We start from the raw sequence: 72,089 nt of genomic DNA, 5'->3' as shown, positions 1-72,089 counted from the left end.
TGACCCCAGTGCTACACGGTCCTTCCAGGAAAGAAGATCACCCAAGACAGCATACTCTTGAGAGAAGGAGCTTCTGTCCCTGGAGGCATCCAAAACAAAACTGGTACACCAATCTCAGGAATCCAAAGGAGGCGATGCATTTCCTGGGAATCGAGCAAGGTAAGGAGAAATGGAGTCTTTAGTGAATGAACGACAGCCGCAGTTCAAAAGTTTACATAAGAATCATGTGGTGAGTATGGGAAGTACAGATCCTTGGTACACAGAGGCCAGGAAGTCTGAATTTGCAGTAGCCACAGATTCCGATAGAATTCGCTAACGGGTCAGGCTTAGAGAAATAATCATTTCTATGGGGCGGGGGGGTCATCTCCAATTTCTCTTCCAAGGGTAAGTTCTTCATTTTGTACTAATTCTGTGAAACGATGGCATGTTGAGAATACCACTGCCCTTTGCCACTCTCTCCCTCCTGTTTATTCCTTCTTCCTTCTCCTTTTTCCACATCACATAATCCATTCCTACCACTAAGCAGAGAGTCTGCCCCTGCCACTCATTATCATCTTGTATTTTGCCACCTTTCCTGGGCTTGTCATCTTTTTGCCAAGACTTGTGCCTCCTCTTCCTCAATATCCTTTCTCAGGTGTCTAGGGATTTATCAATTCTCCCTTGAACTTGAGCAGGTTACTTTCCTTGTCCATTTCTGCATCCCAGTCCATAAGATAATGGACTACATCATGTCCATGACTCCTTTCAGCCCTAATGAGATATGCCATTAACCTGAATGTCTGGGAGTAATGTCATTGCAGTTGTCTTCACCAGGCCCCTCAATCTCCTGATGCTCAGAACAAGAACTTCTCTCTAGATTGGAACTTCACTGCAACAAGACCTACGCATGGAATTCCATCTACACGGACCTACTGTCCAAGAGGCATCCTTGTATACACCCCATGACAAGATCACAAGGTATTTCCATTGGAATAATGAGGCTTATGTAGCAAGCCTCTAGCATAGTTCAATGTTTCTGTCACTTACAAGTAGTTAGTCTATTTATGAAGTCAGCCATTAGATGATAACTCTTTAGAGCCCAAGCAAGTATGTCTTCTCTCCTCAGCAAAATCCAAGGGTGCTGTGAATTCTGTATCATATGCAAACTGATTAAACTATTGGGGTTTTCTGCACCTCTCCTGGTTTCTAAGCCCTGGATCAGGAGCCTCAGAAGCATCTGAAAACTTTCACTAGAAATGTAGATTCTCAAGCTCCAACCTCTGAATCAGACACTGCTGGGGCCCAGCAACTGGTGTTCTTCTAGGCCTTCCAGGGGTTCTAATGTTTGTAAAGTTGGAGAACCACGGATCTGGGGAAACTGGCTAAAAATGCAGATCATCAGGCCCCAGGAGGAGATTATTAGTCAGTTGTTTGGGGGAGCAAGGCCTGGCAGTCTGCCTTTCTGCATTTTTACCCTGTCCCTCTGTGGAGAGGTACCATTTTCCGTTCATCTGGTGCTCGGTATATGACCAAAAGCTTTCGCAGGCTTTAAATTCTAATTTTTCCCTTCGGAGAATTGAGGAGAGTGTCAGGTGGCTATTTTGTTATAGTCTCTTGGTTCACTTCTCATTCAATATCTATCTCACTGGTTTTAGAGTTATTTATGGGTGCCCTGTCGCTCTTCCTAAGTCGTGAGCACCTGGAGGAGAGAGGTATCATTTTCATCAGCTTTGCATAAGCCTGGTTGTAACCTGGTGCTTTTCTTATAAAAAGAGTCTCAATAACTAGTTGAATTTTATCCAGGTAGACATCTGGATATTGTTAGTCAACTTTGGGTTGGTAAGGTCAGGGTAAGATGACCAGGTGCACCTTTCATTCTTAGCTTTCCTGCGACTAGCCTGGCTATATGACCTTCAGAGAGGCCACCAAGGCAATGTCTATAAACACAAAGTGAAAGGAAAGAGAGAAGGGAATGAGTTTTGCTGATAATTAAGCTCAGAAATACACATGCATCAATTATTCAGTTTCTACAAGTCCTCATTAATATTGGCTTCTCAAGTGCAGACAGCATAATAATTCAAATGAGCGCTGGCCTCAAGTTTATCTCTGCATGTTCGGTGAATGAAAAATAAAGTGTATGGGAGGGACAGTCGTGGTTCAAGATTGGTTAACCAAACTGTGACAGTGAAATGGTGGGCAACATATAACCGAGTACTTAAAATTCCAGCAGCACCCATAAAAGGCAGGCACCAAGTATAGATGACCTTACCTTAATGCTACACCTGTATTTACGCCTCGCATATATCCAAAATCAAAGGATTCAAGATCATGGAGACCCAGCAACCTATAATTTATACTCACTTGCTATTGGTTCAAACTGCTGCAATTAAAAATAGACTATTTTTTTTTGCTTTTTCACTGATTTGTATGCTTTTTAAGGAGAGCTCCATAAGTGAGGTTTTATTGTGGTTTTAAAACACATATTTGGGGACCTGAACTCCCTATGTTTAAATTCATCTCATGCCTTCATTTTGTGGGTTATTCATTTAAGTCTAGGTCCTTCTATGAAAACTTCTCATAAGGACTCGCTTATGATCCCTCCCAACTCTGGGTGGGTAGGAGGGATGAAATCTGTAGTTGGTGGAAATTTATATTGTTTGACAATACTAAGTTTTGGTGGGGACACAGGAAAAGGTAACTGTCATGTTCTTATCTATTGGTACAAGGACTCGATAGAGAGATTTGACAATAGGACATGTAGCTTATGGATGCACGTACTTAAGAGGTAAGCAACAACAAAACATGCTTGAGACGGATCTGCCACACATCAGCTTCAGGATAATGGTCACTGCCAGGTGGAGGGGGAGGAGAGTGAAAATGGGAAGAAGTAGGCCTCTGTAATATTTGTAAGGCTTTATTAAAAAACCAGTTGCTAAGGGGAGCCTGGGTGGCTCAGTTGGTGAAGCGTCTGACTTCAGCTCAGAGTCCTGGGATCCAGCCCCGCGTTGGGCTCCCCACTCAGAAGGGAGTCTGCTTCTCCCTCTGCCCCTTCTCCCCTGCTTGTGCTCTCTCTCCCTCTCTCTCAAATAAATAAATAAATAAATAAATAACATAAAAAATTAAATAATGAAATTAGAGGGGTGCCCAGGTGGCTCAGTCAGTTAAGCGTCTGACTTTAGCTTAGGTCATGATCCCAGGGTCCTGGGATTTGAGTCCCAGGGCTCCCTACTCAGTGGGGATTCTGTTTCTCCCTTTGCCCCTCCCCCCAAACCCCCGCCCGCTTGTGCTCTCTCTCTCTCTCTCTCTCTGTCAAATAAATAAATAAATCTTTTAAAAAGTTTTAAAAATTGCTAAAACAATTGCTTTGAAGCAGATAAATACATAACAGTTACTCTTATTATGTGGCATAGAAAGGAACTCGTTCAACTCCGGCATGGTTCTGGCTTCCTATTAGGAAACAGACTATGGTCAAGTCAGATCCCTAAACGAAGTCCACCTGTCCACGCTTGTAATCGGAGCATGAGGCTGCAGGCTGATGACACTTTGCAGGACCTCAGGAAGCTGATGACAGAGCATCTGCTACAGGAAGTCTAGGGATGTAGCTGGGGGGTGAAGGCTGAGAGTGAGGAGTGCAAAGTGGGCTAAAAAAGACATTTTGAGAATGCCTTGTCTGAAAATGTAATTTATGAGATTTAGGAAATGACGAGTGATACCAAAATGCATGCGGGTATGTGCCTGTGTGCACATACACACGCACGCACGCACGCACGCACACACAATGACCAATGTGCCCACAAGCACCCAGAAGGAATCCAAACGACCAGAAGAAATTTTTGTTCCTGGCTTTTGATCTGGGCTAGTAACTGAAGCATCCCTAAAGAATTCAATCCAGACCGCACCGGGTTCCCTGGGAGGGAGGACTCCAACTGCAAGGTAGAAGAGGCAGGAGAATAAAACAGGTGCTGATCTCCCACCCTCTGCTCCACTCCAGGACACCTGGTGGTGAAGGGCCCAGATCCATCTGCAGTTTGGATCTCTATTCTGATCTGAACAGTAAACCTTTGGATTACCTGCCGTAGAATCACTTGGGGGGGTCGGTTTAACCGGCAGATTGCGAAGCCCCAGCTCACCTCCCCTAAAGCAGAGTCTTTGGGGTGGTGCTGGGCACTCCACTTTCCTGTGAGCTCCCCAGGGATGCTGATGCACACCCAAGCTGGGAAACAGCTGTTGCTCCTCTGTGATGGTATCAGGGGGTGCAGCACCCCAGAAAGGACCCACAATGTCTCATCGAACACAGTGAAAGCAGGCCAAAGTCTGCAATCTCAACATGAATTAATAATGTGCGACCTTTCTTGGCGTGTTTGTTTCTCCAAACAACACAGGCCTGGAGTGGCTGTAAGACCATCACAGGGGCTCTCCGGCCCGTTACTGGAAGGGAGAAAATGAAATTCTCCCTGTGTCAGCAGGCTGGTCAGAAGCCAGGCTGTACCTCGGGGCTCAAGCAGGACCAGAAGAGCTCACCTCCTGGCCTCCCGCAGCTTCCTGCCGTTCTCTGAAAGGTTCTCCCCTGCACAGTGGTCCTCGCATCCTGAGCCCTGGGACTCAAGAAGCTACAGAGTGATAAATCAATTATGAAATGGAAACCTCGATTACTGCCTGTCTGCTTAATTGTTTGACAAGTTAATTAATCTCCCAAGCAACTGGGCTCTGTTCTCCCTGTAAATTGTGGGGAAACAGCTATTGCGGGTCCCCGAGGTCTTGGCAGTACAGTATCAATGAGGCTCCTGGAAAACGATGAATAATAAGCATTTAGAGGGGGTCAGTGCCTTGACAGAGGAATGAAGAGGTTTGCTCCTGCCCGGAGGCGGTTTTGTCACTAATTACTTTGTGACTAACTAATTACAATCTGCACTTGTCTGTTTATTTATTTGTTTGCTTTTATTTCTCTTCCAAGAGACACATTTCTTTCCGTTCAAATGAGACCCTGGGATTCAAAAGGCCAGTACTTCCAGACCGTGAGAGACCTGATGGGGTGTGAGACGTTGCCCTCTGGGGAGACGGTGCCAAGAGAGCTGCCACTAGGGTATGTGTCATGGGCCTGTCTGGCTGGCTGCAGGAAGTGCCTCCTGCTGTCTCGGCCTTGTGACCATGTCACACTGCCCTGTCATCTGTGGCCTTTAGAAATTCCAAATGACAGAGTGGATTTGAGAAACTAGAGGATGCCCGGTGAGTTTCCAGAACTTCCCTGCACCAGATCCACCTGGAGTGCTCTACTGGAATTCAGACAACTGGATAACAACTAGATCCACCTGAATCAGAATTATTAGGGATGGAACTCAGCAACATTTGATAAGCTCCCTGGGTAGATTGAGACCCACTTGGGTTAGAGTTGGGGAGAACTGGCTGCTGACAGAGCAAACAATTCCAAAATACACTCCCTAACTGGTACCATACTTCCTTGTCCTTTTACTCTTTATTATTATTTTGTTTATGTCATATAACCTGCCCCTAGGCCTTTGCACTAGCTCTTGCCTCTGCCTTGGAGGTTCTTTGCCACTTGGCCAAGCATAGCCCTCTTGCTTCATTCAGATCTCTGTTCAAATGGCACATCCTCAGAGTCTTTCCTGATCTCTATCTAAAACAAGATTCTTACCAAATGGGATAAGGAAACTTTCTAAGTTTCTTCATAGCACATATCACTACCTTTCATTGTACTGTATCTTTGTTTATTACCTATCTTCCCACTAAGATGTAAGCTCCAAACGGGCAGGAATTCTCATTAGTTTTGTTCAGTGCTCTATCTGAAGTGCTTAGAACAGTGCCTGGATTATGGGCAACACCCAATAAACATCTATCCAGGGAAGGAAGGAGCGAGTGGATGATAAGGCATAAATTTGCCAGTAGTGGTAAATGCCAAACTCATGTATGTTGGCAAAATCACAGCTGTAGAGTCCACGATGGATCCTAACAGTCTAAAATGTAATAAGTTTGTGGAAAACAGGACATAAAAATCTATAAAGGAGAACAAAACTGACAACACAGACTATCAGAATATGTGGGATTCACCTAAAACGGTGCTTATAGGGAAATTTACAGCATAAAATGCTCATATTAAAAGAGAAGAATGGTCTCCAATCTATAAACTAAGCTTCCACATTACAAAACTAGACACAAAGAGACAATTAAATCCAAGCAAGCAGAAAGAAGAAAATAATAGATAAAAGCAGAAACAGATGAAATTGAAACATAAAAACGATAGAGAATATAAATGAAACCAAAAGCTGGTTTTTTGAAAAGATCAATAAAATTGATAAAACTCCAGTAGGATTTACAAAGAAAAAAAGAAAAGGAAAGACACAATTTACCAATGAATTTGAAATGAAAGAGCAGTTATTCACTACACAATACTGCAGGCATTAAAAGAATAATTAATAAGGGAATCAGAATCTATAATCAACTCTACATACATAAATTTGAGAAATGAGATAAGATAGACCAATTCCTCAAAAAGCACAGAGTGCCAAAACTCACCCAAGATGAAATAGACGTGAATATCCTTGTGACTCTTAAACAATTTGAATTTATAGGTAAAAGCCTTCCAAAGATGAAATCTCCAGGAGCAGATAATTACCGGAAAATGCTACCCAAAATTTAAAAGATGATATAACACCACTTCTCTATAACCTATTAGAGAAAATCAAAGAGGAGAGAACATTTTGCTTCTCCTTTTCTTAGTCAAGCAAGAAACAAAAAAAAAACCTAGTGCCCAAAGTGAACAATACATATCAATATCCCTCATGAGCACAGACATGAAAAACTGCTCACAACATACAAGCAAATCACTAGATGAGTATACACAAATAATGATATATCACAACCAAGTAGGGTTTGTCCCAGGAATGCAAGGCTAGGTCAATGTTCTGAACCCTATGAATGTGGATTCACTATTTACTATAAAAATGTGTCTAAAGATGAACCACAGGACTTTATCAATCAATGGACAAAAAGCAAAAATTGTTAATAAAATACATCCACCCATGATAAAAACTCTCAACAGATTAGAAATGGAAGGGAACCTTTTCAACCTAACAAAAACCATCCACATAAAACGTATAACTATCATTATATTTATTGGTGACAGACTCGATACTTTCCTCTTAAGATTGAGAAGAAGAGAATTTCCCATGCCCCTGGTCTTATTCAACATAGTACTGGAATCCATCACTAGTGCAATGAGAAAAAAAAAAAAAAGATAAAAGGTCTACATATGAAAAATCAAAAATTAAAACTCCTTATTTGAATGCAACATGATTGTCTGTTTAGAAAATTTCAAGGAATCTACAGAAAACAAATGAACCAAAAACCAACATTCCTCTTAAAATTGATAAGTGAGCCTAGCAAGGTCATAAAATACAACAAATTTTATAGATACGGCACCAAAAATATAATCCATAGAAGAAAAACTGATAAATTGGTTTTCCTAAAAATTAAAAGATCATGTTGGCAAAAGGCACTGTTAAGAGAAAAAGAAGACAAGTTACAGACTGGGAGAAAATATTTGCAATCACACATCAAAGGGCATGTATTTAGAATATATAAAGAATTCTCAAAATTCAGTAGTAAAAAAACAAAGGCAATTTTAAAAAAAAAAAAGTTTCAAAAGACTTGAAGAAAGACTTCCCCAGAGATTATTTAAGCATGACATAAGCACATGAAAAGATTTTCAACATCTTTAGGCATTAGAAAAATGCCAGTTAAAACCATGATGAGATCCCCCCACCTATCACCCATTAGAATCGCTAAAACAGAGCTAAGACAGCAAGCATTCCAGAGGGTGGGAGGCAAATAGAACTCTCAATACCTTGCTGGTGTGAATGAACAATGGTACAGTCACTTCCTTAAACGGTCAGTTTCTTGTAAAGGTAAACACACACTTACCATATGACCCTAGAAAATAAACTTAGGCTCACACAAAAAACTGCATACAAAGGTTTATAGCAACTCTATTCATAATTGCCAAAAATTGGAAGCAACCTAAATGTCCTTCAACTCATGGATAAATAAAGTGTGGTACATTCATATAATAACATTCATATAATGGGATACTATTTAGCATTAAAAAGGAATAAACCATTTGATACACATAATAATTTGGATGACTCACAGACATTATACTGAGTGCAAGAAGCTAGTCTCACAAGTTATATACATTGTACTTGTATTTAAGTTACATCCTCAAAAAAAAAAAAACAAAAAACCTGGAGATGGAGAGCATATCAGTGGTCACCAGAGTTGGGACTGTTGGAGGATGCAACCATAAATGTGTATCACAAGGCAGGTTTTTTCAGTGACCATTCTGTATTCCAATTGTGTGTGTCACATGAATTTGTCCATGCATTAAGATTTTTATAATACAATTTTCATAATGACCACATGATCATTTTAAAATTAAAATTATTTTTTTAGAAATTTACATAAGAAATAGGACAAAAGAAAAGAAAAAAACAGGTCTAAAAGAGAAAAGAAAATCACAATGTCTTGGGGTCCCTCTTGGTAACACCGGACAATTAATGACCTTCCCCTAGTACTCAGTTTTCAACCTGGCACCTGGATATGACACCAGAGCTTTCACCAGGATTACCTTTCACTCAGGACCACCTGGGCAAAGACTGGATTTGGGGCTCCACTCAGTTTTCCATCCCCATTATCCATTAGTCCCTAACGTTTGCTTTATTGATTTTCTCATCAATTTCTAGACCAGTGGAATCAGCCCTGGTGGAACAACAGAATATTATAATCACCTGATTTAGAGAATCCAACAACTTAGGGCTTTATCTCCTGGACTGAGCCCTCAGCCTCTTGATTTGTTAAGAATTTGTCAGGTGAGCCTGATGAAACAATGAAGATAACTCAACAAAGAAAACAAAACAGAAACAGACTGATAAATAGAGAAAACAAAGTGATGGTTGACAGAGGGGAGGGGGATGGGGGATAGATGAAGGGAATTAAGAGGCACAGCCTTCCAGTTATAAAATAAATAAGACTTGGGGATGTAAGGTACAGCACAGGGAACATAGTCAACACTATTATAACAACTTTATATGGTAGTAGATGGAAATTAGACTTATTTTGGTTACCATGTTGAAATATACGTAAATAGCAAATTGCTATGACGTGCCTCTGAAACTAATACAATATTGTATGTCAGTTATTCTTTAATTAAAAAAATAAAAAGAAATAAAGGCACACAAGTATCGTGTATGGGAGAGCTATTTATCTATTCAGAGAATGGGAAGCAAATAAGTTTTCCTGGATGAAGAGAGCTATGCTGGGACTTGATGAGCATCATTTGATCCTGGACTCCAAGCCTGGATGAGAATTTTGAGTTTTGGGGCAGAGCAAATATGATGTGTGTGGGAAAGGATTGTGAAGGATTATTGCCAGAAGGAAGGTTATGAGAGATTGCAAAAATGGGTTTTTCTCCTCCTTCAAGAGATGGGAATCTGCTTCCCTCCCCTTTGAGTCTGTATTGGCCATGCAACTGGCCTTAGCCAGTGGGAAATAGGCTCTTGTCAAGCATGCATGCTCCTGAAGGGCATCTGTACTAGCTGCTTTTGAAACATGCTGTCATCATGTAAATGAGATGTTCGAGAAAGTGCATATGGCCCAATGGTCCCCTGTGACCCAGCTGTCATCCAGTCAACCTCCTGAAACAATGTGTTGAGTTGACCAGAAGCTGACCACAGTTGCATGAGTGAGTCCAGCTTGGGCCAGCAGAGAATGACCTAGCCCAAGCAAGTCTAAATTCACTTTCAGAATCAAGAGCTCAAGGGACGCCTGGGGGGCATAGTTGGTTAAACATCCATCTCTTGGTTTCGTCTCAGGTCATGATCTCAGGGTCCTGAGATCGAGCCCCACATTGGGCTCAACACCCAGGTTGGAGTCTGCTTGGGATTCTTGCTCCCCTCTCCCTCTGCACATCCCTCTAAAATAAATAAATCTTTTTTAAAAAGAAGAATCAAGAGCTCAATAAATGTTAACTTTTTTACAAAAATGAGTAGGATTTAGGTTGCTTCTGTGAAGTTTAGCAGCCAGTCAAGGTCATTGCTATTATTCTGCCATCCAAAATGCTGATGCTAAGTGCAACCAAGGTTGCAGGTCTAGTTCAGTTCTAGAACTGACTGGGGCTGGGGGCACGGATCCAGGGACCAGAGGAGGCAAGGTTCACAGAGGTCATGGCAGGGGGAAGGAGGGCTCCTGTCTGGCTGCCACTGCAAAACATCCAACAATTTGCTGCAAGATCATGGAGCAGGAAGTAAAAACAGATTTCCAATAACTGAAAACTTCTTTATGATCCAGGGCTCTCCATGTACTCAATCTCAGTGAATCCTCACGAAATTCCTCTAGGAAAGTGGCTATCATCAAATCAAGCAATTTGCCCAAGGCCCTACATCTTGCAAGTGTGAGTGATGAGGCTGGGCTTTGAAGAGCTAACACCCTTAACTGCTGCTCAGCCTTGCACGCAGCGGAAGGAACGCCAATTTAGCATTGCATGGATTTGTTGTCAAATTATCTCCATGGTGCTTATTAGATACAGACTGTGGGCAATTACACTGAATCTCTCTGAGCCTCAGTTTCCTAATCTGAGAAAATGGGGAACAACAATACCTATCACTTAGGGGAAACATAAATGGGTTACATGATGGAAATGTCACTCTGTAAATGTTTCCTTTTTCTCTCATGTTCTAAGATGAGAAGCTGGCTTTCTGGAGGTCATGGTAGTTTATCCTGGAGCTTCTGCATGAAGAGAAATGCTTTACTGCATCACTCTGTAATCCCAGACCGTTTCTTGCATTAATTTTTGCTATTTCTCTTCTCTCTCTCTCTCTCTCTCTCTCTCTCTCTCTCACACACACACACACACACACACACACACATTCATTCTCAGATTTCAAAAGACACATCTGCTCTTACCCTCATTTTTTGTCCAGAAAGCACAAACACGTTGCCTTGGGCCATATCCTGCTTGATCACCTGCTCTTTGCTACATCTGTTCATGCACATCTGTACTCACATCTGAAGGAGCACCTTTCCTGAAATCATTTCCCTATACCTCCATCCGCCCCCATCCGACAGAGACCGTGGGTCCCACCTGAATGAGGCTTTGTGAAATAGCCTCCTGAAGCTGTTGTCTTCAGTCAGTGGGGATAATGGGATTATTTTATCTGTGTAATAATAACATGTTCAATTTAAAGAGAAAAAAAAAAACCTGAAGCCACTTAAAAGCTGCTGTTGGCACCGACATATTATTTCAGTAATGAATAATCACTAAAGATATTATTCTGGATGCAGTTACCATGCAGTGATGTGAATAGAATGCATTAGATGGAAAATTGTATTTCAAGTAAATATATGCACTGGTAGAAATGTATTACCACCCATTAATATGTATTAATTCAGAACCAAATGCCAACTGGAGTGTGCCTGCCTGGCTTTGAATGGCAGGCAGTGATTTGGAAGTGGGAGGAAAGAGGTTTGAATTTGGTCAAAGAGACTGAGAAATGATAATGAGGGTGGTGGTTCATGATTCAAAATGAACAGGCGACAGAGCAGGCATGGGGAGCACCCCTCCCACATCTCTTTAAGAGACTTTATCGTTGACTAAGGCCTACTGATAACTATTGACATTTCTGCAGTAGGGGATCTTCCCCCTCTCCCACAGTCTCCATCTTCAAGTACTCTTTCTAAGGGAAAGGAAAAGACAAATCTGTATATTTTTTGCTAGGGTAACTACCTTCACATCTTCCCCTCACTCCCTCCTTCCCTCCCTCTTGCTCAGTGCACAATAGGAGCAACTGCCAAGCTTGTCATCATTAAGATGAGCTTCCCCAAATCTGAAATCTGCGGGGTTCCCTCATTAGCACAGGGCTCCAGATCTAAATAGCAAAGGTGGCTTCCCCATTCTTAAATGCAACACCCTCCAGGTGCCTGGGTGGCTCAGTTGGTTGGGTGTTGGACTCTTGGTTTTGGCTCAGGTCATGATCTCAGGATCCTGAGATCAAGCCCCTTGTTAGGCTCCACACTCAGCACAGTCTGCTTGGGATTCTGTCTCTCCCTCCTCCTTTGCCCCCCACCCCACCCCCTGTTGTGTACCCGCATGCCTGCACACTGTGTCTCAAATAAATAATATAAATTAATATTAAGAACGTAACCCAAACTGGCACATTCCCCAGCTGACTATTGCAGGTGCCCTGGTCCTAGCCTTGTATCTTTTCCCAAACTTTGGTTTATTATTTCAGCGTGCTACCCTGTCCTCTCCCCAGCCCTTCCCTGACAGCTGCAGTACCTTCTCACACATTCCCAAAGTAGGTTTGCTCCAGTAAGCGGCACTCAGAGCAACACTGCAGGCAGGTGCCCACACCCTCCCTTCTTGACACATCATCTCTGGAGTTCCATGATACCAATGTCTCCCGGGGATCCTCTTATGCCCCTAGCTGCTCCTCATCTCCTCGTGGCTTCTCTTCCTCCCCTCCACTCAATCTTGGGGTAGCCTAGGACTCAGCCTTGTGCTTCCCCTGTGATCTCCTTCTCTTCATCTGCTCCTCCTCTCTCCTCTCCGCTCGCCACTCTCTACCTTGATGGTCTCACTAGACCCATGGCTTGAAACATCCGCACCGATCAACATGTCTTATACGGTTTCCAAACCCCAGAGACACATCTGCTGTCAACTTGGCACTTGAATTTGCATGCTGAGAAATACCAAACTGAACTCGTCTGGAACAAGATGTCTTGCTCCCCAAATCCACTGTCAAACCTGCCAGCCCCCAATCTTCTCATTCCAGATCAATAGCTACTTCATTAAACCAGTTTCCCAGGTGAAAACCCAGAAGCCACACTTGTTTCCTCTTCTTTTACTCCCCACGTTCCAATTACGCCACGTGCTATCACTTCTGCCTGCAAGAGGTATCTGGACTCCATGTTTTCCTCCATCTCAGCTGCTCCCACCATAGGTCAGATCACCTGTAAATAACTCTTGTGATGTCCTCCTGATGCATCTCCCAGTTGCCACATGAGCACCCACCTCCTGCAATCCATTCTCTGCCCAGCAGTTTAGAAGATCTTCCTTAAATAAATAATGCAACACTATACTGTTAAAGACCTGCCAACTGTTTTCTGTTATACCTAGAATGAAATCTGCCTTCCTTGCCATGAATGACAAAGCCCCTCGCCATCTTCCTTGCTCAGCCCACCAACCTCCTTTGACGTCGGTCTTCATCTGCCCAGCTCACCATGCTGTAGACGCAACCACCTTCTTTCTGATTCCACCAAAAATAAGAGCTTTCCCTGTGATCTCAAGGACTTCAGACTCCTGTCTCCTCTTCTAGAATGTGCTTTCTCCAGGTTTTCTACACCCGACCCCTTCTCATAATTCCCTCAAGGAGGGCCTCCCTGGCTGGCCATTCTGACCCTGCTCTTCTGGAACCTTCCACCAACCCCTTGCTTTATTTCATTGCCCCAGTTGTTTTCTAAAACACCCTATTTGCTGAGTTGAGGTCTTGTTCCTTGTTATGTCCCCAGTCACTAAAATAAAGCCTGACACTCAATAAGTATTGACTGACTTTGTGACTGAAGAGGGGGTGAAGGGCTTTTCCTAACTTTGTATCCTTGTCTTTTCCAGAATTTACTGCATTATTAATGGTAGATTGGAGTCAATTTTCACATTTTATGATACAAAGTCCTGCAAACATTACTGAATTTTTAAGGATTCTCAGGATTGCTGTGGGCATCCATTGTACTGTGTAATGTGAATGACAGTGAATGAAAATTCCCATTTGCTGTGGTTGCATTAACTCAATAGAATTTGGAATTCTTTGAAACTTGTTGGTAATATTTATCAGAAGCTTAAAAAAATGTGCAGAGGCTATTATATCCCCTTCTAACATTTGATCTTGGGGGAGGAGAATAAAACATATGAGTATGTATTTATAATAACAAAACAAAAACTAAATAAATACAAAAATCCTGAAAACAATTTGAGGATATGATAGCTAGGATCTGGTCTAATAAGCTATCTGGAAAGCTGAATATCTTGCAATCATTAAAATTATGTTGTAAAAGATTATTTAATATCCTGACAAGTTGATCTTTTAGGTCATAAAAGGGTATTTACAATGTGATCATATTTTCATTGAAAAAAATCATGGTATTTTATTATATAAAATTATGCATAATGAAAAGTTTGAACAAGCATATGATACAATGTAAGCAGTGGGTGGTAGGATTATGAGTGAATATCTATATTTTCCAAAGCATCTACAATGAATTACATGTTTCAATTTATAAAAATAACAATTTACTTGGTTTTTAAAAAATATATATGTACAAAATGAAAAAATGGCAGCTATCTCCACTAGACAATTCTTGCTGATTTTTAAAAATATTTTATTTATTTATTTGAGAGACGGAGAGAGCACGAGTAGTGGGGAAGGGCAGAGGGAGGGGGTGAAGCAGACTTCCTACTGAGCAGGGAGCCCAACACAGGGCTCCATCCCTATACCCTGGGATCATGACCTGAGCCAAAGGCAGATGATTAACCGACTGAGCCACCAGGTGCCCCTTGCTGATATTTTAAATGAAAAATCTTCACTATGTGAGAAAATCAAAACAGTATAAAAGGTGAAAGCTTTCCTAATATGCCCTTCCTCTGTCTTGTCTCTTCCCACAATAACCTCTACTAACATTTTCTTATGCATGAGAAATTTTTCTCCATAACGACCTTATTTTGTCAATAGCTGGAGAATATGCCATTGTAAGGATGTGCCATAATTTATTTAACCATTATCATAATGAGGGACATTAGGATAGCTATCTGTTTTGTTTTGTTTTTTTTTTTTTGCTATTATGAAAGATGATGTAGGGAGTAGGGAAATCTCTAGAAGTTTGATTACTGAGTCAATGTGCGTGTACCTTTTTCTATTTTGAGATATAGTACTAAATTGCTCTCCCAAAACACAACTGTCAAATAATATTTGTGATTTGCTTTAGGGTTGTCTTTTATGTCATGATGGTATGAGGGGATGTTTCATTCTTCCAATTAATTCATAAAGAAAACTAGAGCCTCTCATTTCTCAGGATGGGGGAGTTGGACAGGGTGATTTGTAATGCCATTCCTAGCACGAAGGTTTTAAGGATTCCATGAGCCACACTCAGAAACACAAAAAAAGTATCACTGGAAGTACACAGTAAGGAAGAAATTTTGGGTTAGGAGAAAGAGCACTGGAATGAGAGCCTAGTCTCTGGACTCGGGTAGGCATATGAGTGTTCATGGGTCCTTGAATTGGGGAAAAGGTCCCCGTGTCATTCAGGACTGACGTTTGAATCCAAGAAGTGGGCTCTGTGCATAACCCACAATGGCCCAGTGTTGTGAGCCCACAATGAATGGCATGCAATGCCCCATAGCAAGGGAGACCGCATGTAAAAGTTACTGCATGGCCCCATGTTGTCCATTTTGTGGCTGGGCCATTGTGTTCCTTGGGGTATGTAGACATAGGGGGAGTAGGTCAGTGACCCTGGAAGCATGTGACATTCACTTGGAAAATTCCTAGCATGTGAGTTCATTATGAATGACCTCTTTAACATTTGAAAGTTCGACATTAGGCCTTCTCTACCCAGGCAAGGTGACGGGAGCAAGTCAAGTGTCTGTTGCCCATTATCCTCATAAACAGCCACTGGATTAGAAGTCCAAAGGAGACAAACTTTTCTTTTTATTAACCTGAATTCCTTGGAACAGATTGGATTTGCTTATTCTAATTATCCTCAGGTATGCCTGAATCCCAATGCATTTTACGATTTCAATAAATAGCAGTATTCTTTTGATTACCCTTAAAACTAACCCACTTGTAGAATAAAATATATGCAGGTTTTACAACAATCCTGTATAATTATTTCAGGGCAGACCTAGTGAGAAAATCTTTGTTGTGTGGAAGCCAGAGCAAGAGTGTTAAGATGATGAGATAATTATGGCTCAAGATACCACTATCTTCCACAGGGAAGAGCGAGGTTGGTCATCTAGGTTGCTAAATATTACAAATATTTCCAAGGAGAGGGAAACGAGTCACCTAGAGCTCAGGGAGAAGAGAGGAGGCTGTGTTGTTGGGGCGGGTAGAGCCCAGCCGTATATGGTGGTTGAGGATGAGGTGGCCGCACACAGGGCTCTGAGGCTGAAGCAGATTGACCTAGAACAGAACCCAGAGTTCACAACAGCAACAACAGCAAGAGGTCATGCTCAATGCTGACCACATGCCAAGTGCCAACCAAAGCTTTCCACAAGCAAGTCTTGAATTCTCACAAAAAGCAGGTGATGTGGATACGAGCATGGTGTCCACTTTATAAACGGGAAAACCGAGTGCAGGAGAGGAGAAGTAACTTGCCCGCCATCATGCAAGTAGTCAGTGGGGGCACCAAGCTGGAAACCAAGACAATCGGACTTGAGAGCCCCTCTCCATAATCAGATCTGCCTGGGAATTGGGAGACCGGGACATCCAAAGGCCTTAAGGAAGGTGTCACATCACATTACTATTTTTGACAGTTTTCTCTCCAATGTTCCAATGCTGTCTTTGTCTCTGACCAGGTTTGTTGAGTTTCCCAGAGCAACATCTTGAGCCACTTTCCAGGGCCCCAGTTTCCTCAGGGGAAACCCGAGACAGGGACCATTAGTGGACCATTTGCTCCCGTCCAGGTATAGAATTATGGCTGAGGAGTGACTGCCAAGTAGGGGCTCCATTTCCCAGCCTGCCTTGCATGTAGGGGGCATCATGAGACTGACACTAGCTAATGGAAGGTGAGCAAAATCAATCCATGTCACTTCCAGGATGAAATGCATAATCAAGTCTGCCCCATACTCTCTTCATCTCCAGCCAAGGCTGGATTCTTGACTCGCTGTTTGGAAGATGCTCAGGATAGCCACACTGGTACATGGGCATTGAAAACTTGGCACAAGAGAGAAAAATGAATATTTATTCTATTTAGCCCCTGAAAGCTGAGGTTTTTGGTATAGCACTTAGCCCTACACAGTTCTTTGGGGACTTAAAAAGGCAAACAAATGCCAGACAACTATTCAGTGTCTTATACCCAGTTCCTTGAAATCACTTCAGGGCCTTAAAGGTGAATGGGTGTCGGGGCACCTGGGTGGCTCAGTCGGTTAAGCGACTGCCTTCGGCTCAGATCATGATTCTGGAGTCCCGGGATCGAGTCCCACATCGGGCTCCCTGCTCAGCAGGAAGTCTGCTTCTCCCTCTGACCCTCTTCCCTCTCCTGCTTTCTATCTCTCATTCTCTCTCTCTCTCTAATAAATAAATAAAATCTTTAAAAAAAAAAAAGGTGAATGGGTGTCTTGTTATTCATAACAAACCCCTTTCCACCACATGTGGGTTTATGTTCATGAAGTGACTTTTGGAAACACCTAAGGATGGGGGCCAGTTGCCAGAAAAACCAATCAGAAACAGAGGGGATGGAAATTTCAGTCCTGCCCCCCTGATTTCTGGAAGGAGAGAAGAGGCTGGAGGTTGAATCAATTAGCAATGGCCAGTGATATAATCAGTCATGCCCATGTGTGCCGCCTCCATAAAAACCTAAAAGGAGGGGGTTCGAAGAGCTTCCAGATTGGAGAACCAGAATGCTGCCACATACCACCATGCCCAGCCTCAAACTTCACATGAACAGAAGCTCCCTTGTTTGGGACCCAGTCCTATGTCTATCTTCTTCTGGGTGTTGATTTGTATCCTTTATTATCCTTGGTAATAAATCAGTAATCTAGTAAGCAAACATGTTTCAAGAATTCTGTGAAGCTCTCTAGCAATTTAATTGAACCCCATATTGGGTAATGGGAGCGTTCAAAGTGTAGCCAGTTGGTCAGAAACACAGTAACAACCTGGGTTAGTGACTAGCATCTGAAGGTGAGGAGGATGTGTTGACTTGTGGGATGGAGCCCATAACCTGTGGGATCTGGTGCTGTCACGCATAGATCATGTCAGAATTAAGTTGAACTGTAGGACACCCAGCTGGTGTTGGAAAATTACTTGGTGTTGTGGGGAAATCCACCCCCTGCACACATTGAAATTGGTTCCAGAATCTTTGGCCCTAAAATTAAGTCCCTCATCGTTTCCATGAGCCTATTCCAAAAAAGTTCCCACATACCTTACAGCTAAGATTTTATGAATGAAGACAATATGAGGCAGGCTGAAAATACTTGCTGTCCTTAAAAGATCTTCCCACCCCTTATTTCTTGAATTTCTACCATTAGAGAAGAAGGTTTTGAGGGGCCTCCAAAACTTTGAAGTCTTTCAATATCAGTAGTGGGTTGAGCAGTTTATACTTTTAGTTTTGACAGTGCTTTATCCTTGGAGGTAGGTCCTTCAAAAGAATCCCTAACATAATGAATAGAGTAACAAGAATTCATAGGGACTGACCTTAAGTAAAACATAACCTCTGGGTATTATGCTAAGCGAAATAAGTCAATCAGAGAAAGACAAGTTTCATATGATCTCACGGATATGAGGAATTTGAGAAACAAGACAGAGGATCATAGGGGAAGGGAGGAAAAAATGAAACAAGATGAAACCAGAGAGGGAGACAAACCATAAGAGACTCTTAATCTCAGGAAACAAACTGAGGGTTGCTGGAGTGGTGGAGGGTGGGAGGGATGGGGTGGCTGGGTGATAGACACTGGGGAGGGTGTGGGCTATGGTGAGCGCTGTGAATTGTGTAAGACTGTTGAATCACAGACCTGTACCTCTGAAACAAATAATGCAATATATGTTAAAAAAAAAAAAAAGAAGAAGGTAGTAGGAAGGAGAAAATGAAGGGGGGGAAATTGGAGGGGGAGAGAAACCATGAGAGACTATGGACTTTGAGAAACAAACTGAGGGTTTTAGAGGGGAGGGGGTGGGGGGATGGGTTAGCCTGGCGATGGGTATTAAGGAGGGCACGTTCTGCGTGGAGCACTGGGTGTTATATGCAAACAATCAATCACGGAACTCTACTTCAAAAACTAATGATGTAATGTGTGGTGACTAACATAATAAAATAAAATTAATAAAAAAATATAACCTCTGCCTCAATTCTTGTGTACTACTAATAAATTCTAACTGTGAATTGTGTCCACAGAGACTAATGATAATATTATGATCACTAAAAGAACCCAATGGTATTCATCTTGAGAGTGTGACCCTCCCAATATTCCAGACCATATTTTTGCTTTTGACCAGATGCCCATTTAGATGGGCTTCTGACATCCAGAGTTAACTAGTCACCCAAACATTTATTACTTATATGCTGACACATAACAAATTGTCACAAATTCAGCCACACAAACTTCAAACCACACACATTTGTTATCTCATAGTTCTGATGGGTCAGGAGTTTGAGCATAGAATAAATGGGTTCTCTGTTTTGGGGTGTCTCATAAGACTACAGTCAAGTTGTTTGCCAGGGTTGGTGTCTCATCGGATGCCTGACTAGGAAAGGATCCATATCTGGGCTTATCTACATGGTTGATGGCAAACTTTTTGGTGTGGGCTATTGGAATGATGGCATCCGTTTCTAGTTGGCTGTTGGGTAGCAGTCCCTACCTATTCTCCATCACATGGTCCTCCCCAGCATGGCAATTTGCTTTGTCAATGCATTATCCATTTTCCATCTTGTGGTCTCAGTAATACATTTAAAACATTAATTAGATCAAATCACTCCCCTGTTTACAACCCTCTAATGGCTTTTCATAACATTTAGATAAAAATTCTGGGTTCTTTATCAGGTGCACGCTCTAGGCTTTCTCTAGCTCCTTGACCACAACCCTTACCATTCTCCAGCTTTATAATTGTGCTTCACCACACCACCTTTCTTTCCCTTTCCCTACATTACCAAACTTATTTCAGCCCCTGGGCTCTTGCACATGTAGTTCCCTGCTTCAGAGCAGGAAACACTCTGCCTCGGAGCTTTGTATGGCTCCTTTGTACATTTCAGGTCAAAAATTTCCTCCTTAACGAGGCCTTTCTTGACCATTCAGTCTAAAGAAGGTTCCCCAAATCCATCACTTTGTACCACACCCCCTGGTTTTATATCTCTCTGTAGCATGTAATGGTCTTAAAAACTATCTTGTTTATTTGTTTCCTTATAATCTGTCTCCCTCCACCAAGATGTAAAATGCATGTAGGTAGAGACTGGTGGTAATTTGTTCTCTATTTTTGTAGTATAACATTTATTGGATGGATGGATGGATGGACGGATGAATTGGTGGATTGGTAGATAGATGAATGGATGTTGTTTCTTTGTTTGGAACTTCCTTCAGAAGGCCATGAGGTAGCAGCACTATGAACATTTTGGCAATCAAGTAGTGAAGCAAGGTACATTCCTGAGTCATAAAGAACCATCAAACCTAGGACAGTAGTCTCCTTCTGCCTGTCTCACTCCAGGCCATTTGGAGTATAAAGTTCAAAACCCTCATAAACGGAAAATTATGATGGGGAACATTTGAAGCACATTTCTGCTCTTAAAAATGTATGATCAGGAGAGTTCTGGGAAAAAAAAGACTAAGCAAACCTAGACACCCACAGAAAAAGAGCCATAGGTCGGCAATAGGAAGAAAGGTGGCTAAGAGTCTGGGAACATTGCATGAACCCCAAGAACCCCACTTCTGGGAACTGGATCAGCCAGGAAGAAATATCAGCTGTTCAACAGACTACAGGCTGAGCAACACTGGGAGACTAGAAGAATCCTCCAGAAGAGGGGAAGCTGAGCTGGGCCAGACAGGGGATGGAGGAAGGTAGAGACAGAGCAGGGAATGATTTGGCCAGGGCTAGGAAGAGATGCATTCAAAGTAAAGGAGGCAGCCTTAACATCATTCACAACTCATTGCAATTGTGTATCCCTCCAGACCCTCGGGAGACAGGAAAGAAGGGGCTGGATGGGTCTTGCCTATGCTATTGCCCCCTTTGCAAAGGAAAAAAGTATGCAGCCCGGCAGGATCCAGTGAGACCACAAAGGCGGTTAAGGTCAAGATCAAATTGGACTAAAAGCAATGTGGTCATTTCAAGACTTGGAAAGCATCTCTGAAAAAAACAGCACTGAACAGTAAAGTCAAGAGGCCAGTTCCATGACTGACCCTTTCCAGAGACTGCCTGTGTATATACTGAGTGCAACACCTACTCTCCCAGAGCCTCAGTTTCTCCATCTGTAAAACAAAGGGAGTGAACAAGAACAAGGATCACACATTCAAATGCTTCCAAGAACCTGGGTGGTTATGCAAATCGTCAAAGCAAATGGACTAAGTATTGGATGGGATCAGTGGAGCCCTGGGGGAAGCATGCCTCATTTAAGGAAACTGTCTCAACAAAAATAAATAAATAACAAATAACTACTCTGAATGTCACATAAGTATGCTTGCCAGCTCCTGGTTTGCAACCTTCCAGGAGAGAGAGTCTCTGGGACCCTTGTCGATTATAACACAATTCTGTGGATTTGCTCATTTTATTGGCTCTCAAAAAGAAATGTGAGTTTGGTACATTCCTTTTGATTCTAGGAAAGCATGAGTCCATTTGAATCAAGGGGAATATGGAAGAGCTGTTTGTGTGTAAGCCAGGAGCCTTGATTTGGCTTCCCGGGAGTTGCATCCGGGTCCCCTGGAAAGCAGGTCAGGGTTGGGAGCGTGGCTCAGGGCCATGGGACGTGTGCTCTCCCTGTCTTTCCTCTCCTGCCCACCACCCTCCTTTGCCCACTGCAGCTGCCCACCCCACCCAGCCTGTGTCTAATTGCCCCAATTCAGTTCTGCGAGCATAGGAGGAGTGGGAAGAAGCAAAGCAGCACCTGTCTAGGAGGCCTCCATGAACCTATTAGGAAAAAGCCGCCCCTCTGGGCAGACACAAGGCCACAGAAACACGGCTTTGCAATGGACTTCTTCTGGCTGCGTTCTTAGATCCTGCCAGTCCTTTTGGACAATACTTTTGTACAGCACAGAAACTATACTATGAATCTCAGCTGCCCTGCAGGGAAGGGAGTGGATGCCTGCTCACAGAAACCTGAGGGATATGGGCAAGGCAGTGGTGAATGAAGGGCAGGTCCCCTGCTCTGAGACCAGGTCCCTGTACCTCTGGCCAGGCCCGTGGCTGGAAAATGTTTAGCGATGACAAGGCAATGTGAAGCCACAGCATCAGCTCTGCTTCCATGACCACCTCAGTCTCCCTCTTGACAACATGGCTAAGAGATGGCTCTTGGCAACACCAAAGCCCGGCATAACAAGCCACGAAGACACCTGATGGTGACATCTACATGGCAGAGCTGGAGGTGGGTCCTGCACCTCCCTGGGACATCTGGCTCTGCTTCCCAATTGAATAGAATGATGCCAGGTGGCCTTCCCCTGCAGCTCAGGGGTTCTGTCGGAAAGACAAGGAATTGGTTCTCCAGTGGGCACATACTTGACACCATCGGCTCTTCCTCTGCTCCCAGACCGACTCTGACTTCTGCCCGAGACTCCGAAGTGTGTCTGCGGTAAGTCTGCCCCTTCAACAGCCTGCTCCCCAGAGCTCCTCTTAAATGCACTTCGCGTACTCCTGCCCCACCTGCAGGAGCCCACAAATACAAAATCCCTCGTTTTGGAACTCTCAGCAGCCTCATGGATATCACAAAGATGTATCACAGCGCCTTCCCTCTCCAGCCCCCCGGGCCGGTTGATACTCGGCTCACGTTCACAAGGAAAAGGCCAGTAATTGGTTTTGCTGGGGGAACAACCTCCGAGATAAATGTCCTGTGTACAATCATTTACCTTCCCCGGGTGTATGTGTGTTTCTGTCTCAGGTGCCACTCCCTCTCATTGCTCACTCCTCGTGCCCCGGATGCCATCGTGGTGATGGAGGCGCTGTCAGACCCACCAGCACACAGCTTCTGGAGGAGAGAAGCCTGGCTTTCCTGGCTCAGGCAGGCAGGCACATGGCTCCAGAATCAATCTGCTCCTCCTTTATACAAGCCTCCCTTTTAGTTATCATGCCAGAGTAAGAAAGCTTTCAAAGAGAAAGACTATTTGGCAATATTAATTTGTGTCCAGTGGATGGTGTGTTGGAGGGCCAAGAGCCATGTCGAGTCCATACCCTCCACCCCTACAGGAGGAAATCGGGCTGTTTCTCGTTGAATACCAGGATGTCATTCTCTGGCCCTTTATCTGTCATCTCCCCCTACCTTCCCTGGGCCCCCTGCACCAAATCCATCAAACTGCTATGGTTCCATAATGCTCTTGCATTTCTGCAGCAGGACCCGAGTTATTTCCTCTACGTGGAGGGCCCTTCCCACCTGGGATGACTTGCAGATCTTACTCATCTTTGCAGACCTGTAGAACTGTCAGCTGTCAAAGTCTTCTTTGACCTCTCTCATCGCCCATCTGTCAATTCATCTCCATGAGCACCCCAACTCCCAGTAGACACTCTGCAGGGCCTCCCACACAGCAGGATTGCATGGGGATGGTGACTCCCATCTAGGACTGGTGAGTCTCTGAAGGAGAGGGGCTGGCTGCGTTGGATCCATGTTTTGCCAGACATTTGAGATGGTCTTAGAACAGGATGATGGCTCATCCCCAACTCCCAATGAGCATGTATTGACTGCTTAAAGAAGCGGAAGAGGCAGAGAGCTTCAAGCTCACCCTCTTTCCCCACCCCGCAAGAGACGCTTACTGATTAATGCCATCGCAGGGGACAACAGACAGAGAGATTTGGACATTCCTGGAATTTCTTTCCAGCTTCTTCCTTTTCTAGCTACCTGACTTAAGGAAATGACCTCTTCCAGGCTGCAGTGTTCTCACCTGTAAAATGTGGATCATGGGACCTCCCATCATTGTATAGCTCAGAGAAGGCACGACATTCTACACACATATGAGGGGACCAGATGCCAGATATTAATTTAATTTTGCTTATAACATTTTTTTATCCTTTCAGTCTGTTGTTACAGATAAAATCCTGTTAAGGCAACAGCTATAAGAAAAATCTCTCTGTAAAAAAAAAAAAAAAAAAAAAAAAAGAGAAGAAAAGTTCCAATTGCTAGCTATGATTAATTTATTCAAGGCAATATCCAGAACAACAAAATCCCCAACTACCACAGTTTGGAGAGGCTGGTAGCATTCTTTGGAAGTTGACTATATATGATTTTGTATTTAGTGCCATTCCTTCAGAGACTGTATGGAGATAAAATGTCAAATTATTTGGGTTCCTTCCGTATATCACTTAGTACTTAGCACTCAGTACTTAGCACTGAGTACTTGGCTCGAAAACCATGAGTAGTAAGTATTCCATTTCACTTGAGTGAAATGTGTCATTTGTACCCAGCAACATGGAGACCACAGTGCCTTTCTTATGAATCATGAATTCAAGTAGGCACTCCTATGGGGAATTTTGTTAAAGCTAGTAGCTATCATAATGGTGTTATAATCATGGTCACATCCTATACTTCTCCAGGGTCTTCCTCAGCCCTTCTTAGAAGACTGAAGACTAAAGGGGCCTTCTTTGGCAGTTGTCCTCAGTGCCCCCAGATAGCAAGAAGGCACATGCTACCATTTGGGAAGCAAGGGAATAATGAAAGTGTCCACATGTTCTCCAACAAGGAGACGGAACATAACATATAATTGTCACATTTATGTAAGACTGTTTTCCTACCACAAAGCCCATTACAAGAACTTCTCAAACTCAACACCCAAAAAACAAATAATCAAGTCAAAAAATGGGCAGAAGATATGAAAAGACACTTACTTCTCTGAAGAAGACATACAAATGGCTAACAGACACACGAAAAAATGTTCATTATCATTAGCCAACAGGGAAATTCAAATCAAAACCACATTAAGATGCCACCTTACACCAGTTAGAATTACATGTCATCCAAATCCCATTTCCAAACCAAACTCTGGCCTTTCCTGGTGCCCACCTACAAGCAAGCCCCTTACTGTCCTCTGTTCTAAGATTTTTTAAATATTTTATTTATTTATTTGAGAGAGAGAATGAGATAGAGAGAGCATGAGAGGGGGGAGGGTCAGAGGGAGAAGCAGACTCCCTGCTGAGCAGGGAGCCCGATGCGGGACTCGATCCGGGGACTCCAGGATCATGACCTGAGCCGAAGGCAATTGCTTAACCAACTGAGCCACCCAGGCACCCTGTTCTAAGATTTTTATTGGAATATGCAATTCCTATAAAAATAATTCACCTTTCAACCCAATTTAAGGGAACTGCACTAACATTTTATCAAGATCTTCCCATCAACTGAGTGATTTCTTCTTTCATTCTAAATGGTTATTGGACACACTTCTCAGGATCTGTACTAGGTTCTCAGAGGTGGAACAGAGGCAGAATATAGGGGTTCCCCAGACCAAGCCCCTGCCCTCCAGAAGTTAGAGATTCTAAGCAATGGTAGATGAGTATACACATGTCCCTGCTGCTAAAACTATATATGGTGCCATGAGGACAGAAACGCTGCCCCTGAAATATCTGAACAAATCATCAATAGGCTAACCAAATAATATCCACTGTCCAAAAGTCCCAGTGACAGGAAAGAACAGGACAGAGGTTTCAATTCCTGATCTGACACTTAACTAGTTGTGTGACTAGAGGAAGTTACTGTCCTCTCTGAGTCTCTTCGTCATCTATAGAATAATGCTAATAATATCGACAGGCAGGGATGTTGCGAGGAATAAATGCTTAGCATCTAGAAAGCATAGTAAGTACCCATGAATATGAGCAGTGTCTCTCCAAACCCACTCCCTGCTAAGAACGGTGTGTGTGTGTGTGTGTGTGTGTGTGTGTGTGTGTGTGTGCGCACGCACGCATGCGCGTGCACGTGTGTGTCTTGTTTCTTCGATATTTCTTCTCATATTAACCCATTTCTGGTTACCTGATTCTTGTTCTGGGAACTTCTCATTATTGTAACTTTAAGGGGAGATCAGAATGGCATGTGTTCACCGAAGCTCATAGAGAAGAAAAATATTTCCTGCAGAAATATGTTAGAATGCTCAAAAAAAAGTTAGAATTATCAAAAGTATATAAAGCCAGCCATGGGAATTCCTTTATATCCATGAAGGATGTATCCATTACAGTTGCCAATTTTGAGAAAAGTGAAACAGAAAAAACATATATTATGGCCACTGCCATTGATCCACCTGGAGGAATGACCAATATCAACTAGCATCACCTGTATTCCCAACAAAGGCATGTGGACTCATCACTGAATGTTCCTTCCAATGCATCACCCTCTGGGTTTCACTAGTTCACTCAACAAATAATTATCAAGTGCCCAGTATATCCTGGGGTCAGTTCTAGTTCTTCATCTTCCAGCAACTTCTATTGGAGCACACAGACAAAACAGCTCTTTGGAATTGTGTGTGTACCTAGGTGGGCATGAGTGTGCATGCCTATCTGCTTGTGTGCATGTGTACAAGTGGTACTTGTGTGTGTCTACATGTATATACAATTATGTGGGTATCTACATGCATGTGTACGCCTGTGTACACTTGCACATATGTGTATATGTGTACACATGTGTGTGTTATACATGTTCACATGTATGGGGCAGTAAGTATGCCTAGATGTATTCATGTCTGTGTATGTGTGCATGTGTGTGTGTGTGTTTTAGTCCCTTCTAAGAGGTCAATCCTGCTCTTTTAATGAGGACTTTATTTTGGTGGCCAGTGTGGATATCATCTTATTGAGAAGATGAATTATTCTATGGAATATTCTGCTACTTTCTTATAAGATACAGTAGCGTCTTTCATTGTCTACCTTTCCCTAGAGGAAGTCAAGAAACAAATCATGATTCCTGTTTATTGTCTCAGAAATCCCACTCATCCCCAGTCACTCAAACAATGAGGGCCCAGCCCAAGGCCAAGGGCAGATCAGGCATTCAACAAATGCTTGAAAGACATTGCATCTCTGCCCTGCGTTTGTCCATCACATGACTCTACTCAGATTGCCAGGTTTGGTCTGGGTAGGCCCGAGATGGCTTTGGCTAAGTCGGAGGCACTTAGTGGCCTGATACAAGTGTCCCAGGCTCAGAGAATTCAAGAATCATCTAATTTCAATGTGAGCCCATTAGTTTATTCCAGACATGACCAGTTCAGCTAAATGCACTGCCCTTCACCCCTCCACAACGTGGGTGGTACTGCTCTGATAGGATGAGCTATCATCCCCCTGGGAGGCCTATATCCCCAAAGAGGGGCCCTGCTGACAGGTGAGAGCAGGAAAGAATCCAGAGAGATGGGGCAAGTGGCAACATAATTTTGATGCAAATTAGGGACAGGAAGGCAAAGGCACACAGATGTTGCTTGTTGCTTCTCCAGGCACTGCCCCTGGAGGAATGAAGGCAGAGCTAAGGAAATGAAGCTGGAGACGGGGACACCGGGAAGCCAAGCTAAAGCCAGGACCGCCACCCTTAGGAATTTCAGTGCATGCGGGAGGCAGAGCACAGGAAGAGCGTCTACATAGAGATCTTCAGAGCTGGCTTCACAGGTGGCCGGGGACGAGCCCTGGGTGCAGAGTCCAGGTGTGGCTCTGCTGTTTCCAGCACCCTGGCCCAGGGGACAGCGCACAACCTCGCCGAGTCTAGTTTTCTCTGACGGTGGAAAATGATGACGTCTCTCCACAAATGTGTAGATTCTGTTCACCTGGACAATATATGTTGAATAATAACTTTTTCAAACTCTGGCATGGGGGAGAGGTACAGTCGCTATTATTTGCATATTCTCATAGGCATTAAACTGCTCTCCTGCATCCCCAGAGGATACAGCCCCATCCAAATAAGCCTCCCCAGGGAAAACTCTACTCGTGTCAATTCAGCTATCCTGACTTTTGCCATTTTCACCTATGGCTTGCCTGTTCCCGGGGATATGGGCACAAGAAGGGCATGATTTTGGGTTTGCAGATGGCCACACCACTGCCTTTCAAGTCACTGGACAAATGGCTAAAGTTTTCTGAGCTTTGTTTCATCGTCCAGAAAGTGAGAATAATCACTCATAGATTTGTAATGAGGAAGAAGGAAGACACTACATATGGAGTGATGAACCCAGTACCATGAGGACAAGGGCTCAGTAAAGCCTGCTGTCTTCGTTCAGCGGCTAGCACAAAGCACCTGCACTGGGGGGCCTCTAAACTCCCGAAACTGATTTCCCACAGTGCTGGAGGCTGGGAAGTCAGAGATCGGGACGCCAGCAAGGTCAGGTTCTGATGGTCCTTTGTCCAGGCTGCAGACTGACGTTTGCTGTTTGTGTCCTCACATGTTGGAGGGCAGAGACAGGAAGCAATCTCTCCTTCACCTCTTATAAGGGCCCTGATCTCGTTCATGAGGGCTCTACCTCCGTGAACTCATCTGCTCCCAATCACCCCCAAAAAGCCCCATGCCCTAATACCATAACACGGGGGGGGGGGTACAGTTTCAATGTATGAAATTCGGTGGGGGACACAAACATTTAGTCTGCAATGATTGCCTATCCGACAAATAATTCTAAGTACTAATACCACTACTGCTTATTATTGGCATTAATAATGAAATAAACCTCACTGTAACCAGAAAGACCCTCGCTTGTCAAGCAGAGTGTCCCTTCTGGGGGAGAGGCTCTCAAGACCTAGAATCGCCAGCCCGGGGCTGGTGGCTGGGCTCTCCCTGCATTTTCATCCCACCAGAAAGTCGCCAAGGTGCCCTGACACCTAGTGTTTGCTCTCACCTCTCTTGCTCGGTAACCGTGAGCGACCGCTCCCATGTTTACCGAGGACATGCCACCCAAGTTGCCGTGATTGATGACAGGTTTTCATTTCCTGCCACCATCCTGGAAACGCGAGCCCATCTGGCCCTGCAAAAGGCACACAATGCAGAGCTACTGCAGGCTGGGAAATGGAGACGTGAGGATGAGAACAGAGCAGGAGCCAGCCTTTCTCTGCCTGCTGGGTCAGCCCCTCGGCATCCCCCCTCCTGCCCCCCCACGTCCACAGAGCACGCGGCGTGCCCGGCTCTGAAACAGGCGCTGCAGGGCCAACAAAGCCCCTTCCAACAGGCATCCACCCTTGAATGGTTTTCACTGAACATAAAATATTTAGGGAGCGATCTCAGTCTATAGTCATGTGCTGTTTCCTGCAGTTTTTGAGAACTGTGCGAAGAATAGTAAGAAGTAGTGGCCTGGGTGTGAGTTTGCAGGGAGTAGCGGCAGGAGCAGAAGAAAGTATCAGAAGGGGCCGTGTGTGCCTCTGCCCAGAGCCAGCCTTAGAGCACATGCGGCAGGTAGGAGCGGCCAGGGGAAGCCCTTGCCCCCTGGAGAGAAAAGCACTCAGCTGTGAGTGACAGCACAGAGTCCCAAGGATCAGAGTCAAACCTAGTTAGATTTGTTAATTCTTGCTAATTCTAAGACAATTTGTTTTTATTAAATCTGACTATTGCCTCACCACCAGCAGAAAGCAGGTCTGCTCTGGCTTCCATTGTGCCTTCTTATCTTGCCTGGCTGATAGCAATGATCATTCTACTGATACAAGTGGTGATTGAGTGACTGTTGTCACGTGGCCCTCAGATGTGCTGGCTGCATGCAGCTGGGCCTTGCCACCTCCTGACCGTCTCTGCCCCAAGCCAGCCACTACGTCCCCTGCCCCCTGCTCATGACAGCATTCAGAAGTGCTTCTGGCATCCCATCAATATTTCCTACATCTCATTACATATTTGGTTTTGATGTTTTATTCCTAGGTCGCCAAATATTTGGCATGCTGAGAAGGAAAAAAAGGGGTCCAGCGCAACCTGGAGAGCTATTTGCAGAAAAGATAAAATAAAGGAAAAGCACCCTCTTTTTCTTTTGTCCTTGCTCTGTCCCTCGGTCCTTCTGCTGTGTTCTCTCTGCAGTCTCTGTCTCTCTCTCTCCCTTTCGGTGTCTGCTCTCCCTCTTCCCTCCTCGTGAGGCAGCCCCTTGAGGATGCCCACTGTCAACTGCGATACCATACCAGGAGACCCCCGCCAGAAAATTGCCCTCCGGGCCCCCACACGACCACTGATGCACGAGGCATCTCCCACTGTCCTCACACAGGTAACGGGGTAAAGACCGGGCAGGCTGGGACAGGCCGTTTCGCCCTGCTGAGTTAGCTTCACATCTGGGGACTGCGGGGGCAGGGAAGGAATCAGTGACGTGGCCTGGAGCCACCTAGGAGGTGCAGGGGCTTCAGAGTCCTCAGTCACCTGCAGGAGAGCTGCAGACCCTGCTCGCCTCCACACAGCACTTCCAAACAAGGTTTGAGTCATCGAGAGTCTAGACGGGAAGAGCACATCGGAAAACATGTCATACATGATGGCTTCTCCAGTTTGACCAAAGGAGCCTTTGCTTGTGTCCACTCGAGGCCGTTGGTGTGGATCTTCCAAGTACAGTTCCAGACATGGGAAATCCAACACTCAGTAAGAACAGGCCCGTCCTCAGGGGGGCCCCCTCTTGTAGGATGTTAGGGCCAAACACCTAATGGAACTAGAACCAGAGCTGAATTGGTCTGACGGTCCTCCCTCACACTGCCTGAGGTAGTTTGAAGGGCTGAGCCATGACGTCATTACATCCATTTGTGAGCCATTGGAATGGCCAACGAGGACTACTCATTCCCCCAGTTCCTCACCTTACAGCTCAGGAAGCCTAACACCACAGTCACTCATAGGAAGACTGACAGTGCACTGAAGAAGGCCAACTGCCTGGGGACCTTGGGACTCAAGGAGCAACAACATGGTGGTGAGCTACATCCCAGGCTGGGCCATGCAGAAGCCTCCTGCCTGGAACCTCCAAGAGGCACCCACCAAAAATGTCCAAGAAGAGCCTGCTTCCCTGAGTCAACGAGCCAAGAAATGGATGGTCTAACAACAGAAAACCACTTTGGCTATAATTTCCCTGCTTGTGTCAAATTCCTCCAGAAAAACAACAATCTCTCAATAGAGCATAGGGGAGCTAAACTTCCACCCCACCCCAGGGAGGGACACCCCCGCAGGGCAGGCCAACAGACACCAGTCCGCTCAAAGCTGGACCCCCACCACCAGACCTCAATGAGATTGAATATGGCCATCCCGTGAGGGTTCTACATCCCCTGTCCCACCCCAGGCACCAGTGTGGCCCCATGTGGAGCTGGGCCTCTACTCTCTCCTGGCATCAAGAAAACAAACAAGGTGGTGGCAAGCAAGCTAGTCAACACTCTGCTTTCTCCCTTCAAGGTATCAGCAGAACCCAGTGAAGACCTGAACCTCCACCCCACCAGCATCAATGAAAAGGAACAAGATGGTTGGCACAGGGAAAAGGAGCAAGCAAGGCTAGTGGCAGGCACTCTGCTCCTCCTTCCCCTCTGGTGTCATCAGGGCCTGGCAGAAACCTGAGCTTCTACTCCCAGTCTGCAGCAATGGAGCAGACAGCGAGGCGGTGGGTAAGGGAGAAACCATGCAGGCTGCCACATGATTTACAACTTCAAGAGGCAGGTGAATCCCCCCAGGGACCTGCCCCTTTGGGACGCTACTGATATGCCCAATGAATTTAGGAACAAACTACAAAAGCAATTCTATCTAAGGTTCCCAAGATATTGGTGCCTGAAGAGCTGTGAAACTGAATATTCATTCAATCCCATTGAACGACACACCTACAAGGCACCAGGGATGGCTAGGTGTTTGAAATACAGGGTAAAAGAAGCGTTCTGTGTTGTTCAGGGTCTCATGGTCCTAGGAGGCAGACAGGCTGGTAAATCATCAGTGGTGAAGAGGACTGTAATCAAGACTCATATCAAGTACAGCAAACATGGAAGGGGGAGCCCCTAACCTGGAGGAGGGACTCGGACAAGTGTTCATGCAGAGTTTATCGAATGACTGAAGGCCTTGAATGAAAGAGTATGAGTTAGGAGATGAAAAATCTAAAATCAGGGGGAAAACATTGCCAGACTCTAAACAGAAGGAGTCATTTGTGTGTTTTCTGCACTCTGAAAAAATGCTCACTTTCCATAAATACACACACATTTACCCTTCCACCCATGCCATCCCCATGTACCCCACTTCCACAGATGCACGCCAAAGCTCCCCTACCTTCTCACTTGCCTTGTCTTCAAGAGGATCTTACAAGGGGTTATGAGGTCTCACCAGAAAACTGGAAACCCCTCCTGGGCCACATGCACTCTGGGAGATTAGAGAGAAGTTACCTTTCCCTTAATCATCCCAAGCTACTGACCTTGAGCAAACCTCTTACTCAGGGAGACCAGAAAGCCTCCTGACTTCAGATCCCTGCTTGCATGAGCTAGCCTGAGTCCCCAGCCCATCCCTTCCTGCTCACTCTTCCAGACTCTTTAATGCCTCAGGAGCATTTTTTCAGGGCAGAGAGGGAAAAAAATAAAGACAAAACCTCGATTCTGGAAGTCTTCTAATCTGTTTCATTGACCAAGTAAATCCTACCTCTTGTCTGAGATCCCTCTTGCTCAAACAAAAGTCTGTACATTTTTCAGAGTGCTCTAACCCTTAATGAAACCCCAAGTCCATTATGTCCTGTCACCGAAAGCGAACTCTGACAATGGCTGAAAAGCTTCCTGGAGAGATGACGGTGCATGTGTCTGATGTTTTAAGAGACAATCGTGTGTGGTCATATGGAGCTTTGTGGATTGGCAGGTGGGTAGGGGGAAGAGGCACCTGTCACTCTCACTCTCTCACCAGCTGCTGTGACCCCCTTAGAAAAAATGAAATAATGAGCAGACAGCATCATCCAAGCATGAACGAAGAGCCAACCCTTTTGCTTCCACTAGGGGTTCTCAAAAGGTTTACGGTTGAAAATATGACATTCAGAAAGCATATGTATTTTTGCACATAGTTTTATATATAGTATTATATTATATGATAAATATTCTTTTCATGCATTTTCCTTGTCTCTAAAATTATAGTAATAATATTATCTTCTCCATACAGTTTGTGTAATAATTAAATGAGATATGAAATGCTAAAAATAATGGTGGTGCATATAGTATCTCAAATAAATGTTACTATTGGCACTTCCAATTTCATGCAATGGTAATCCATTATGCTTATAATGGACTGTCAGTGTGCTGAGAGTTTTCATGTTCACTGCTCCCTCCTCCACCTCAGGGTATCAAGGCAGCTCAGTGATTTCATCAGGGCTCAGACTGGTAATGACCGCTGGGCCATGGAGATTGGAGTGGTGGTAAAAAGCTTGGTTACTGGCACAGACCACAGCGATCTGAATCTTAGCTTCACTACTTGTGAACTATGCAACACTGAGAACATTATCTAACCCCTCCAGCTCTCCAGCTCTTCATCTTATATAATAGATTATTTTAGGTTGTCCTGTGGGTCAAATAAAATAATTGATGAAAAGTACTTAACGGTTGTGCCTGTCATACTTAGTATGTGCTCAATAAACCTCAGCTACCTATCACTGAATTCAGATTTTCTGAACCTCACAGTCTTCCCACTATGCAAGTATAAAGACATCACATTTAAGATATCTGTTTTAGAGGTGCCTGGGTGGCTCAGTCAGTTAAGCATCTGCCTTCAGCTCAGATCATTATCTCAGGGTCCTGGGATGGAAACCTGTGTCAGGCTCCCTGCTCAGCGGGGAGTCTGCTTCTCCCTCTCCCTCTGCTCCTCCCCCTGTTCATCCTCTCTTTCTCTCAAATAAACAAAATCTTTAAAAAAGATACCTGTTTTAAAATTAAAATTAACTGGGAATTGGGATGTAAGTCTGTTCTCATCCAAGAGCTGGTGAGAATATGCACCTAAGAGGTATGTCACAGAAGAGATATTCATGAAACAGACATGGATGTCTTGTGAGAAGGGCTTATATTATACTTTAAAATGAGGGAGAACAGATTCAATAGTGTACAAAAACTCTGTACTCAAGCCCAGCCCCAGTCCAAAGGTAAAACAGAGGAATTACTATTCTGGACCACTTCATGGGAAAACCTGCTTGATTATGTGGAAGATCCAGCAAAAAAAAAGTGACTATGTTGTCTTAATTTTTTTAATAGAAAGGAAATATATTTTCCAAGTTTACCACTTAATGGTTTGCATCTTAGAGCTAAGATTTGGATTCTGATTCCAACAATTGATCAAACATGTCCCTCAAACATTTACTGAAACTCTTTGAATTTCATCTTCCTTATTTCTTTTTTTTTAAAGATTTTATTTATTTTTTTGACAGAGAGAGGGACCACAAGCAGGGGGAGTGGGAGAGGGAGAAGCAGACTCCCCACTGAGCAGGGAGCCCAATGCGGGGCTAGATCCCAGGACCCTGGGATCATGACCTGAGCCGAAGGTAGACGCTTAACGACTGAGCCACCCATGGGCCCTCATCTTCCTATTTCTAAAGGAGATTCAAATGAATGTGTTCACTATTAGCACTATTGTTTGAATGAAATGAAATTATATCTAAGACCAACCTAGCACAGTGCCTAGCACATAGTGGATGTTCAGAAAATATTAAATTGTCTTCCTTGAGTTTGAAATGTCACAGAGCTCAAAGAAATTATAAGAACCCAAGAGGGTGCATGGCTGACATCAGATGAGAACTTTCTGAAAAGTAAAATTATGATACTACAATTATGGACAATTCCAATGAAAGAGGAAATGCTGCTAAGGAAAGACAGGTAGGGTCACAGGGAGCTCTCTGGCAAACTTGGGCTGCAAAAGACCAAGCATCAAAACATGGACCGGAGGGCATGTGAGCAAGGAGAAACATGAAACAGGTGTACAACAACCCCATGGGGACAATGTAGGGGCGGGGGTAAATCACAGCAAATGAATATTCTCAAAAATGCTACAAACAACAGAGATTTTGATACTGTGTCTGATGTGGGCAGTTGAACAAGGAGATCACACACATCCCGCTTGGATGACGGTGGTATAATACTAACCTAGCAGGAGGTCCTGGCAGAACTCTGTGTACACTTCCTCTGCAGAATTTGGCTTGGGAGTTATGAAGATTACCATGGCTACAGAAAGAGATGGAAAGAAGGCAAGGGTAGAAGCCAGGGGTTCCGTCATGATTATACCATAATGTTTCACATTAGAAATGGTGGTAGATTGGACCAGGTGTTTAGCAGTTGAGGAAGTAAGAAATAAGGTCTCCTTTCGTATTTTTTATATTTCATTATTTTATTATGAAAAAATTTCATTTTATTGTATTTTCATATTTTTTATGAAAAAACTCAAACACACAAATGGTGATAACTCATCAAAAAACTTCAACTCATGGCATATCTCATTTTTTATATCACTCATTCATTTCCCCCTGCTCCCACTGAATCAGCGAGAAGCAAATACTAATCCATAAATAATTCAGTAGGTATCACTAAAAGTTAGACTCTTGTTAAAATCGTAACCACACTGTCATTTTTATATCTGAATCACTTAACAATTCCTCAGCAGCATCAAATATCCAATCAGTGATCAAATGTATGCTATTGTCTCATAATTTTTGTTTTTACACTTTTCTTTTAGGAGACAGTGTTCAAACAAGAGCCATACCTTCATGCATTTCTTTGATGTCTCCTAAGGTTTTACAGCCTGCAGATTTCTCTTCCCCCTCTGTATTTTCCTTAAATTTATTTTTAAAGAAACTAAGTTGTTAGTACTGTAGATTTCCCCACATACTAGGTCTTGCTTAGTGTTTCCTGTGGCTTGTTTATTCGTCCCTTAGATGTCACATAAACTGGCAATTGAAATTAGTTCCTTGTTCAGATTCTGTTTGATTTTTTTTTTTGCAAGAATGCTTCATTGATGGTGATGTGTACTTTCATCAGAGACACTTAATGTCTGACTTTTCCTCTTTTTTTCTTATGTTAAAATTGAGCAGCAGATTCAGATGTTGTCACCCTGATCCATCATGGGTTTTTCTGTAGCTGCACACTTGATGCTCTGAGGAGACATCAGAAGCATTGCATTGATCCATGATTTCATTCAGGGTTTCAAACTAGTGATAATGCAACAATATTCCTTCTTTGCTCGTTTTCTTTAAAATTTTAAAAGAGAAAATTTTCCTGATCAAATGTTTGATTTATTTGAGGTATAATATAAACAGAAAATGCGGATCATGTTTATCTGCCTTATTTCACCAGTTTTCACAATATGAGTTATTTCCCTAGCATCCTCCAAAAGTGACCGATATGACTTGTGCTTTGTATTATTATGAATTCATGGATTTACAATATTTGGTGTATTTCAATATATTATACTTATTCTTTTTAAATTAAACTTTTTTTTAATAACTGGGAATTCACATGTAGTTGTAAGAAATAATACGGAGGGATCCCATATATTATTCACTAAGTTTTCTTCAGTGAAATTACTATAGTTAGGCAAGGTTGCAAAATATCTCAACCAGAACATTGACACTGATACAGTCAAGATACAGAACATTTTTTTTAAAGATTTTATCTTATTTATTTGAGAGAGAGAGCACAAGAGGGGGTAGGGTCAGAGGGAGAAGCAGACTCCCCGCTGAGCAGGAAACCCAATGCGGGACTCAATCCCAGGACTCTGGGATCATGACCTGAGCTGAAGTCAGTTGCTTAACCAACTGAGCCACCCAGGCACCTGATATAGAACATTTCAGTCACTACAAGGATCCCTTGTGTCTGGCCTTTTAGAGCCACAACCACTTCCCTCCTACTTCCTCCTATAACTCTGGCAACCACTAAGTTCAAAAGCTTGACATTTTACATTTAGGTCCATGGTCACTTTTAAGTTAATTTTTGTGTAATATGTGAAGTATAGGTTATTTTGTTTGTTTTGCTTTGGATTTTTGCCTACAGGTATCTAAATTGCTCCAGCACCATTTGTTGGAAAAGTTATTCTACCATCATGATATTAATCTTACACCACTGTCAGAAATAATTTGGGAATTTTTATGGGGGTGTATTTCTATATTTTCTATTCTGTTCCATTGATTCATGTATCTGTTCCTTCACCAATATCACACAGAATTAATTATTGTGGTTATATAGTAAGTCTTGAACCTGGGTAGACTGATCTCATCTCATGTTATACTCATTTTATTTTACAAAACAATTTTAGCTTTTCTAGTCCCTTTACCTTCCATATGAACTTTGGAATAATTGTGTCCATAGATACAAAAGAAACTTCCTCAAATTTTATTAGTATTTGCATTAAATTCGCATATCAATTTAGGAAAGATAAATATCTTTGCTCTGTTGAGTCAATCAATCCATGAACATAGTATGTCTCTCCATTTATTTAGATCTCCTTTTATTTCTTTCACCAACTCATTATATTTTCCAACATACTACATTCTAGTATATATTTTGTTAGATTCACACCTAAGTATTCTTCCTTTTTTTTTTTCCAATGCTAAATGGACTTGCATTTTCAATTTTGGTGTGTTCATAGCAAGCATATAGAAACATAGTTAAATTTTATCTTTATCTTGTATCTTGTGACTTTGATGAACTCATCATTAGTTCCAAGAGTTTTGTTTTTTGTTTTTGGTTTTTTTTTTAGTTTTTGAGATTTTCTGTGTAGATAATCACATCATCTACTTCCTTTCTGATCTATATGATTTTACTTCTTTTTCTTGCCTATTGAAATGGCTAGAACTTCCAGCACTGTGTTGAATAAGAGAGTAAGAGTGGACATCACTGCCTTCTGCCTTCTTCATCTTAGGAAGTAAAAAAAAAGGAAGAAAGCATTCTGTCTTTCACTTAAGTATAACGTTAGCTTAGGTTTTTTGCAGATGCTCTTTATCAAGTTGAATAAAATCCCTTCCATCCTTCTAATAATCGGATTCTAATTCTGAATAGGTATTGACTTTTGTCATATATTTTCTCAGCTTCACTCAATATAGTCATGTGACTTTCCTTCTCTTCCAATTTGTCTTTTAATTGGTATATTTAGACCACTTACATTTAGTGTAAATATAGGCTTGAAAATCTTCCATTTCATTTTCTTCTTTCTGTTCTTTCTATTTTTCATTTCTCTGCTTCTTTTTCCTGCCTTCCTATGGATTATTTGAACATTTTTTAGAATCCCATTTTGATTTTTTCTATAGTGTTTTAAGTGTATTTCTTTTCATAGCAATATTAGTGGTTGCTTCAAATAAGATAAACATATTTAAATACATACAAGGTTAAATACATTTTACTAGTTTGAGAGAAGTACAAAAACTTCACCTACTTTTTTAATCCCTTAACCCTGCCATGTTTACAATATAATTATCTTAAATATTTCTCTATATACACTTAGAAGTATGTCACACAGTGTTACCATTTTTGCTTCCATAAAACATAATTTGGAAGTCTCAAGAGGAGAAGGAAAAGGTATATTTACACATAATTTTACTCTTTCTTTTGTTCTTTCTTTCCTCCTTTCATCATTTCTGTTTTAAGAACTTTCTTTAGCCATTTTTTAACAGTACATGTGCTGGCAATAAATTCTCTTAGTTTTCCTTCATCTGAGAATGTCTTGATTTTCCCTTCTCCCTGAAGGATATTTGTGCTGGATATAGAACTCAGAGTTGGTGGGTTCTTTTCTTCAGCATTTGCAAAATGTTCTGCCATTTATTTTTGGCTTCCATGGTTTCAAATTAAAAAAAAAAAAACTACTGCCATTTAAATTGGTTTTCCTCTACAGCTAAGATGTTACTTCTCTCTTGCTGTTTTCAAGACATTTTCTTTGTATTTAGTGTTCAGAAGTCTGATTGAGATATTATCTTAGTGTGGATTTCTTTGGAATTTAATGTTTTAAAGTCCAGGTAGTATCTTGAATCTGTAGACTTATGTCTCTTGCTAAATTTGAGAAATATTCAGCCACCATTTCTTCAATTTTATTCAGTCTCATTTTTTTTTTCCTCTTCTCCTTCTGGAATTCCAAGGATATGAATGTTAAATCATTTATTATATTCTCATAGGTCCCTGAAACACTGTTAATTTTCTAAAATTCTGTCTTCTCTTTGTTGTTTCTCATTACTGCCATGTGGGTATAGAAGTTCAGGTCCCCCACTCTGCCTCTGTTGATTACATGAGAAGAGCTTCTCATTACTTCCGGAAAGATTTGGGGGTTCTGGATCCCCACTAGGCCTCCACTGATATGAAGTGGAGGGGAGAAGTGCCCATTTTTATGGGTTATAAAACTTTATGGGTTAGGAGTAAGGCTGACTTCATTACCACAGGACTCTGGTGAAAACCCTGCCTCTCCACTAAACCTCCTCTGACACAACCCCAGTGAGCAGAAAGAAAGTGGGGCCTTGTTAGTAACAGGTGGGAGGTGGAAGTCCAGTCTCTCCACGTCTTTTCCACTGATACTGCACAAGCAGGGAGGGTTCATTTCCACCTGGTGTGGATGAATGTACCAGTTCCTTTACTGGACCTTCTCTGTCACTAGCCCAGTGAGTAGCTGGGCGAGTGTAGGCTCCCTATTTGCCTTTGCTGATGAGGGTGAGGAGAGAGACACATTTTTTTCTGTGGTATTTGACTGCAACACAATGGTTATTACTTAAGAGTTTTCTGTATTTCTAGGGGTGCCTGGGTGACTCAGTTCGTTGACCACCCAACTCTTAATCTTGGCTCAGGTCTTGATCTCAGAGTCATGAGTTCAAGCCCCATGTTGGGCTCCACACTGGGCATGGAGCTTACTTAAAAAAAAGAAGAACAATAAAAGTTTTCTGTATTTCTAGGCTGCTTTCTTCCTGGTCCTTTGACTAGAGTAAAGAGGCTTTGGTGGGGGCGGGGGGGGGTGGAATTTTTTGCCTGCACTCATTGGCATTTTCAAGTTACTGGCTTAAATCTGGGGTAGGAATATATGAGGAAAAACAAACAAACAAACAAAAGAACAAAAACAAAAACTGCAGAATTTACCACAGTTATTATTCCCTTGGTTTTGAGGTCTCCAGTCAGTCTACCATCTTCTCTCCACCTTCTAGAGTCTTTTATGTGCGTTTTATATATAATGTCCAGAGTTTTTAGTTGTATTTGGCAGAATTGTAAAAAGTGCATCTACTATATATTCCTAGAGGCAGAACTCTGAGTATTCTTTTTGATTCTGAAAGTTCACTATTCAGTCAAAAGAAGCATCTTCAGGTTGGGTCTTCTCTCCTTTTAATATTATCCTAACAATCTTTGATAGCTTCCCTGCTTTCTGGTATAGTAAGGTGTTCCAAGCTCATCATTTTATTATATGAGTAAAAGTGTGTGCGTTTGTTTTAAAACAACAGTACAATACTATTACTAGTAATATGATTGTTGGAAATGGTTTAAGATTTGGGGGATTTTTTTGCAGTTGTATTTTGTACTTTGGGGGCTGCACAAAAATTGTCTATTTTAAATCCATTTTAAATAATTCCAGTCTGCCAGTTATGCCAAAAACAATGCTAAAATGTGATACATTTTTAGTTTCATTCATTTTATTTTGCTTCTGAATTTTAAGAATTGTTTTACTATAATTTTAGCTTGGTTTTATTTTTAAATTATGTAGAGTATTTTTTGGTTCTGATATCAAGCATACAAAATAAGGCATATTCAGAAATGTATAGCTTCTATCTTTGTTCATTCCAGCTTGTTTGTTCTCTGTCCCACTGATTTGAGGTGTTGATTTCACAGCATATAAATGTATTATATACAATAGGGTCTATTTCTGGATTTTCTATTCTATTTTATTGTTCCTTTGTGCTATTCATGCACCAATCCCCATTGTTTTAATTGTAGAGGCTTTATAACATGTTCTAATATCTTGTTGAGCTACTCCTTCACTGTTTTTTTTCCAAAAAACTTGTCTTGTTAATTTGTTTTTCCAAGTAAATTTATAATCAAGTTGTCTAATTTTTGAAATAAGTCTAATAGTACTTCATGAGAGTTATCATACTAAGTTTACACATTAGATTATGGATGTATTTCAGAGCTCTGTCCAACAAAGTTTCCAGAGAGATTGGAGGTGGGGTGTAGAACAAAAATAGACAAGGGCAATCCCAATGTATTTGACCTAGGAAAATGGAAGGACAAAGTAGTCACCAACTGTTATAGAGGCAGCTGTGGTGGGAGGTGGATTAGGGCTCATGAGCTTAACTTTCGATATATCGGGTTTGAGAGGTCTATACCTAATTATAAATGTCAAGTAGGCAGTTGAAAATAGGAGTCTGGAGTGCACAGCTGCAGGTGTAAATTTGGAAAGTTACTGTAAAGGGGTTAATATTTAAAACCATATAACTTGCCAATGTTGCCAAAGGAAGGAGTACCAGAAAGAGACTTTATCCAGGCCAAATGGAGAGTTGTGACATCCTTGTTCCTGGGAAAGCAAAGTAACTGAGAAAGAGAACAAAGAATCTGGAAGAATTTTATATCAAAACAAGACCACGGTACAGAGAGGGAGAAGTGTACCAGTCCAAAAAAAAAAAAAAATGGGGAATGGGAAGAAAAAGCCAGAGATGGGTAGACGAGGGAATGCCAAGTCTGAGCAAGACCAAGACTCACCAGGGGAACAGGTCAGCCCTACATGACTAGGGGATGTGGCAAATAAAGGCAAAGTTCTATGCCTATAAACCTCTCCAGAAAGAGATGGCCTCAGGAGACAATGTCTTGGCAATGATTATATCTTACAGTGTCTACAAGGTTATTTTTCTCAGGGCTTTTTGTTGCAAACACGGTTCTAATCTTTGGCAATCTTAATCATAGAAGGAATCTATTGGAAATATAAGTAATCTCATAAACCTGAGAGGATGAAGATCCAGGCTGAGAAACTGACAGGCTCTTGAAGGTCAGCAGGCAGGAACTATAACATATGAGTTACAGGAGAAACCATTTGCTAAGAACACTCCCAAATTAGAGACAGTTGCAACCACCTGGTGCAGCCACCCTGCAGCTGCTGGGAATTCACCCCTAAACATCCCTTCATCTTTGTATCACCTCCTCCAAAATCAAAGTCTTGGACAGAAGTATCTGATTAACCAAGCCTAGTTCACGTTCCTCTACACTGGCTTCCAGACAGTACTAAGAGAAGAGAGCTCTCTCCTTTGGCTTTCACTGTGGGAGCTGTGTTATTGCAATCTACCAATAGCATGTGCAATGGGAGAGTTCTCCAAAAATAAGAAAGGGTGGAATGCGGGACGGATGAAATCAAAATGTCCATCACACATGCTAAAAGAATTTGTACATCTGATAGCTATCTCTGAGGAACAGAGGAGAGTGGAGAGGAGCTTTGCCTCTAGACGGCAGATATAATTTTAATCCTAATTTCCCCCCAAGCAGCAAAGCATGGATTCTGGAAACTGCCAGCTCGTAAAGTTGGCAGTGTCAGTAACAAGGAATGGACTGAGTTGAGGAATCAAGGCTGAGCTGGACCAAGGTCAGGAAGGAAGTTGGTCAGGTGATATTCTAAAAGAGCTTATTAAAGGGCTGATCTGTTACCTGTGAAATATTGAAATGTGCAAAAGCCATGGCACCCAGTTGCAGGGCTATATTTCCAAAAGATCTTAAAAGTCTGGAACTCTGGGCCAAAACACACCGAAATAAATGGGACAAATGGAACGGGACAAATGTGAAATTCTGCATGTAGTTTCAAAAAACCAATTTCTCTCTCTGAAGATTAAATCGCCTAGTCTGAGAAATTTAGTAGTGTAAGGAACTTGAAAAAATCATCTAGTCAACTGCCTCATTTGACAGGGATGTTAACTTGAAGCTCAGAAAAAGGTAGGAGTTTCCCCAAGGATTCACAGCCAAACCGGTGGAATCAGAATTAGCACTCAAGTCTCATGGCTAAACTCCTTTAAAATACGTTTATCTCAAAAACAAACTGAGGGTTCTAGAGGGGAGGGGGTGGGCGGATGGGTTAGCCTGGCGATGGGTGTTAAAGAGGGCACGTTCTGCGTGGAGCACTGGGTGTTATGCACAAACAATGAATCATGGAACACTACATCAGAAACTAATGATGTAATGTGTGGTGATTAACATAACAAGAAAAAATTTAAAGAAAAAAAATAAAATAAAATACGTTTAAAATTGCCCTAAAGTGCCTTTAACATGATATCCATTCCTAAGAAAATGATAGAGGTTAGGAAGTATGTGTTAAATAGAAGCCAATAGCATCATTCAGCTGCTAAAATATTAACATAGACTCCGTCTGCATGGAAAGAGGCACAATGTCCAGAGCTGGAAACAAATGGCCCAGCATTTTCTGCTCAGGTCATTCACCCCTAAAGAACCGTGCTTGTTTCTGCCCATCACATTCAAGGAACACTCTGGCTCACCAGGGGAAATCCAAATAAGGGATGGTGAAGGCTCTGTACGTGGCCATGGCGGCAGAAATGTTTGAAGCAAGAGTGGTGATCTCGATGGGAAAAGCAGCAGCTAAGGAAAGAAACAGTAGCTGCCCTCAAATGTATCAGGAGCTCTTGCGAGAAGGGAGAGAGGTTTGCTGAGCTGCCTGATGACAAAAATCAAACCGCAGGGTGGAAGTAACAGAGGGAGGATGTGCGCCTCCTGCTGGCAGGGCTGTGTAATCTCATCTACTTCACCTGTCGGCGAGAGAGGCAACAGCCAGGAACCTAAGGTCACGTTCAGACGCTCACTTTCTGTAATTCTATTACTTTCCGAAGGCAGATATTAATTTTTCTATCAGATATTAAGGCCTTTGAAACCAAGCTCATTATAATGGCTCAGAGAGGAGCGACCCTGTCTTACTCTCTCGTGGTCCCCACGGTGTCTAGAACAATGAAAGATAAACAAAAAATGTTCATTCAATACCGCCCGGCTGACAGAGCTTTTCATATTCTTTTCTATTCCTCCTCTTTCTGCCACAATCATTGATGCTGAGCCACTTACTGCAGAACAGCAAAGGAAAAAACTGGCTACGCACACGTGCATGGGTATCTCGAAGGAAATAGAAAGACAATTGAGGAACGGGTTTTAAATTTTTACATATTTGTGCAGAATAATAGTTAAACATGCACAGTCAGTGAAAAGGAATGACTTAATGCTGAATTCATACCTTTATACCCAAGATCACATAGAGTAAAGCATGGCATCATTTCTGTGCTTATCTCCGTTCTCTGCCCCTTAGTTTTCCTAGGGGATTCTTTTTAATGTTGAGAATCACGCTATTACGATAAGATGAAAAGGAGTTCAGCTGGAGGGCCGGGAGAAGGGTGGCTGGGGGCAGATCTATGGCAGAGCTTTTGGCTGCGATATTGAATCTAACCCTGACTGTCTCTTGCACTACTGTGAGTTTGGCAAAGTGACTTAAATGTCGAGACTCTGTTTCCCCAACTGACAGTCGGAAATGACATTGCATGCCTCTCTCTACAAGTTGTCCTGAGGATGGATGCATTCTGGCAAATCACTGGCATGAAATATCAAAGGGCCTTTGCTCTGCAGGAATTTTCTCTCCCAGTCCCATTTGGGAAGAGGCTACCTTTGCCAAGAATGGAAATTGTGTGTTACTTCATTTGCCAGCACTGTTCAATGGGTAGTGATTGCCCAGAGTGTTATTCCAAGTGTTCCCAAGCTATTCTAATCTCTTCAGAAGGAACCAGAGAACTGGGGTCCTTACAGTGGGTACCTGAGTGGAAGCAGCAACAAGGAAGTCACGTATTTTCTATCCTTGCCTCCCACAGTAATGACCAACGCAAGGGATGATGAAAAAGTATAGATCAGAAGTGTGAATTTACATTATCTTTAATTCATTTCAATTACTTAGGTCTCAGGTTTCATAACTGTAAAGTGATTGAGATTAATAAAATGATGATGATGATGATGAACAGACATCAGTGTCTGTCTCATTGAGACATTGAGACCAATGGATGTCAAAATGTCTGGAAAGTCAAGGGCCGTGAAGCAATGTCAAGGCAGAGGGGTTCATCAAGTGCAAACATCAAATGTAAACTGGACTGGTAAAGAGGACCTCACAGGTGGCGGGGGGAGGATTGGGGTCTGGGTGGCCATGAGTGCCAAAGGGGAAGGGCAAAGAAGAGAGACATCAAATGATTTCCCCTTCTCAATGTGCATCGAGGTGACCTATAGCAAACACGCCCCTTTAAACTGTGATTTTGAGGAATCACTGCAAAATAAAATCAAGGACATTACCAAAGGAAATGTTCTATCACTGCTGAATTAATGGGCTGCTTCTCTATTCTTGTCTATGCTCACAAAGGAGGGCAGCTGGTATTGAGTGCTGAAGCTTCTGGAACTGTTTATTATCTCCAGGGACCTTGCTTTTCTTGCCAGGAGAATCTGGCAGACCTGGGTGGCAGCCCCCTCTTTTTAAGGGAATAATGAAAGATAGGGAAAGCTGTTTCCAATAAATGGTGATAAAGGATCAGTTATTCAGACTATTTTATATTTATTAAGTTCCAACAACATACAAAACACCCAGCTGTGAGGTCATAAAGGTGAATGAGATTTGCTCTGGACGAGATCCAGAGAGATTTTATTTGAAGGTGAGTTGGGGGCAGATTTGATGAAGAAAGTGGCATTTAGTATCAGGAAATGTATCTTAGGTCAAAGAGACTCCCGTGAGCATTTTGCAGCAAGTCTTGCCCATGGGAATCCAGTAAATCGGGGCAGTGCCCCAAGAGAGAGTGAAGGTGTGCATGTAAGTACGTGCGAACATGTGCGTGTTTCTGTGTGCATGTGCGTACGCAGTGGCCCTGGGGTGGGGTGGGCGCTGGAAATAGAATGGGTAGTAGGAGGTTGCTAGTGAGAAATGAGAGCCCCAGGTAGAAACCCAGAGAGGCCGAGTCAATGCTTCCAAGCAGGTCACCAGGGACAGTAAGACAGAGCAACAAGCGAGGCCACCAAAGCCACCCCAGTCAACTGATATACATATAGTCTTTGTAATATCATCATTCATAACCGATTTGTGCTTTGACAGCTTTAGCTATAGTCACAAGAAATACCAGTTCTGCATTATTGAAATAATGAAGAAGTCTCTGGGCTTCCCACCTAATGCTATTGGAGTTCTTGGAGAGCTATTTCTTTTCTGTTATACCCACTCCCCTCTTTTTCTCTCCATCATTCGCTAAAGACCCATTTCTTTCTCCTTTGTGATTTTTCTTTTTTTCCCCCAAAGATTTTATTTATTTATTTATTTATTTATTTATTTATTTACTCATTCATTTATTTATTGAGAGAGAGCACAAGCAGGGGAATGAGCAGAGGGAGAGGGAGAGAGAGAGTCCCAAGCAGACTCCCCACAGAGCATGGAGCCCACCACGGGGCTCCATCTCATGACCCTGAACTCATGACATGAGCCGAAATCAAGAGTCAGATGCTTAACCCACTGAGCCACCCAGGCGTCCCTTCTTTGCAATTTTTCTGATAGCCTTTCTGCTCCATAAAGGATTAAACTTGCCCAAAGAACGATGAGGCCCTTGACCGGCCCCTGTGAGGTAACCTCTAAGCCCTTGGAATGCCCTGCCCAATAAGACCATCTTTGTTTATTGGGGAAACAAGCACCATGTCGAACAGTCTATGCCAGCAATGTGATTTATGGTAGGGGCCTTGGGTCAAAGGCCACCATATATCATTGCTGAGAAAAGCCAGCTCTGTTTGCACAACTCCGCTGGGAAAGCACAGGGAAAGTTCTGCAGCAGGTCTGTCTTATACCCTGCCCTAGGCTCCTTTACCTGTTGCTGATTTTAATCTGTCTATCCTTGCATGGGAGTGAACCATGGCTATGAGTATAATAGCTTTGCAGACTTCTGTGAGCCCCTCTAGCGAATCATAGAACCTTAATGTGCTCTTGGGAAACTCTCCGACTACATTCTCTTGTTCCTTTTCTTTGATCAACCAACAGTTTCAAAAGATTACAGCTCACTTGGCCCACAGAGGAGACCAATTACATAGTTTGCAAGACTGATGCAAAATGAAAAAGTGGGGTACTTCATTCAAAAGTTACTAAGAATTTCTAGACAGTGGCAGTAGAATAGGAAAGCAGGTGTGGCACCCTACTGAGGACAGGGTGAGTGAAACTGCAGAAGACATGTGCCCATGAAGGTGGTCCTGCCCACAGATCCCATACCTTCTGCCTTCTTCTTTACTCTCCAAAGAATATCACAGAAATTTGTAGTCATTTATGATGTGCTGGGATTTGTGCATTATCTGATTTAATCCTTCCAAGACCCCTGAATGGAAAGTTATACAATGCCCATTTTAGAGGCGAGAAATCCAGGGCTCAGAAATGTTAAATAATATGTCCAAAGCTACTGCTGATGTGGCATAGCTTGGGGTTAGGACACACAACTATCCAACCTCAACATCCGAACTCACAGTCACTGTGGAAGATAAACCTTACAGGAGATTCTCACTCATTTCCAAATCTGTAAATAGTCATTTCGTTGAATTCCACGAAACTGGTTTTGAGAGTGGGGAAGAGGCCACATATACATACTCTGAGGCTCTCCATTTCAAAAACAAGGACAAGTAACGTAATTGCTATTCCCAACCCATGGCTCCAGAAGGATCTATTTATTAATAGGCACATGGTGTTCAGAGTCAGATTCCACTGTCCCAATAAAAAACTTCCCTAGCATCATTCATTCTAGAAGGTTTACTATGTCAGGTCCCCACCACCATCTTCTCTGGAACTTCCCCTCTTAGAAGCTCCCACTGAGCAGTTTACCTGCCTTATACCACTCATCTCCCTTTTGTTCTGCCCACCGGTGGCCCCATGAGTGGGTTGGAGCCCGCTGAAGTAGACTCACATCACACTACAGAATTCAAATATGTACATGAGAGTGGAGAACGAAACAGACATAGAGACAAATAATGGCAATAGCATGAGGGGTTCCTATCACCGTTCCACTCATTGAGGAGATGTGGTTTCAGTGGCCTCGACGTGGTTGATAGGAATCTACTGCCCCCTAGTCTGTGTTGTTTCCTAAGTGCTTCTGAGAGTGTATCTAACAAAACTAAGTGCCATGCTTGTGTTTAAAATGCTCATGTTTCCTAAAGCATGGCTCCTGAAGGCAAATCAACAACGTCATTTCATACTCAAGGAAAGAAACCACAATCTAGTCTAAGTCTTAGAAGAAACCATGGCTGGCTTTGACTTACTGAGAAGTGACATGTCACTTTCCAATATAGCACTTCCAAAGAGATTTTAAGTCAAGCTTTTTTCTCACAAGCAGACTTTACACCAAAGCTATACATGAGCTGTGATTCCACTGTGTTTCCCTGGGGACCTGCAATCGGGTCAACATAGTGAGCATCAAGCAATGCATAGAATTGTTGAATCCATACGGCGTAAACCCGAAGCTAATAGAACATCATAGGTCAATTATAGTTCAACAGCAAAAACAGAATGCACCATTCCTGAGCTAAAAGCGCATTGTAGTGATTCTCTCGGCCCTCTCCAGACGCCTCCTACCTCCTCTTGTCCTTGGCAAATCTGAATAGGAATGTTTACTTGAAACTTTATTTTCAGCCACCCCACCCTCCAACGACCTTCTCCTGCTGGGCTGGTGCTGGCTGTTATGACAAGTGTGTAATCCTATCTAACATCCTAACATCTGGGTCCTCTGGCCTTCTTTGGTTTTAAATCATTCCCACTTCAATTTTATTTTCCCATGTCCGTCATCACGGCTTTGAAACACACGGGTATATTTAGCGCCATCTATTTGATTGGTTCCCTCCTCATTGCTTTTTGCTTGATTTTCCCAAGCTCATATCATTCAACTCCTTCTGGTCCCCTTCTTCCTTCTCCCCCTCATTCTCCCCTTTCTCTCAGCACTGACAGCAGCAGCATTGTCCTCCACCTTCCTCCTGTTAACACTGACCCACAATAACTCTTACCACCATCTAGCTACTCGTGGGGTGATTAGTCATGTGTTGCTTTGTGACCTCTCTTCTGTTTTCCTGTTTTGCAGCTTTTCAAAGTTTGTGTGAGTTCCCTGAGGGCACAGGCTCTGTCTTACCCTCTTTTCCAATGCTGTTGTTTCTCAAGGGACATGAATTAATATTTGCTGATTGAATAATTTATTAATTGATTCACCATCCAACCAGTGGCACTCCAAATAAGACTGTACAGTGTTTCAAATGTTAGTGACCAGTAGAACCATGTGAGCGAAGAAGGGAAGGACTATTCGAACTAGTGGATGTTATTTTTGTCCAAAATGCTTAATGGGGAACAGCTTCTGGTATAACAGCTGAAGAATGGGCATTGGTTTTGGTTTCTCTTAAGTATTCAAGTGCCCGTATTCAAGTGTCTGGCACATAGTAGGTGCTCGTTGCATTTTTGTGAATGTCTGACAAACTGAAAAGTACTTTCAGTGAGAATTTAAATCTAATGATATTTATTCCATTAGCAGATTAAGGGACCGCCAAAGGGTATACATATGTCATTATATGATCCTTTGAGACAGGCTGCTGGAAGGACAGACAAGTCCAGAACAGGGCTGTATCAGGAACGAAGGGAAAAATACTTGTCCTGGAAGGTTAGAATACTGCACCACAGTTTCATACAGAGAATGAGGGGTGCCTGGGTGGCTCAGTTGGTTAAGTGTCTGCCTTAGGCTCAGGTCATGATCCCAGGGTCCAGGGATTGAGCCCTGCATCAGGCTCTCTGCTCAGTGGGGAGTCTGCTTCTCCCTTTCACTCTCCCTCTGTGCTCTCTCTCTCTCTCTCAAATAAATAAAGACAATGAAAATAAAAATGACAGTTTGCTTGAGGACCTATGTACTCATTTGGTAGGAACAAAGTCCCACAGACTGGATGGCTTAAACCACAGAAATTCATTCTTTCCCAGTTCTGGAGGCTGGAAGTCCAAACTCAAGGGGTCAGCAGGGTGAATTTCTTCTGAGGCCTCTGTCCTCAGCTTGTAGACAGTCATCTTCTCAATGGTCTTCCCTCTGTGCGGGTGCACCCCGGGTATCTCTGTGTGTCCACACTTCCTCTTCTTGTAAGCACACCAGTCCTTCTGGATGAGGGCCCACCTGAATGGGCTCATTTTAACTTAATCTCTTCTTTAAAGGCCCTATCTCCAAATGTGGTCACATTCTGAGGTCCTGGGTGTTAAGGCTTTTGCACGTGACTTAGGGGTGAGGGGGGCACATTTTGCCTCATAACGATAAAGATGTAGACACTACAAAACAAGTTCCCAGCCTCACAGTAATTGTGTGAAGTAAATAATTTTAAGATTCCAATTTTACGGTTTAAGAAAGTGATGATTAAGAGGTTAAATAATCTTCCCCAGGCCCAGTAGCTAGAAGTAGCAGACCTGCATTCAAGCCCACAACTTCTGACTCGAAATCAAAGGCACTTTCTACTTCAATAAAAGAAACGCAAGTCATGAAGTGTTTGAGGGAAAAGAAACAGATGAGAACCACCCAGAAAATCTGTAAAATTTTATCCTAACACCAGGCCTCCTATAACATCCCAGAAAATCCATGACTAAACCTTGTTTCCTCATCTCTGAATAAGTGACCTGAATTAACTCTCTCTGCTTCCATTTTGACATAAAAGAAATTTAATAGAAATTCTCATTTCCCTAGGGATTTTGAGGTCACCTGATAGAGAGAGCACTTAGAAAAAAAAAAAAAAAAACTTTGTGGGGCACCTGGGTGGCTCAGTCATTAAGCATCTGCCTTCAGCTCAGGTCATGATCCCAGGGTCCTGGGATCGAGACCTGCATCGGGTTCCCTGCTCAGTGAGAAGCCTGCCTCTCCCTCTCCCGCTCCCCCTGCTTGTGTTCCCGCTCTCTCTGTGTCTCTCTCTGTCAAATAAATAAATAAAATCTTTAAAAAAAATAAAAAATAAATTAAAAATCTTTGTATTATGAAAATTTGTAAATATATAGAAAAGTAGAACTTATAGCACACTGGCTACTCATATGTCTACCAAAATTCAACATATTTAATAATTTGCTATGTTTGCTTATCTGCTTATCTTCTCTTCCTGTTTCATATCTATTATCTATTACCTACTTATTTATCTCTATTTTTGATAAACCACTATGACATTTCATCTTTAAATAAGTCATCATGCATCTCCCAAAACAAGGGTCTTCTCCTACATGCCCAAATAACTATTTTCACGCCTCATAAAATTAACAGTGCTTTTCTAATATCATATAACAATCACATCCCATTCAAATTTTCCTACTTCTTCCCAAAATGTTTCATATAGTTTAGGAATTTTTAAAAATCAGACTCTAATCAAGGAGGACAAATTACATTTGATTATTAAATCTGTTAAATTTCTTTAATCTAAAATACTTACTTCCTCCTTTTTTCATGACATTACCTTGATGAAGAGATCTGGCCTTTCATTGTTATTGTTGTTATAAATGTCCCACATTCTAGATCTGTCCAAATGTCTCCCCACAGTGTTATTTAACTTGTTTACCTATTCCCTGTATTTCCTGCAATCTGCAGTGTAAAGGCTTAATTAATTTCAGATTAAATATTATAAGCAACACAAGTTCCAGCACAGTGCTGAATTTCATTTTACATCATGTTAGGAGGCATGCAATGTCGGGTTGACCCACTCTCAGTGATGCTGAGTGTAATCACTCCATGACAACCAGACATTTCCGTTGTAAGGCTGCACACTTCCTCTACAAAGAGCAAGTTCACATGTAGAGTGTTCCTTAGGCACCACACAAATATCTACTCCACATCAACCCTTCACTGTGCTAGTATCTGTGGGTGGCCCTCTCCCGTGGACAGCACTGAAACCACCCACTTTGAGGAAGCACTGGTCCAGGTCTTAGGTCCTTGAGGAAACAGGCTCCTCAGATAGAGGCCACTTGTCTTTCCCATCTCTGAGATTCTCTGGACTTGGGCTCTGACACTCCACATGTACTCAGTAAGGCTTTGTGCCACAATGTTTATAACCCTTTACTATTTAAAAGCAAGGACAACATAGCAGGTGCCTGGAAATCCACAGAAAAACATTAAACAAAAGGCAATTTGAAGCAGAGCATACTTACTTCACTACAAAAGGCTCTTCCCGAGAAGCACAGAAGTATAACATTGCATGTAAAGAACATGTGTGTGTATATACACACACATATACACACATATATATATACACTTTTGGATTGTGATCATTTAACTTGCTCTTCATTTCCTTTGGTTTAGCCTGAACTCCTACTTGCCTCCAGGAAGCAGCATTTTCAAAATTATTTGAAAGGAAGTCCACACGCAACGTTATATGTGCCCCTTCGTTCTGAACACTGGATGATGGTAGGACAGAGGATGGAAATAAAATATCTCTTCCCTGCCATGTTGCTTCCCTCATTAAATGAAAAACCAAACCATTAAAATACCTGAATACACAGGTCACAAAAGGAGAAGTAATAATGGCTATTATATTTCAAAAAGAGAAAATCTTTTTCTATTCCACCAGATTATAAGCCTTTGAGGGGCACGGATTCTGTCCAGTTCATCTTTGCTTCCCGATTACCCATTCTGGGAGCTTTACATTCAGTACTGTTGGAATAAATTTATATTGATTTACTTAATAAGCAGCCCCTGATAATCAAATCAATGCAAATTAGAACAATAAAATATCATTTTCAACTATCAAATTAGAAAAGATTTTTAAACTATTTAGAGACACTGTAGCATTAACTGTAATAAAGCAGGGCCCACAAGAGCATATAAAGCATGTATTTCTCAGAGCATAGAAAGAAAAATTCTAAAACGTCACCATGATTACCTCTGGGAGGTAAGGTATATAGGTAGTATTTTTCTTATCCTTTGTAGAGTTCAGTATTTTTCAAAAGTAGTTCAACAGATATGTTCTTTATTGGGGCTATGTGGGTGGGGAACAGCATTTAAAATGAAAACGGGGGGGGGGGGCCTGGGTGGCTCAGTCGTTAAGTGTCTGCCTTCAGCTCAGGTCATGGTCCCGGGGTCCTGGGATCGAGCCCTGCATCGGGCTCCTTGCTTGGAGGGGAGCCTGCTTCTCCCTCTCCCACTCCCCCTGCTTGTGTTCCCTCTCTCACTGTCTCTTTCCCTCTCTCTGTCAAATAAATAAATAAAATCTTTAAAAAAAAATAAAATAAATAAAAACAAATCGAGGGGCACCTGGGTGGCTCAGTCAGTTCAGTGACTGACTCTTGATTTTGGCTCAGGGTCATAGGTTCGAGCCCCCTGTCTGCTCTGAGCTGGGTGTGGAGCCTGCTTAAGATTTTCTCTCTCCTTCTCCCCTTGCCCCTCTCCCAGCTCGCATGCACCTGCTAGCTCTCTCTCTCTCCATCAAATAAATAAATAAACAAACAAGCAAACAAACAAAATAAGCTTTGCCCTACCTCCTCAGAGAGGACACTGCATGCCTGGACCACAGACCCTGGGAAATCAGAGATTATTTTGATAGCTCTGGCTAGATGCTTTGTGGGTCTAAATGCCTAAATGACCTTCATATAGTGGGCATAAACATGTGTGAGTGTGTGTGTGTTTTTTCTTCCTTTTCTTTTTTTATTTCTTTCTTCCCAGCAGGTGTGTTTGAATAGCAGTCCATTACTGCTTGCTTGACGCTATATAAATATTTATAAGCATGCTCCAAGGATGCTATTGTATCATAAACCGGTCAGGGGCATGGCCAGCTGCCTTTTCTGAACAGAGGTATGAGACAGCTTTTGGGGATGTGGGCCCTACTGGACTCAAAGCCCTGGAGCCTGTGAGGTGTGAAGGTCTAGGCAGAGGTTCTTGAAAGATGTCTAGCCAGTCTCTGAAGGGAGGGCCTCCTCGCTGTAAAGTACATTGGCGCCATGAAGTCAATGCTGGGTGGCATTTCTTGGTGCCTCAGTTTACAAAGGCAAATGTGCAGCTCAGTTAGCCCTTGCAATATGCAGGCTGGAACTCATTTCCATTTATGGTTTTAGGGAGGCGTGTGTGTGCATGTGCGTGTGCCGTTGAAGCCAACATTAGTGTGACATGGGACAATCAAGTACTGACCACTGAGGTTGCACCAAGTCTTCCGAGCATCCTTCCCTTTCCTGGTGTAGAGGGATAAATATATGCCTGTCCTAGAGACCACAGAAATGTGGCCCAGTACACTAGTACTTAGCACACTAGACCCTAAACAAGAGAAAGACTGAGTGTATTACATCTAACCAGCATAAGTGGACAGGAAATAACAGATAGCCTGAACTCCAATAACCTGTCCTAAACATTGGTTACACTAGAATGGTCTTTGGCAGTTAAGAAATTAACTGTCTAGGGGCGCTTGGGTGGCTCAGTCGGTAAAGCATCCGACTCTTGATTTTGGCTCAGGTTATGATTTCAGGGTCGTGAGATCGAGCCCCACGTCAGCCTCCACACTCAACACAGAGTCAGCTTGAGATTCTCTCCCTCTCCCTCCCCCTCTACCTGCTCCCCCCACCGTGCATGGGCATACACACACGCACACACACGCTCTCTCTCAACTAAACAAATAAATACAATCTTTAAAAATGGCTAAATAAATGAATGAATAAACAAATAGTAATAAATGAGCTGTCTGCCTCCCCAAAGTTTCCAAACAGTGGGGACTGATGTTTAGTATTATATAGTGTCAAAAACTCTGAATCTAGGTTCAGAAGGCCTGACCAACTTCATGGTCTAACTCTTCCACTCAGGACGAATCACTTCAACACAGACTCCCTTTACTCATTTGTAAAATGCACACATTGCGTTAAATTTGTTGGAACATGCAAAGTGTCTTGAACCATGTTTGGCACATGATAATTGCTGGATAAATATAGACTGTTATTTCTTCATTATTTTATTTATTTATTTATTTTTTACCTGGAGCATGAATGTCTCGGTCTGAGGTCCACTGCCTCCTCCCCACCTGCCCCCAAACGACCCGTGCAGAGCAAAGCTTTGAACAAAGGCTTACAGGCAAAGTTGTTTACTGGGGACATGATCCCAGGAAGGAGGGACAAAGGAATAAAATAGGGAGGGGAAAATCCACTCATAGGTGGGTTATTCAGTTGGTTACTGCCTCAAGGAACTGATGCTGAACCACATTGGGACTTCTCAGGACTTAGATGAAAGCCATCTCAGAGCAGTCTGCTGGGAAATGTACAGGGAAGCACGTATCCTTTGGCTTAGGGCAAGGGGTTATCTCCTTGCACCTGCATGAAGCTGGTTACAATCTGCTGAGAACTCTTTACTACCAAGTGGTTGTAGCAAGGTGTATTCAAGAGGATTACCCATGGCTCACAAGAGATGTCTCATAGAAAAGGCTGAACTGTGACCCTTGCAGTTTCAAACCCATCCTGGTCTATCTAGAGGGCTGATGAACCAGGCTCACTCGAGAGTCTAATTTGCAAGAACCAAGTAAGGAGTTTGTTAGAAATGATAGGTGACTGCACAAATCAGAGCTGCCAGCCAGCCTGGTGAATAACCCTGATGCCCTAGAGAACAAATGTCACCACTCAACAGCCCCAGCGCTACAGAGGGAGGGAGGTGGGACAGGTGTGAATGTCAGGTGAAGGGGTAACATGGACGCCATGGAGGGAAACTGGACAGTTTCTTGCCTAAGATGCTGTAACATGCTTCCTTTTGTCTCCACCCACACTCCCCACCCCCACCGCCCCTGGTCTGGATGTCAGAGTCAGAAGGAGGGAACTCTGATCATGCAAAGTCAGACAGAACGCTGTGTCGTGAAGTTTCAGGAAGACAATAAAGGCAGGAGACGCAGAGGGTTCGGACTCCTGGGTTGGGGAGGAGAAAGGGCCAAATCATCCTAAACCGGACAACAGAGGAGCATTTTGTAGTGGATTCTCTTGGACTCAGCAAGTGAGGACCCCGGAAACAGTGAGGACCATGGTGGCAGTTGCCCCAGAGGCTCAGCCCTAGGAGTTCGCAGAAGAGTGTGCACACCACCCATTTGGGGACACACCCAAAGGAGCCATTCCTGCTGATTCTGTTTGCTATTATCACTTTCCTCTTTTGTATTCTCAACTACCAGCCCAAGCAACAATAGAGTAATACCTGTTTCGTTGAAGTCATTTGAGGATTACACCAAACAATATAAACAAAAAAGGCAACCTTACAGAAACAAAGAGGGTTCTCCTCCTTCCCCTTCATCTCCCCATTGTTAGTAGTATTATCATCTTATTATTACCTTAAGGCACCATGAAGACATTTTAACCATTTTCAGTAGAAACGTCCCTAAAGTCTAGGACATATGTCCTAGCATTTTAAAACAAAAGATACAGAAGATAATGACATTTTTTCATTGGGGTTTCAGAATTTTTGTTACTAATACCCATTATTGGCCTCTACTGTCATAATAATGTTGTTATGTGCTGAGCAATTTGTCACTACCCAGAATGGCCCATTCCTGCCACGGTTTTTATCTTTTTTTTTTTTTTTTTGCCTTCTCCCTCACTACCAGACTGTCAGCTGTCACTTTTTTCTTGTCAGTCTTCCTGCCTCCTATTTTCTGCTGTGTTTCTAATCTGTCCAGTGGCCATATATTTTCAAGTAAATATCAAGACACAAAATCTGGCAAAAGACATTTGTATCTCGAAAGTGTGGGGGGGGCGGTGGGTGTGGGTGCATTTAACATGTTTCTGGATGCCAGAATATTAAAAATTTCTGGGACATCTTGTTTGAAAGAGTACTGTCCCTGAGACATCCATGCATACGGTTGTCATGACAGCTAAGTTGACAATAGCTAGGGCCTTGCAGAAGTGCCACATGGGATGGTCAAATAAAACAGCACCAAAGACATGCAGATTAAAGATGTGGCAGCATAAGGTCTCACCTAAGTAGGGTACCATGGTTATTCTATCCTTCCAACCATTACGAAGGATGCCCTTGTTCGCATGAGTTGTCCTCACACATTCTCGGGAATGTACTGGCATGTCTTCTCTCGAGAATCTTAATAGTGTATCCGCATGCCAGAGCAGCTGGTAGGAAATTGAAAAATGCCTCCAAAGCCTTAAAACTGCTGACACACTGAACTCCAAATTGGAAGATCTGGGTTCTAGTCAACTGCTTGACTGGACAAGTCACAGCCCCCTGCTGAGAGATGTTTCCTTGTTTGCAAAATAAGAAACCAGCCACATTTTTGGAGTTCCTTTGAGCTTAGTGTCTGTGATGCAAGCTTTCAAAGGGAAGAGATCTGAACTTTTAAAACTGGGATATGATTAATGCTAGTTGTTTGCATTTTTGATAGCAAGAGGAAATTTTAAACCATAGAAATGGTAGTAGAGTTCAAGACAGAAGTAAACTTTGGATGTAAGCTTTCTCTATTGTTTAATACAGTGGCTTCTCCTTTTCCACAGGAGGAAGAAGACCTAGTGGATATCAGGAACCACAGATAGTATGAACCCTGTATATATTGTGTTTTGTTCCTATATATACATACCTATGACAAAGTTTAATTTATAAAGTAGGCACAGTAAGAGATTAACAATAATAACTGATAATAAAATAGAACAATTAAAATAGTAATATACCATGTATCATCTAATATACTGTATTAACAGTTATGTGAATGTGGTCTATCTCTCTCTCACAAAATATCTTATTGTCCTACGCTCACCCTTCTCTTTCTTTCTTCCTTTTTTTAAAAATATTTTATTTATTTATTTGACAGAGAGAGACACAGCTAGAGAGGAACACAAGCAGGGGGAGTGGGAGAGGGAGAAGCAGGCTTCCCTCAGAGCAGGGAGCCCAATGCGGGGCTCGATCCTGGGACCCTGGGATCATGACCTGAGCCGAAGGCAGACGCTTAATGACTGAGCCACCCAGGTGCCCCCACCCTTCTCTTTCTTATGATGATGTGAGAGGATAAAATACCTACATGATGAGATGACGTAAGATGAATGACATGGACACTGTGACGTAGCATTAGGCTACTGCTGACCTCTGACCTATTGTCCAGAGACCATGGTTGACCACAAATAACTAAAGCCACAGAAAGTGAAACCCAGGGTAATTGAGGACTACTGTAACCTCTATCTAGGTAGAGCTAGCTGATAGTCCAAGTATTTAACCACTGGTACAGCACAGAAACCACCGGATTAGAACAGATAACTAACCAGTGTGACCATATTAGGGGAAAAGGGGCCCGGCAAATATCCATACTGGGTTGTCGTTTTCTTAAAAGCACCCTGTTCCACTACCTTGCTCAGTGCCTTTCTTGTAAGAGCTGAGAACAAATGGGTGGTGTACAAATAAATGGGTGTGAGTGCATGGACTCAAACACACTACAAAAAGATGACGGCTGCCATGGTTTAGGTCTCTCCATAAGAAGATGGTGTAGAGAAAAGCATAACACAGTTTCCAAGACAGATGAAAACAAGGATGCAGTTAAGGAAAGAGAGAAGGGAAGTGATCAGAGTGTTTCTTTGGAGAAAAGCAGAGAGGACAATGTCACGGTTAACCTGGGGAGAAAAAGAATTCGTATGGAATTTGGCAATCCACGATGTCAAATTCTGCAGAGAGAACAACGTCCTGTTGCTTTTGGCCTTGTGGTCAGTTTCTTGTTTTCTTTGCTTCCCAGGAAGGATGGAGACAAAAAAAGAGGAGTCATGGAATACATCAGCCCACCAGAGCCACTTCTTCAGCAAACAGAGCATAGGTTCCCAGGGGAAAGGCAGCCTCAGCCACAACGTGAGGGCCTCTCTGGGGACTTGGTTGGTGCACTGGATCTCCCTTACAACCTCCCTAGTGTGCACACTGAGAAGGAGAGCCGTCACTGCAATTTACCTCGTGTCGCATGTCTCTAGGATTGCGACTCTGCCTGCCTGGTTCTTGCTGGCTGCCAGATGCTTTGGCAGATGTTCTAAATGTGAACGTGCTTATTTATTTCCTAGGAATGGCAGCTTCTAACACCCAAATATTCCCATTTTTGCTGAAGGTTCTAGGGCAAATAAGTTGCCAATGAGGAGAAGGGGAAATGGTCCCCAGGGCGGAGCAAGTGGTGTTGCTGAGAAAGCCATCTAGTGAAACAGAACTGATGGGCTTTGCCTCTTCCCATCAGATTTTCTGTTTTATAAGAAGAAGAGATGTGAAGTCAAGCCCAATCCACAGATAAGGAACTCAATCATGGGTGAGCCTGGTGGCTCAGTCGGTTAAGTGTCTGCCTTCGGCTCAAATCGTGATCCCGGGGTCCTGGGATCAAGCCCCACCTTGGGCTCCCTGCTCAGCTGAGCTGCTCAGTGAGGAGTCTGCTTCTCCCTCTGTCTCTCCCTGCTAGTGCTTTCTCTCTCATTCTCTCTCTCTTTTTCAAATAAATAAATATTCTTTAAAAAGGAACTCAATCATGGTCAAATGAATTTCTCTTCACGTAGGATAGGAGACTACTTGATACACACCTTCAGAGGTCTGGTGATCCTCTCCCTTTGTGTCATTCCTGAGACCCCTGCCCATTTGTGAGCATCCATGGTGGGCTAGGCAATTCATTGGCAGCTTTGGTGTACTGTGCTAATATTTCTGAAATGCACTACTTTGCAGCTGATCAGAGCATTTGGCTAGACCCCCTCATTGAAGAAGCCCAGATCACTGGTTCAGTCCATATGTAATCTGGTTTATGGGACCTCTGCCCCATGACCAGGTCTCCACCTACCCTGCAGCCATCAGGTACCATGAAGGCCATAGGAGCATGCAAGTGAGCATGAATCAGTGCAATCTTTTACCAGTACTGAATGCTCTCCCATACAAGTAACAACTCTCCTTCCCTTCCTCTTCCTCTTTTAGCCATTTACTGAGCCAAGAACCTTATGTGCAGTTATCCTCGGACCTTCTGAATGAAGCAACAACTATTATCATCTCTAATGCAGGGATGGCAACTAAAGGTAGAGAAGTTGAGTGATCCAAGGTCACACAACCAGTAACTGGCAAAACTAGAACTGTCAATTCAGAAAGCCCAATTTTCTTAGCTACTACATCAGTCTGCTCTCATCAGAAGGACAGCATATTGTTGGACTTTACCATATTTTCCCATTAAGCCTAGTGCATGCCAATTCCTCACCCTCCTTAGGACAGAGACCACAGAGCCTTCTTCTGGGCCTCAGACTCTCAGTCTCAGATGACCCGGATGTTTACCACACTATCTCTGCCCGGTGACTTGAAGAAATGCCACTGTTTACACAAGGGAGAATGGTATCACTCTCTTCCCTGCATAAATTAGGTTTATATAAATGAATACGTATATGTGTATATTAGCCACACCTTCAACTTCAGACCCTACACAAATTATTTTCATATTTATACCCTGATGTTCCCCCTTAGGTTGGACAGGAAAGAGAGAGGAGAGAAGACAATTGTGCCAAACATGACTAGGTATCATTATACAATTGTATGGGACATTTGGTCATGGAGCTGTGAAGAGTGGAGTTTGTGACCATTTCCATCCTTGAAATTCTGGCAAAGATTGTAGAGTACCCTCTCAAAATCTTATAGGGAAAGCTCAACTTTCTTCCTGTGAAATTCCAAATGTTTTCCCCACTCACGACTCCCCATGAGGTTCGGTATTTTGTTGTATCCTGTTGGAATGATAGAACAGGAACCCTTATAGTGTTGTCCAATCATGGATACACCTGTGCTAATTCATTCCAGAACACTGGCCCAAGGAAGAGTCCACAGGTAGCACAGTCTTCACCACTACACAACTCCCAGCACAGATATGTTCTGTGTGCACTCTCACATGCATCCATATATGGAGAAAAATCTTTTCTGACACCTGAGTTGGGCAATGGACATTTTCCTCCAACAAGGAATAGATATGACTTCAATCAATTCACAACTTCACCTTCATTAGATTTCTAGTGCAAGCTGTATATATGCATTGATTCAAAAAGAAGAAGAAAAAGAGAGAGGGGAGAAAGGGGCAGAAAAAATACTTGAATAAATAATGGCAAAAAACTTCCCAAAATTTATTTAAAGCATTCATCTGAAAATCCAAGACGTTCAACAAACTCCAAGCAGAATAAACACAAAGAAATACATAGACACATTATACTGAAATTCTCAAAGGTCAAAGACAAAGAGAAAAATCTCAAAAGCAGCAAGAGAGTAGTGGTTCATCACATACAAGGAGTCCTCAATAAGTTTAATGGCTGGGCTCCTGGGTGGCTCAGTTGGTTAAGTGACTGCCTTTGGCTCAGGTCATGATCCTGGAGTCCCAGGATCAAGTCCCACATTGGGCTCCCTGCTCAGCGGGGAGTCTGCTTCTCCCTCTGACCCTCCCCCTTCTCATGCTCTCTCTCTCTCTCTCTCATTCTCTCTCTCAAATAAATAAATAATAAAAATAAAATCTTTAAAAAAAATAAGATTAATGGCTGATTCCTCAAAGGAAACTATGGAGGACTAAAGGCAAAAATCCTAAAGCATTGAAATAAAAAAGTAACTTGACCCCACCTGAGAAAATGCACAGCAATTATAGAGGTAACTATATAAACATATAAAAAAGAGGATATTAATATATTTTAATTTTATGTGTATTTTCTCCTAATTTAAAAGTAAACTGCATAAAGCAATAATTATAACTGTGTTGATGGGCACACAATGTACAAAGATATAATTTTTATGACATTAAAGCACAAAGGATAAAGGGAATGGAACTATATATAGTAGCAAGTTTTTGTATGCTATTGAAATTAAGTTGTTACTAATCCAAACTAGATTGTTATAAATTAAGATGACAATAGTATCCTCCAGTGTAACCACTAAGGAAGTAACTCAAATATAAGGTAAAAGAAATGACAAGGAGAAATTGTATACTAGAAAATACTATTTGACACAAAAAAAGTTAGTAACAAGGAATATAAGAACAAAAATATAAGACATATAAAAAACTAATAATCAATGGCAGCTATAAATCATACCTTACCAGGAATTACATTAAATATAAATGGGTTAAACACCCCATTAAAAGATAGCAATTGACAGAATGAATAAAATAATCATAATTTAACTGTATCCTGTCTTCAAATATGAAATTCAAATTTAACTATAAAAACTGTTGAAAATAAAAGGACCCAAAAAAGGCATAAAATACAGTAACAAAAAACAGCTTGAAGTGCCCATACTAATATCAGACTAGACTTTAAGACAAAAATTAGAACTAGAGGGAATGAGGAACATTTTTCAATAATAAAAAGAACAATCAATCAAGAAGCTATAACAACTAAGTATTTATGGAATTAGAAACAAGGCTTCAACAAAATACATAAAGCAAAAACTGTGAGAATTGAAGTGAGAAATGAACAATTCAACAATAATATTTGGAGACTTCAATGCCTCTCTTTTTTATAATGGCTAGAACAACTAAAGAAAAGATCAACAAGAAGGGACTTGAAAAATACAATAAACAAAACCAAAATTTGTCTCTATGAAGAAGTTAATCAAATTGACAAGCCTTTAGACAGACCTAACACAAGAAAACAAGAGAAAACTCAAATTACTAAAGTTAACAATGAAAGAGGAGCTATTACTATGGTCCTTACAAAAATAAAAAGGATTATAAGGGAATACTATAAACAATTCCATGTCAACATATGATATAATTAGATGAAATAAACAGATTTCTAGAAAAACAGACTACTGTAAGTGCCTCAAGAACAAATGGAAAATCTGAAGAAAACTATAATAAGAGAAGAGATTGAATTAGTAATCAAAACACTACCCATGAAGAAAAGCCCACTGGCAAATTCTACCAAACATTTCAAGAATTAATACCACTCCTTCACAGATTTCAAAAACAGAGAAGAGGCAAGAACACTCCCCAACTCATTTTATGAAACTAGTATTACTCTGATACCAAAACCAGGCAAAGATATCATAAGAAAAGAAACCTAGAAACCAATGTTACAAAAATGCCAGAAAACTGCATCTAGCAACATATAAAAGGGAATATACACCATGACCAAATGGAACTTACACCAGGAATGTGAGGTTAGCTTTACATAAATAAACAACCACTATAATAAGTCATAGTAATAAGAATAAAGTACAAAACCCCATGACCATCTCCATAGACAAAGAAAAAGCATTTGACAAAAATCCAATATCTTTCATGATAAAAACAGTCAACAAAATAAGAAAAGGAGAGAGCTACCCTTAACCTGAGAATGAGTATCTATGTAATACCCATGGGCCACATAATACTAAAGGCTGAAAGACTGAAAGTTTTCTTCCTTAGATCAGGATCAAGAAAAAGGCTGTTCTTGGGGTGCCTAGGTGGCTCAGTCACTTAAGTGTCTGTCTTCAGCTCAGGTCATGGTCCCAGGGTACTGGGATCAAGTTCTGCATCAGCAGGATGCAGAACTTTCCTGCTCAGCAGGAAATCTGCTTCTCCCTCTCCCTCTGCCCCTCCCCCCTGCTCCTGTGCTCTCTCCCTCACTCTGCTCTCTCTTTCTCAAATAAATAAATAAAATCTTAAAAAAAAAAAGAAAAAGTTTGTTCTCACCACTTCAACTCCACATTGTGCTAGAGGTTCTAGCCAAGGTAAATAAAAAGATAAAAAAGAAATAAAAGCCATCCAGAAAGGAAAAAGAAAAAAAAAACTATTTCTATTTGCAGATGGTTTGATTTTGTATATAGAAAAATACGAAGAAATCTTAAAAATAATTGTCAGAGCTAATAAACCAGTTCAGAAAATGTATCATCTGTTAATATACAAAAAATCAATTGCAGTTATATAAACTTGAAATAAACAATTCAAAAATGTAATTAAGAAAACAATTAAGTTTACAACAGCAACAAAAAGAATAAAATCTATAGCAATAATTTCTTTTAAGGTGCAGGACTTGTACACAGAAAACTACAGAAGCATCATTGAAAGAAATCAAAAGACGCCAAGGAAATTGTGTTCAGAGAATGGAAGATTAAAGACTGTTAAGAATTGGAAGTTAAGATTGCCACCTGATCACTTTGGGCTCATCATGCCCAAATTGATCTACAGTTTAAATGTAAGATCTACCAAAATCCCAGATATATGTTTGTGGACATGGATGACTTGATCCTCAAATTTATATGGAAATGGAAAGGACCCAGAATAGACAAAACAATCTTAAAAAGAAGAATTTGAAGGGCTGACATTTACTGATTTCTAAACTTACTACAGTTTTAGTGCCAAGACTGCTGCATGGTACTGCACATAAAACCCTTTTCAACAAGTGGTGCTGAAACATTTGTATATCCACACACAACATAATGAAGTTGGACCAATACCACACACCATATACAATAATTAACTCAAAAAAGATTGAGACCTAAACTATAAAACTATAAAACCTTTACAAGAAAACATAAGGTACATCTTTGTTACCTTTGAAAAGACAATGGTTTCTTAAGTATGATACCTAAAGCACAAGCAAACAAAGAAAAAATAGATAGTTGGACTTAATCAAAATTTAAAACTTTTATGCTACTTCAATCAACCCAATCAAAAAAGTAAAAAGACAACTCCCCAAATGGGAGAATTATTTGTAAATCATATATTTGACAAAGTTCTAGTATCTAAAATATATAAAGAACTCTTTTGAATGAGCAATAAAAAGACAAATTAACAAATGGGCAAAAAATGTGAATAGACATTTCTCTGAAGAAGATATACAAATGGCCAATAAACACATGAAAAGACCTTCAACATCATTAGTCATTAGAGAAATGAAAATCAAAACCACCAGGGGATGTCTGGGTGGCTCAGTTGGTTAAACATCTGCGTTTGGCTCAGGTAATGATCTCAGGGTCCTGAGACTGAGTCCAACATCAGGCTCCCTGCTTAGCAGGGAGCCTGTTTCTGCCTCTGACTGCCACTACCCCTGCATGGGCTCTCTCTCTCTCTCTCTGACAAATAAATAAATAAAATCTTAAAAAAAAAAAGATCCTACTTCATACCCACTAAGATACTAGAATCAAAAATATAGACAATGATTGTGTTAAGTATGGAGAAATTGGAATACTTTTTTCTTTTTTTAATTTTTTTATTGTTATGTTAATCACCATATATTACATCATTAGTTTTTGGTGCAGTGTTCCATGATTCATTGTTTGTTCATAACACCCAGTGCTCCATGCAGAATGTGCCCTCCTCAATACCCATCACCAGGATAACACATCCCCCTCCCCCCCTCCCCTCTAGAACCCTCAGTTTGTTTTTCAGAGTCCATCATCTCTCATGGTTCGTCTCCCCCTCTGACTTACTCCCCTTTTCTTCCTCTCCTGTTATCTTCTTCTTTTTCTTTTTTCTTAAAATATGTTGCGTTATTTGTTTCAGAAGTACAGATCTGTGATTCAACAGTCTTGCACAATTCACAGCGATCACCGTAGCACATACCCTCCCCAATGTCTATCACCCAGCCACCCCATCCCTCCCACCCCCAACCACTCCAGTAACACTCAGTTTGTTTCCTGAGATTAAGAATTCCTCATATCAGTGAGGTCATGTGATACATGTCTTTCTCTGATTGACTTATTTCACTCAGCATAACACCCTCCAGTTCCATCCACGTCGTTGCAAATGGCAAGATCTCATTCCTTTTGATGGCTGCATAATATTCCATTGTGTATATATACCACTTCTTCTTTATCCATTCATCTGTCGATGGGCATCTTGGCTCTTTCCACAGTTTGGCTATTGTGGACATTGCTGCTATAAACATTGGGGTGCACGTACCCCTTCGGGTCCCTACATTTGTATCTTTGGGGTAAATACCCAGTAGTGCAATTGCTGGATCGAACGGTAGCTCTAATTTCAACTGTTTGAGGAACCTCCATACTGTTTTCCAGAGGGGTTGCACCAGCTTGCATTCCCACCAACAGTGTAGGAGGGTTCCCCTTTCTCCACATCCCCGCCAACATCTGTCGTTCCCTGACTTGTTAATTTTAGCCATTCTGACGGGTGTGAGGTGGTATCTCATTGAGGTTTTGATTTGGATTTCCCTGATGCCGAGCGATGTTGAGCAATTTTTCATGTGCCTGTTGGCCATTTGGATGTCTTCTTTGGAGAAATGTCTGTTCATGTCTTCTGCCCATTTCTTGATTGGATTATTTGTTCTTTGGGTGTTGAGTTTGATAAGTTCTTTATAGATTTTGGATACTAGCCCTTTATCTGATATGTCATTTGCAAATATTTTCTCCCATTCTGTCGGTTGTCTTTTGGTTTTGTGGACTGTTTCTTTTGCTGTGCAAAAGCTTTTTATCTTGATGAAATCCCAATAGTTCATTTTTGCCCGGGCTTCCCGTGCCTTTGGCGATGTTTCTAGGAAGAAGTTGCTGCGGCTAAGGTCGAAAAGGTTGCTACCTGTGTTCTCCTTTAGGATTTTGATGGACTCCTGTCTCACGTTTAGGTCTTGCAACCATTTGGAGTCTATTTTTGTGTGTGGTGTAAGGAAATGGTCCAGTTTCATTCTTCTGCATGTGGCTGTCCAATTTTCCCAACACCATTTGTTGAAGAGACTGTCTTTTTGCCATTGGACATTCTTTCCTGCTTTGTCAAAGATAAGTTGACCATAGAGTTGAGAGTCCATTTCTGGGCTCTCGATTCTGTTCCATTGATCTATGCGTCTGTTTTTGTGCCAGTACCATACTGTCTTGATGATGACAGCTTTGTAATAGAGCTGGAAGTCCGGAATTGTGATGCCGCCAGCTTTGTTTTTCTTTTTCAACATTCCTCTGGCTATTCAGGGTCTCTTCTGGTTCCATACAAATGTGAGGATTATTTGTTCCATTTCTTTGAAAAAAGTGGATGGTATTTTGATGGGGATTGCATTGAATGTGTAGATTGCTCTAGGTAGCATTGGCATCTTCACAATGTTGATTCTCCCAATCCATGAGCATGGAACGTTTTTCCATTTCTTTGTGTCTTCTTCAATTTCTTTCATGAGTATTTTATAGTTTTCTGAGTACAGATCCTTTGCCTCTTTGGTTAGATTTATTCCTAGGTATCTTATGGTTTTGGGTGCAATTGTAAATGGGATAGACTCCTTGATTTGTCTCTCTTCTGTCTTGTTGTTGGTGTATAGGAATGCCACTGATTTCTGTGCATTGATTTTATATCCTGCTACTTGACTGAATTCCTGTATGAGTTCTAGCAGTTTTGGGGTGGAGTCTTTTGGGTTTTCCACATACAGTATCATATCATCTGCAAAGAGTGAGAGTTTGACTTCCTCTCTGCCGATTTGGATGCCTTTGATTTCTTTTTGTTGTCTGATTGCTGTGGCTAGGACTTCTAATACTATGTTGAATAGCAGTGGTGAGAGTGGACATCCCTGCCGCATTCCTGACCTTAGGGGAAAGGCTCTCAGTCTTTCCCCATTGAGAAGGATATTCGCTGTAGGTTTTTCATAGATGGCTTTTATGATATTGAGGTATGTACCCTCTATCCCTATACTCTGAAGAGTTTTGATCAAGAAAGGATGCTGTACTTTGTCAAATGCTTTTTCTGCATCTATTGAGAGGATCCTATGATTCTTGCTCTTTCTTTTGTTAATGTATTGTATCACATTGATTGATTTGCGGATGTTGAACCAGCCTTGCAGCCCAGGAATAAATCCCACTTGGTCATGGTGAATAATTCTTTTAATGTACTGTTGGATCCTATTGGCTAGTATTTTGGTGAGAATTTTTGCATCCATGTTCATCAAGGATATTGGTCTGTAATTCTCTTTTTTGGTGGGGTCTTTGTCTGGTTTTGGGATCAAGGTAATGCTGGCCTCATAAAATGAGTTTGGAAGTTTTCCTTCCATTTCTATTTTTTGGAACAGTTTCAGGAGAATAGGTATTAATTCTTCTTGAAATGTCTGATAGAATTCCCCTGGGAAGCCGTCTGGCCCTGGGCTTTTGTTTCTTGGGAGATTTTTGATGACTGTTTCAATTTCCTTAGTGGTTATAGGTCTGTTCAGGTTTTCTATTTCTTCCTGGTTCAATTTTGGTAGTTGATACATCTCTAGGAATGCACCCATTTCTTCCAGGTTATCTAATTTGCTGGCATAGAGTTGCTCATAATATGTTCTTATAATTGTTTGTATTTCTTTGGTGTTGGTTGTGATCTCTCCTCTTTCATTCATGATTTTGTTGATTTGGGTCATTTCTCTTTTCTTTTTGATCAGTCTGGCCAGGGGTTTATCAATCTTGTTAATTCTTTCAAAGAACCAGCTCCTAGTTTCGTTGATCTGTTCTACTGTTCTTTTGGTTTCTAGTTCATTGATTTCTGCTCTGATCTTTATGATTTCTCTTCTCCTGCTGGGTTTAGGCTTTATTTGCTGTTCTTTCTCCACCTCCTTTAGGTGTAGGGTTAGGTTGTGTATTTGAGACCTTTCTTGTTTCTTGAGAAAGGCTTGTATTGCTATATACTTTCCTCTCAGGACTGCCTTTGCTGTATCCCAAAGATTTTGAACAGTTGTGTTTTCATTTTCATTGGTTTCCATGAATTTTTTTAATTCTTCTTTAATTTCCTGGTTGACCCATTCATTCTTTAGTAGGATGCTCTTTAGCCTCCATGTATTTGAGTTCTTTCCGACTTTCCTCTTGTGGTTGAGTTCTAGTTTCAAAGCATTGTGGTCTGAAAATATGCAGGGAATGATCCCAATCTTTTGGTACCGATTGAGACCTGATTTGTGACCTAGGATATGATCAATTCTGGAGAATGTTCCATGGGCACTAGAGAAGAATGTGTATTCCGTTGCTTTGGGATGGAATGTTCTGAATATGTCTGTGAAGTCCATTTGGTCCAGTGTGTCATTTAAAGTCTTTATTTCCTTGTTGATCTTTTGCTTAGATGATCTGTCCATTTCAGTCAGGGGGGTGTTAAAGTCCCCCACTATTATTGTATTGTTGTCAATGTGTTTCTTTGCTTTTGTTATTAATTGCCTTATATAATTGGCTGCTCCCATGTTCGGGGCATAGATATTTACAATTGTTAGATCTTCTTGTTGGATAGGCCCTTTAAGTAGGATATAGTGTCCTTCCTCATCTCTTATTACACTCTTTGTTTTAAAATCTAGTTTGTCTGATATAAGGATTGCCACCCCAGCTTTCTTTTGGTGTCCATGAGCATGGTAAATGGTTTTCCACTCCCTCACTTTCAATCTTGGGGTGTCTTTGGGTCTAAAATGAGTCTCTTGCAGACAGCATATGGATGGGTCTTGTTTTTTAATCTATTCTGATAGCCTGTGTCTTTTGATTGGGGCATTGAGCCCATTTACATTCAGGGTAACTATTGAAAGGTATGAATTTAGTGCCATTGTATTACCTGTAAGGTGACTGTTAACTGTCTGTTGTCTGTGTTCGTTTCTGCTCTTTGCTGCTTTTAGGTTCTCTCTTTCCTTAGAGGACCCCTCTCAATATTTCTTGGAGGGCTGGTTTCGTGTTTGCAAATTCCTTTAGTTTTTGTTTGTTCTGGAAGCTTTTTATCTCTCCTTCTATTTTCAATGATAGCCTAGCTGGATATAGTATTCTTGGCTGCATATTTTTCTCATTTAGTGCTCTGAAGATATCATGCCAGTCCTTTCTGGCCTGCCAGGTCTCTGTGGATAGGTCTGTTGCCAATCTAATGTTTCTACCATTGTAGGTTACATATCTCTTCTCCCGAGCTGCTTTCAGGATTTTCTCTTTGTCTCTGAGACTCGTAAGTTTTACCATTAGATGTCGGGGTGTTGACCTATTATTATTGATTTTGAGAGGGGTTCTCTGTGCCTCCTGGATTTTAATGCCTGTTTCCTTCCTCACATTAGGGAAGTTCTCTGCTATAATTTGCTCCAATATACCTTCTGCCACTCTCTCTCTCTCTTCTTCTTCTAGGATCCCAATTATTCTACTGTTGTTTCGTCTTATCATATCACTTATCTCTCGAATTCTGCCCTCGTGATCCTGTAACTGTTTCTCTCTCTTTTTCTCAGCCTCTTTATTTTCCATCATTTGGTCTTCTATATCGCTGATTCTCTCTTCTGCCTCATTTATCCTAGCAGTTAGTGCCCCCATTTTGGATTGCACCTCATCAATAGCCTTTTTGATTTCGATTTGGTTAGATTTTAGTTCTTTTATTTCTCCAGAAAGGGTTTCTCTAATAACTTCCACGCTTTTTTCAAACCCAGCTAGTATCTTTAAAGTCATGATTCTGAACTCTAGGTCCGACATCGTACTAATGTCCGTATTGAGTAGGTCCCTGGCTGACGGTACTACCTCTTGTTCTTTTTGCTGAGGTGATTTCTTTCATCTTGTCATTTTGTCCAGAGGAGAATAGATGAATGAGAGAACAAAATGCTAACAGGTTTACAACGTCCCCAGCAAATATACTGTATACAAATCAGAAAAGACCTGAAACCAGGGGAAAAGAAAGGGAAAGAAAAAAAAAAGAAAGAAAAAAAAAAAGGAAAAAAAAAAGGATAAAAACAAAAACAGAACAATACAAAAAAAGCAGAATGTGATCAAATATGATCAGGCTAGTGCATAGATCAGTGCCACACACTAGATTTTGGGCGTATTTTGGTCTGTTAGAAAAAAGTGCCTCCTAAAATTTTAAAGGAAGAAAGACATATATGTACAAAATAAGGGTTGATACAATGAAGGGATGGAAGATGACTGTAAAGATGAAAATTATAAAAGATTTTATAAAAGGACTTGGTAAGATAAGTTGTTTGAAAAAAGAAAGAAGATTTAAGAAGAAAAAAAAAAAGGAAAAAGGGAGAGAATGTGATCAGGCAGGAGACTAGAACAAAGCCATACACTAGTGATTTAGGGTATATTTTGATCTTTTGGTCTGTTAGAAAAAAGTACCTCCTAAAATTTTAAAGGAAGAAACACACATATGTACAAAATAAAGGTTGATTCAATGAAGGGATGGAAGATGACTGTAAAGATGAAAATTATAAAAGATTTTTTAAAAGGACTTGATAAGATAAGAAGTTGTGTGAAAAGAGAAACAAAAAATAAAAAAAAAAAAGGAAAAAGGGAGAGAATGTGATCAGGCAGGAGACTAGAACAAAGCCATACACTAGTGATTTAGGGTATATTTTGATCTGTTAGAAGAAACTGTACCTCAAAATTTTAAAGAGAGAACAACTTATATATATATGCCAAAAATAAGGGTAACTACTATGAAGGGATAAAATATGACTCTAAAAATGAAAAATAAAAAAATGTTTTGTTTTTTTTTTAAAAAAGGGATTGATAAGATGTTGGTTGAAAAAGGGAAAAAAGAAAAATAAAAAAAACAGTCAACAAAAATTAACTTTGATGAAATAATGGATCATGGTAAAAAAAAAAAAAAAAAAAAGAAAAGCCCTGAATCTATGTGCAGTATTCCCCTAGCGCTGGAGTTCTCCCATTCTCCTTGATCGATCAACTTGGTCTTGGCTTGCTGGCTGTTTGTGGTGATCTTCTGGGGGAGGGGCCTGTTGCTGTGGTTTCCAAATGTCTTTGCCGGAGGCGGAATTGCCCCGCCCTTGTCGGTCCGGGTTAAGGAAGCTGCTCCGGTTTGTTCTCAGGAGCTTTTGTTCCCTGCAAGCTCTCGGTACAGCTTTGGAGGACCAGGGCAGAAATGGTGGCCTCCCAATCTCCACCCGGAGGAGCTGAGAACTCGGGGCCCCGCTCCTCAGTGTGTCCCCAGAGAAAAGCAGTCACTCCCGTGTCCCCGGTCTCTGGCCGCACTCCGTGCTCACCCGGCCTGTGACCGAGCGTTTCTATGTCTGGCACCCGACCCCGCACGGAGTCTCCAAACCCAGCAGATCCCTGCAGTGCGTTCCCGCACCGCTCCTCCCCGGGAAGGAAGGGGAGTCTCCCCGGATCTGCTGCTTGTTGGGTCCCTGCTGGAGGAGCCGTGCCCAGACTGGGCTGCAGATCACAGTTTATGGCAACCCCGAGCTGAGAGCCCGCGACTCTGCTCCGTCTCTGCAGCCGGCTTCCCCGCTCGGATACCTGGGAGCTCTGGCGCACTCAGGCACCCCCGGTCTCTCCGTGACCCCAAGGGTCCTGAGACCACACTGTCCCGGGAGGATTCCACCCCCCGCTTAGCCACTGCAGCGACGTCCCTTCGCCGAGCCAACTTCTAAAAGGTCCGATTTTGTGCTCCGCGGCTCTAGCACTTGCCAGAAGCGGCCCAAGGAGGCCCCTCCCCCGCTGTCTATCCTCCCGAATATCGCCTCGGATTCACTTCTCCGCACGTCCTACCTTCCAGTAAGTGGTCGCTTCTCTGTTCAGAGAGTTGTTGCTACTCTCCTGTTCG

This window comes from Callorhinus ursinus, unplaced genomic scaffold, assembly GCF_003265705.2.
Source record: "Callorhinus ursinus isolate GAN/ISIS: 27379988/994484 unplaced genomic scaffold, GSC_fseal_2.0 scaffold45, whole genome shotgun sequence".
NCBI classification, from domain to species: domain Eukaryota; kingdom Metazoa; phylum Chordata; class Mammalia; order Carnivora; family Otariidae; genus Callorhinus; species Callorhinus ursinus.
This window is presented reverse-complemented; position numbering follows the sequence as displayed.